The 53204-nt window shown below is 32.9% G+C and overlaps 8 protein-coding genes across 8 annotated transcripts in view; 4 read left to right on the top strand and 4 right to left on the bottom strand.

The window, feature by feature from the left end:
- Positions 1-2548: 2548 nt before the first annotated feature.
- On the top strand, positions 2549-3004 carry HELRODRAFT_165475 (hypothetical protein; the record flags this gene model as incomplete). Its single annotated transcript, XM_009032046.1, has 1 exon — positions 2549-3004. One exon carries the CDS (start codon positions 2549-2551, stop codon positions 3002-3004), a length of 456 nt encoding a protein of 151 aa, XP_009030294.1.
- A 17328-nt stretch (positions 3005-20332) lies between these two features.
- HELRODRAFT_165474 (hypothetical protein) lies at positions 20333-22557 on the top strand (the record flags this gene model as incomplete). Its single annotated transcript, XM_009032045.1, has 3 exons — positions 20333-20557; positions 20917-21560; positions 21618-22557. The coding sequence occupies 3 exons, from the start codon at positions 20333-20335 to the stop codon at positions 22555-22557; spliced, it is 1809 nt and encodes a 602-aa protein (XP_009030293.1).
- Positions 22558-26212: 3655 nt separating this feature from the next.
- On the top strand, positions 26213-30455 carry HELRODRAFT_165473 (hypothetical protein; the record flags this gene model as incomplete). Its single annotated transcript, XM_009032044.1, has 5 exons — positions 26213-26305; positions 26379-26552; positions 26624-27078; positions 27498-27543; positions 30360-30455. 5 exons carry the CDS (start codon positions 26213-26215, stop codon positions 30453-30455), a joined length of 864 nt encoding a protein of 287 aa, XP_009030292.1.
- A 50-nt stretch (positions 30456-30505) lies between these two features.
- On the bottom strand, positions 30506-31967 carry HELRODRAFT_165472 (hypothetical protein; the record flags this gene model as incomplete). Its single annotated transcript, XM_009032043.1, has 3 exons — positions 30506-31327; positions 31434-31715; positions 31905-31967. 3 exons carry the CDS (start codon positions 31965-31967, stop codon positions 30506-30508), a joined length of 1167 nt encoding a protein of 388 aa, XP_009030291.1.
- A 1727-nt stretch (positions 31968-33694) lies between these two features.
- HELRODRAFT_70374 (hypothetical protein) lies at positions 33695-33919 on the top strand (the record flags this gene model as incomplete). Its single annotated transcript, XM_009031877.1, has 1 exon — positions 33695-33919. The coding sequence occupies one exon, from the start codon at positions 33695-33697 to the stop codon at positions 33917-33919; it is 225 nt and encodes a 74-aa protein (XP_009030125.1).
- Positions 33920-40147: 6228 nt separating this feature from the next.
- Positions 40148-41434, bottom strand: HELRODRAFT_189694 (hypothetical protein). Its single transcript, XM_009032042.1, has 4 exons — positions 41267-41434; positions 41054-41191; positions 40887-40944; positions 40148-40708 (listed from the first exon to the last, which is right to left on the bottom strand). Exons 1-4 carry the CDS (start codon positions 41390-41392, stop codon positions 40422-40424), a joined length of 609 nt encoding a protein of 202 aa, XP_009030290.1. The 5' UTR covers positions 41393-41434; the 3' UTR covers positions 40148-40421.
- A 6691-nt stretch (positions 41435-48125) lies between these two features.
- Positions 48126-49592, bottom strand: HELRODRAFT_165470 (hypothetical protein; the record flags this gene model as incomplete). Its single annotated transcript, XM_009032041.1, has 3 exons — positions 48126-48197; positions 48747-48973; positions 49409-49592. 3 exons carry the CDS (start codon positions 49590-49592, stop codon positions 48126-48128), a joined length of 483 nt encoding a protein of 160 aa, XP_009030289.1.
- Positions 49593-52905: 3313 nt separating this feature from the next.
- Positions 52906-53204, bottom strand: part of HELRODRAFT_165469 (hypothetical protein) — a gene marked incomplete at both ends in the record, with an annotated part of 2612 nt that continues 2313 nt past the window's right edge. Inside the window, one exon of the mRNA XM_009032040.1 lies at positions 52906-52936. Within this exon, the coding sequence (XP_009030288.1) occupies positions 52906-52936 (31 nt within the window). The remainder of the gene's footprint in view (positions 52937-53204) is intronic.

Raw genomic sequence — 53204 nt, 5'->3', positions numbered from 1 at the left:
TTCATTAGGATCTGTAGGAATTATATTGTTTTTTATTATATTCTTCATTATCAATTCATCGATTTTATAAGAGGAAGACATGAAATTACGGTAGTACAGTATAATATCCTTCTTTTTGTTGTTATTATTGTCATTATTAGTGTTGTTGTTATGGGTGTCGACATTGTTATTTTCGTTGCTATTATTTTCAGGGTTATTACAGATGCCGTTGATGTTGTTGTATCTATCATTGTTGTTATTGTTGTTGTTATTGAATTTATTGTTAACCTGAATAATGACTTTTTCAATCTGATTTAGGTCGTAGTTATTGTTAACAAGTAATTTAGTGACACGTTTGATTTCCGATTGAGCATGTTCAACTGTTGTCGAGTGTGTAAATGCGCGATTGATGAATGATCTAACTGTGCTGATTTTATAACCTTCAGTGCACTCACTTATTCCATTTAAGCAGATGCCTTTATTGGTATTTTTTATGTAAACAGAAGTTGTAAAATTATGGTTGTCATGTTTAACAAGAACATCAAGGAATGGTAGAGATCTATTGGCTTCGTGTTCTATTGTGAAATTAATTTTTGACTGGTTGAAGATCATTAAGAGTTGTTGAACATAGTCTGGATTGCTATATGAGATAAAAATGTCGTCTACGTAACGTATATAGATATGTGGTTTAAGTTCCGGATGTTTTTTGAAAGTTTCGCTTTCTAAATATCCTACATAAAAATTGGCTTCCAACTTCTGTTTCCAACTCGCAGTTTTCACGCGGGTATTTGCGGGAAAATTTGCGGGAAATTTTTTATGTAGACCTCTAATACATACATACATACATACATGCATAACGACAAATCAAAGTGTTAATCCATTTGTTATTTGATGTTTGACGGTTCAGTGTCACTCATCATGTTTTGGTTTTAACATACATACATACATACACATCCTTACACACGAAACACAAAGAGAAGTTTGAATAAATTTGTTGACGATTTCAATTAACATTAAATCCCAATATATATTATGTGTAGCTACATAATATATATATATATATATATATATATATATATATATATATATTATGTAGCTATATATATTTTTATATATTATGTAGCTATATGATCCGTCATATACAATTAAATAGTATATACACGTGCACAAGTTCTTTTACACAAAGGTTAGCTTATAATAATAATCTAACTTTTTCAATTTCGTTGCTGTTCAAGCTATGAAGTTTCTCCTTAATTTTCAACATTTTTGGAACTTCGCCATCAAAGTCAATTCAACTGCGGTTTTCCCTCTAAAATTTTTCTCGTCCCGCGGTACTTCTCGCACGAAAAATATCCGCCCCGTGGTTTTCCCTCGCTTTTCATTCCCGCCCCGCGAGTTTCCCTCCAACTTCTGTTTCCAACTCGCAGTTTTCCCGCGGGTATTTGCGGGAAAATTTGCGGGAAATTTTTTATGTAGACCTCTAATACATACATACATACATGCATAACGACAAATCAAAGTGTTAATCCATTTGTTATTTGATGTTTGACGGTTCAGTGTCACTCATCATGTTTTGGTTTTAACATACATACATACATACACATCCTTACATACGAAACACAAAGAGAAGTTTGAATAAATTTGTTGACGATTTCAAATTCATCTTAAAAAATTAAGATGTCATTGTTAAGAAAAGTTTCCATGGCTGGCAAAGTAGAGTAATGACAATTTTTCAACAATAGCATCAAATTACATTCAACATTGACGACGATGTTGTCAACGATGACATTAATAGAAACGAGACCACTATAAGAAACTTCAACATAAGCCTATACAATAAACCTATACAATAACACAATAACGTTAACAACCAGCGAAGTTTTGACAATTACGTCATAAACAATTACGTCATGAACATTTACAAAAATATATAACCGCTATGGATAAATTCAAAGTTAACATCAACAACACCTGCTCATATGCACGGAATGAAAATGAACCATTAACAGTGGGAACTAAAAAATGGTGGTAGTGGTTAAAGTAGTAACAGTAATAATACCATTAGCTAGTAGCAGTGGTAGTATTGGCGCTATTAAGAAACCAAAATATTGTCGGAAATTTAAAAAAAATGTAATGATAACTAATGATGATGAGGAAATTTTTTAAATGATGACAACAACTGATGTGAGGTAATCTCCTCCTCTATCTTTCTCAGGGAATTTTTTTATGGTCCGACAATAATTTTTGTGTATATTTTTATCGTGAGTTCGACCAGTCCTGTGTGGCACTGGGCTTTTTCGAATTATATGATTTTACTGAGTAACACGCGAACGCGTAAAAATATTCGATAACAATTTTATTAATCGACGGAAGTAAATGAAAAGGAATTGAACTAACTGAACTTTAGAATAATGTTAAAAATAAAGTCAATGAACAATCTGGAATACAGGAACTAGAACTTCTTCTTGTTGGGTCGGGCAACTTGGGATATGTTTCTTGCCGTTCAATCGTACAACCTCGACGTGTGTGACCGATGGTGGTGTCGATACAACTCCGAGAGATAAATAAAATGAATGCAGAAAAATTACAAAAATTGGAGCCTATGGAAATTCCAAGCTGCGTGCAAAACTATACTAATGAGTATAGGATCCAGCAAAGAACCCTAGGTCCACAAATAGCACAACAAAAACAAAACAACGAGGCGGATTCGTTTTCACAGAATCCAAGGCCTGTTTTCACTGGGTCTGTCAGTCAGTGGGTCGGCTTTCGCACAACCCTGGCCTGTTTTCACTGGGCCGTCAAGTCTGATCGGCTTTCGCACGACCAAGGGCCTGTTTTCACTGGGCCTGTCTGTCAGTCGGTCGGCTTTCGCACAAGCCTGGCTTGTTTTCACTGGGCCGTCGAGTCTGGTCGGCTTTCGCACAACCAACACAAAACAACAAGAGTCAGAACAACACTGGAAACAAATTGTGTGACTTTAGTACGCGTGCGAAACTATGCCAATGAGCATAGAGTCTCGTACTAAATCCACTTTTGAGAACTTATGACGTTTCTGAAACTATGCCAATGAGCATAGAATCACGCATTAAGTCTCTTAGATACCAGAATAGGCACTGATTACTCGAAGCTGCCTAACTTGTGAACCCAAGGCTGATTCTTTTTGAGAACTTAAGACGTTTCTGAAACTATGCCAATGAGCATAGAATCACGCATTAAGTCTCTTAGGGACCAGAATAGGTTATTATTCGAGGCTACCTAACCAGTCAACCCAGTCTTGACTCTCTTTGAGAACTTAAGACGTCTCCGTGCTAATGAGCATAGAGTATCGAATTAAGTCTCTGAGGGACCAGAATAGCAGTGATGACGTAAGTACTCAAAAAATGTACTTAAGCATAAGTACTAAGTACTCAGTAATAAAAGTACTTAAGTATAAGTGCTAAGTACCAAAGCAAATTGTGTACTTGATACTTATAAGTACTAAGTATAAGTACCAAGTACATAAGTACCTAAGTACATACCATGGTTAATTTGAAATATTTATAAATTTATTAAACTCAGAAATCAACTCATTATTTACAGTAATTTATTTACATCAATAAAAGAGTTTGTTCTTTTTGAGTAAAAGTAAAGTTTCAAATGATTCATCACTTAAACGATTTCTTTTAGGAGTGAGAATCATTCAAGCCTGGCTAAATATACGTTCCACAGGTGCTGATGATGGCACAGTGGTATTGTACTTCAAAAACACTTGTGCGACAGCAGGATATCTAAGGAACAATAATATAGTTGTTAACCAAAATAGCAAATTATTAATTTGTTATTAATACTTGAGAATAAAAATGTATTAGAAAATCAAGCATATACATATTATACATATATAATATATTACAGAAAAATATTGATTACCTTTTGAGTTGTTCCATATCATATGAAGGATCACTAAGATATTGCAGTCCTTCAACTTTTTCATTCGATCGTGATTCGGAACTTGGTTCGTGGAATCCATAAAAATCTGCACTAGTACAACCTCTAGTATTTCTGTCTTCATAAACTGTTGAAGAATTGCTCATTCTGACCACTTTTGCTAGAAACAAGTCTTCAACTTGCTCACGAACTGATGATTCTATCCACCTGATTTTAAAAAACGGATGGCTGATCGAAGCCACAACAAATGCTCTCATCTTGCTGTTGCTTGAAATATCTTTAAAGTCAATTATATCGCCAAAGCGTTTATCCATGCCACATTGAAGAGCAGAAACAAGAGCTGAAGTGTACGATGGAGTAAAAGATTGCAGTTTTCGCTGTATAACAAATATAGTTGGTAAGACAGCACCAAAATAAGACTCCATTGAAACCTCACCTTGGAGCTTGTCCAATGCTAGTGAAATTGGTCTCATCAGTTCCAACCACTCATTAAGAAAACTCAAATCTATATTGCTGAATTTCGGCAGCTGCAAACGTTCCATCACAACATTTACTTTATCGCGAAGACTATATATAATGCTATAACAGTCAAATTCAGAATTCCAGCGTGTCCCATTCGGTTTGGGTATTGTTCTGCCTAAGATTTCATGCACAATTTCAGCAGCTTTTGAACTCTGGTGTGATGCGGTGCTGAGAGAGACACATTTACTGGATACTGATCTATATATTCTTTTGTAGTTTGAATCATTATTCAAAGCTTTACTTGCATCAGTTGTAGCAAGCAAGTTTAGAGTGTGTGAAAAGCAAGATACATGAGAAGAAGATAAATTCCGGAGCTGTCATCTATATTACTTACCAAAAACTTATCACCAATCTCAACTGGAGTCATTTCTGTATCATCATCATCATCAACATCTATTTGCGAATCATCAGAAATACCTGCCTCTGCAAATTCCTTGAATGCTTTCACGAAATTGCTACCATTGTCTGTCACGACATTTACTATTTTCGATGAATCCAGATCAAACTCGCTGTGAATGTTCACCAACATGGCTGCAATTTTGTCATACGAATGAATTCCACGGAACCTACGGAAGGCAAGTGTAACGCCATTGCGCTTAAAATCATCTGGATTTATCAAATGGCAAGTTACTCCAATATAACTTCGAGCATGTTGCGTCCAAATGTCAGCAGTCGTGCAAACAAATTGAAAATTTTTTAGAGTCTCTTTAATAGTCTTCTTCATATCAGTAATCTTTGTGGCCAGAATACCTTTTAATGTCTCGGTAAACATAACTCGGGCTTTTGAGTTCAGACCCTGTATCAAAGTTTTAAACCCCTCTCCTTCCACAATTGAAAGTGGTTGCAAGTCGTTGATAACAAAATTAATTATTAAATCCTCAACCTTTTTATTTGATATTGATGATACATTTAATAAGTCAAGTTGCTGTTGTTTTTTATATGGAGTTGAAACTGTGGTAGTTTCTTCATCTGCACCTCGCTTTCTACCCGTCTTTAATTTATTTTCTTCCTCGTGCATCTTTTGTAGATAATTTTCACCATGTGTCTTCTGTATATAAAAATGAAAAATGCAATAAATAGAAATTTAATGGAGAGTTAATTCGAGATTTATTAACAAAATAATATTAATTAATATGTATTCAAAAAAAATAGAAATATAATATACATAAAATTTATATTCTTGTTATTATTTATTTATAAGCTACATTTTATCAATTTTAACATATCATCAAAATCAAATTTACCTTCACGTGCTTGGTAAAATTGGATGGAGCTTTATGTTGTCCACGAATAAGATGTCTTTTTGGCTTGCACAAGTCACAAAGTGCAACTATAACATCTTCATCATCTTCAACTACTTCATTAAAATAGTTCCTAACTACTAAAGGCATCTTTTTATCAGCCATTTTCATCAAAATCACTTCAACACATATATTTATAATGTAAACAAAAACACTTCAACACCTATATCTATAATGTAAACAAAAACACTTCAACACGTATATTTAAAATGTGAACAAAAACACTTTAACACATATATTTATAAGGATTGTTATATATATATATATATATATATATATAATAACTATATATATATATATATATATATATATATATATAATAACTACTATATATAGCGTGCATGTGTATATAGATCATGTAGAGTCTATGATATAGATATATAGATGTCAGAGTGATGTGAGTTAACCACCTTTTAATGACTCAATTAGCCAATGGTTATCTTAACATCCCGCTATCCATGACTAAACAAGAACAAATGTTGATAAGAGAGATAAACAAGAATGTCAATGTGAAAATGTGTGTGTGTGTTTTCATCACAGTTTTCAATTTTTAAATGTTGACATTATCTTATTTTTGCTTAAAATTTTTCTGGTACTTACAGGAAAAATTCATTACTTATAAGTACAAGTACTGAAAAATGTACTTAAGTATAAGTATTTAAGTACAGGTTCCCATGCGTACTTAAGTATAAGTATCTAAGTGCTACATTTGTACTTAAGTACGTACTTAAGTACGTACTTAAGTACAAATGTACTTAAGTACTCGTCATCACTGCAGAATAGGCACCGATTATTCGAAGCTGCCTAACTAGTCAACCTCCCAGTCTCTTCTTCACTTCCACACCCTTCCTTGTCAAAGCAAAATTAGATTTTGTTTCGGGTGTTTTAAAACATAAAAATTTCCAAGGTATGTCCAATTAATAAAAAAAACTACTAATTAAATTTTAAAATAATTTGTAATAATTTATGACGTCATCTCAATTGCAAAACAAAAAAAATCGTCGTCACCTATCGAGTAAATTAACTTGCACCATGCCCCCTATCGAGTGAATAAATTTTGCGTTGAAAATTTTGCAGTATTTTTAGTCAGTATTATTTCATAATTCTGACAATATCGTTCATTATCATCGTTGTTACCAACACCATCATCACGCTTGCCATCATCTTCTATGATTTATAAACTATCCATCATTTTCATCCAATTTTTAATCAAGAGCAGCATTATTGTCATCCACCTCCTTCTCCTCCTCCTCATCATTATCACGATGATCATCTTCACAATCAACATTTATTTCAACTTCCTAACATTCCTCGTCATCATCAAAGACAAAACCATTATCATCGTCAACATCATTAACGCCATTTTTACCAACACCCACACAAACAATAACTTCTTTCTTGTCACCGTCAATAATTTTGACATCGTTATCATCATCATGTTAATTATCATCATCGTTATCGTCATCTTTATTAATATCGACATCATCGTTATCATCGTCGTTACCAACCGTTCAATCATCTTCGTTTTCTTCATCACTGCCGCCATCATCATTCAACTTTTTTTCATCATCACTACCAATTTCAGCATCTCTATCACCGTCATCTGCATCATTTCCACCGTTGTTAGTACCTTTGTTGACCTCAACATTAACAAACGCATCAACATAAAAGTCAGCTGCATTATCTGCAAAGTCAACGTTATCATCGTCCCAATCATCTTCATTAATATCATCATCATAAACAAAGCAACAATGACAACAACATCGTTGTCGCAATCATCATCATCTTCTTTAATATCATCATCTTCGTCACTAATATCATTATTATTGTTTCATCTTCCAGGACAAATGCACCAACATCATATAGATTTGTCATCATTACCCCTTCAAACTTCAAAAAATAATAACAACAATATGAACAATAACAACAATAATAACAACAATAGCAATAATAACAGCAAAACATTAATAGTAACCACGATAAAAACACATGCAACAGTGTGTAATACATTTATTTATGTTTATTTATACACTGTGTTTGTTGTACACACAACACAGTTGTGAAACATTATAACCAGCACATGGGAGGAGCGGATAGAATGGATCAAAACATTGGCTGTTACAGGATCTCAATTTGATGGTGGCCTCTCTTTATTTACATCCCCTTGACTATCATTCTTTCAAACAAGAAATAGTTGAAGTCTATAGCAAGCGTTATGCTTCTCGAATAGAAATACAAAGACCATTTAGAGAAGTGCCATGTTTAGAAAAACATGTTCTGACAAAAATTAGGTTTGATGGGAGAGATCATTTAATAAACTACATAGATAAACAGAGAGTTTGCAAAGTTTGTAAGAAAAAAAGCAAACTTTGCTTGTCTGAAATGTGATGTTGCGTAACATCCGAAAGAACGTTTTGTCAACTTTCTTTGACAATCATCTGATAACTGTTGCACTTCATTATTTGAAACTTATTATTTTAAACTATCATAAATGCGTTTGTTCAATAAAATTTAAATCAAATTTTTATAAAGCTTGTTTGCTGGGATATCGGCAAAAATAGCTAGAATTATGAACTAAAAGTGGTACTGTATGCCCACCACCCTTTATAAAGGATCAACATTAAAATGGCCATAAAATAATTATTTGTTAATTTTTTCAAAAAACTTTTTTAGTTCATGTTTTGTGAAGTGAAATACACAATATATTGTCGGAGATTTTTAAAATAATAAATAATAAATTAATGAGGAGGAGGATTTTTTTAAAAGGGTGACAAGGCCCCACGTTGGGCGCCAATTGTCGGAAATTAAAATGATAAGAGGAAGCAATCTCCTCCTCTATCTTTCTCAGGGAATTTTTGTATGGTCCGACAATAATTTTTGTGTATATTTTTATCGTGAGTTCGACCAGTCCTGTGTGGCACTGGGCTTTTTTGAATTATATGATTTTACTGAGTAACACACGAACGCGTAAAGAAAAATATTCGATAACAATTTTATTAATCGACGGAAGTAAATAAAAGGAATTGAACTAATGAACTCTATAATAATGTAAATGTCAATGAACAAACTGGAATAGAGGAATTAGAACTCTTCTTGTTGGGTCTTCAACTTGGAATATGTTTCTTGGCGTTTTAATCGTACAACTTCGACGTGTGTATCCGATGGTGATGTCGATACAACTCCAAGAAATAAAAAAAAATGAATCACAAAAATCGGAGCCTATGGAAATTGCAAGCTGCGTGTGAAACTATACCAATGAGTATAGAATCCAGCAAAGAACCCTAGGTCCACAAATAGCACAACAAAAACAAAAGAACGAGGCGGATTCGTTTTCACAGAACCCAAGGCCTGTTTTCACTGGGCCTGCCTGTCAGTGGGTCGGCTTTCGCACAACCCTGGCCTGTTTTCACTGGGCCGTCAAGTCTGATCGGCTTTCGCACGACCAAGGGCCTGTTTTCACTGGGCCTGTCTGTCAGTCGGTCGGCTTTCGCACAAGCCTGGCCTGTTTTCACTGGGCCGTCGAGTCTGATCGGCTTTCGCACGACCAACACAAGACAACAAGAGTCAGAACAACACTGGAAACAAATTGTGTGACTCTAGTACGCGTGCGAAACTATGCCAATGAGCATAGAGTCTCGTACCAAATCTACTTTTGAGAACTTAAGGCGTTTCTGAAACTATGCCAATGAGCATAGAATCACGCATTAAGTCTCTTAGATACCAGAATAGGCACTGATTACTCGAAGCTGCCTAACTGGTGAACCCAAGGCTGACTCTTTGAGAACTTAAGACGTTTCTGAAACTATGCCAATGAGCATAGAATCACGCGTTAAGTCTCTTAGGGACCAGAAGAGGCACTGATTATTCGAAGCTGCCTCACTAGTCAACCCAGTCCTCTAACTGGTGAACCCAGTTTCTCTCTCAAGTCTTTTCACACCCTTCCTTATCAAAACAAAATTAGATTTTGTTTCGGGTGTTTTAAAATATAAAAATTTACAAGGCATGTCCAATTAATCAGAAAAAGTATTAATTAAATTTTAAAATAATTTATAATAATTTATGACGTCATCTAAATTGCAAAACAAAAAAAATACGTTGTCACCTATCGAGTAAATTAACTTGCACCATGCCCCCTATCGAGTGAATAAATTTCGCGTTGAAAATTTTGCAGTATTTTTAGTCAGCATTATTTCATAATTCTGACACTATATAAATTTCAAGCAAAACACAAGTCATGGGCATATATGGGTTAATAATGCACCTCAGTTCCTTGCCATTATTATTTGGTTATTTGGTCACAGAGTTGGCTCAGACGGTGGAAGTGCCATGTCTCGCGCTGCTATTATACGATGGCATGGTTCAAATACTGTCTGTCCGATACTTTAACGCTATCATTCATACGTGTATTATGCAGTGCTTGTGTGTGCATAAGTAACGTGTATGTATGTACATCGTGTGGTGTGAATAGTGTACTGCACAGTGCACAGCCTTTGTAGCACGATGGTTTATATATAAGTATAGAATTTAATATAAAATTACAGAATAAAAAAAACATACAAACATCTGTGCGTTTGTCAGAGCTACATTATAAGGAATAAAAAAGGAAAAAAGGAATAAAAGGAATAAAAAAAGTGCGCGCCGCATTAAATTTCGCAAGAACCCACATCTGCAATGGTCACATCCACATCCGCAATTTGCGGTCTTTTTATTGGGTTATTACTCAAGGCTGACGCAAACTACTTAGGTGGAACATTTGGCACAGGTTTCTGCTGCAATAAAATATGCTCAATCTCTAAATTCAAAATAGTTTCTTTTTAAATTTTATCCATAATTTTAATTCTTTTGAACTAACTGACAATGACTCAGATAATAAAGTTTTGTCTAACTTCTATATACCAACAAAGAAATAACGAAACGAAAAAAAAAATCAAACTTTCCAAAGGTACACAAATTTTAAGGGAAGTGAAAAAATCAACAAACAATTTTCTAAAACTTTACGTCAATACAAAGCATAACATGACAACAACATCTTATTCGTTGACTCAAGTGGCGTTTGTTGGAAAATAAAATGAACTGAAAATATATTTTCTAATGTATAAAACTGTCTTTTCTTTCTACTATTTATAACACTGATGCCTTCGATAGATAACAGCATTTCAACCCCATAAAAAATTTAGGAATTATGCAATATACAACCGCAAATGTAGTGCGGTTACTGCGGTTTAAAATCGCATAACGTTATTGGCACGATTTCAAATCATTTCAAGTGTTTGTGTGTTATTGTCATCAAGTCTATTTTAATAAGCAATAAATTCCTGCTGAGAACCGACAATAAAATTCGTTGATCATAATTAAATGTGCATTTTAAAAATTGCAAACATTAGATTCAATAAATTTTTCAAAAAAGTTGTTTGATGTGATTAAGAAAATATAAATGCGGTTGTTGATGTTGATTTTTTATAACAGTTTAAGACGATGGTAAAGAAGCGGTTTTGAAATGATGATGATAACAAATACAATGATGATGATGATGATGACAAATAGGAAGATAAGGATAGGAATATGATTTCAATTAAAAACGACATTTATTTTGTTTAGGAAATTTTAGAGATGATGAAATGGAAAAAACATTTTAAAAATTGTCTCCAATGAAAATATTTTAAACGATGATGACAATAATAAAGTAAAAATATTATAAAGAAGGAAGATAATATTTGTTCTTATTGATGCATTCATTAGCAAGCAAAAATATTTATTCATCCTCATGAACGCATAATCATTGGACAAGTAGCAAATCAATTTTATCTAGAAATAAAGATTTTTTTAAATCGATGCACCTGTCGTTGAATTATATTATTTGGTTTTTTTTAACCATGTTTATTTCACGAAGCCTGATAACGAAACATGAAAATGAATTTCATAAAAGAAAAGAAAACTCTAAATAATATGGAACCCTCAGAAATCAAAAATTACAATATCAAAAATATCACATAAACAAAATAAGGTAAAATAATGTTCAAATGTTTAAAAGCAGAGTTTATTTAAAAAAAACATCAAATAAGTGAAAAATAATAAAATGAAAACACCAAATAAAAATAAAAGTTAAAATGAACACATTAAATAAATGAAAATATAAAAATGAAAACATCAAATAAACGAAAACATTAAAATGAAAACACAAACCAAATGAAAATATAAAACAATTAAATAAATAAAAACATTAAATGAAACATTAAGAACCTGTGAAAATTAACTGTGAATTAATTGTAAATTATTATGCGATACACCGATCAAAACATATATAAATTTTGTTCTACAACTAAATAATTGATCGAAAATTGTGAGAAATTTTCTGAAAGCTACTTCACAATCATTTTCCAGAAGTACAACACACCAGTCATAAAATGCCAGTTCAACGTTTTATCTATCCAAATTCTTTGCACATATGTTGAAAAATGAGATGCCATCCTCGCCCCAACGGTCGATTGACGAGGGAAACGTGACAAACAACGGAAAGTGATCGGAGATATCAGATACCACCGTACCACTGAAAAATAAACCAAATTATTAGCGAAAATAACATCAACCGTAGTTGAAGTTGTTGATGTTATTCTTGTTGGAACATTCACCGTTGGATATAGAGCGAAAGAGGTCATGAGATTTAACAACTGACTACTGGACGGTGAATCAGTTGACAAACCAGTATTAATATCACTAGTCAGATATAGGTATTAATTTGTTTTCATTGTTAATTTTATTTAGCAATTTCTCTAATTATTCCAAGAAGATGTTAACATTAGAAAAGGGGGCCTGCAAATATTTATAAAAAGCAGGTTTGATTGCTTTTTGCTCAACATAATCTTAATAGAAATAGATTCATAAGTTAAACTATCATCGAATATTATATCGTTTAACGTATTTTTGACAAAAAATGCAACACCCCCACTAATTTTCTGTTTTGCTATTTATATTTAAAAAATTGTAATTATTATAATTAATCATGCAATCTTTATCATCGTTTATCCATGTTTCAGTCAAACAAATAATATCAAACTGCAAACCGATTTCATCAATTAACTTCTGCAATTGATCCATTTTGTTATAAATGCTGCGACAATTCAAACTTAAAACTCTGAAGTTATGATTCAGGTGTGCAGTGGTCATAGACGAGATGAATCCGTCTGGATCAAAACGGCTGCATTGATAGAAAGACTGGCCTTCATATCACGAAAAATGCTTAACATGAAATGATTTATATAAAAATCTAAATGTAGTTTGATATTATTAACAGCCATTTTAATTAGTTGTAATGACTTTCATTTATGTCAACCCTTTCAAGCCGATTAGCGATTTCATTCATTAATTTTAGATGAGATGGAACAACATCAGTATTTTGACTTTCAATGATTGTAGAGGATATTTTATTGTTTATTTCCTCTGAGGGTGTTAAGCTCACACGTTGTTGTGCCTGTGCGCTATGTTGATTATTATTGGAGTTGGCTACAATTAACAGTGTGGCAATATTATTGGTGTTTGGCTTGAGCAATTGCGCGGTCTTTGGCGACTTATGAAAAATGTTATTTTGTGCATTGGTTCGTGGAACGGAAGGATTATAACGTTTGTATCTTCTGGACAAAGCATGGGATCAGTGATTTTGTCGTAATCGGGTTCTTTAAAAATGATTTTGAATGATTAGGAAGTATTATTTTTATAAGTTTTAATAATGACTGGATATATCGCGACTCCCGAGATGCTATTTTTTTCAAGGTTTTTAACCACTCGAGGAGCATCAACTTCAGGATTCATTCGTCCCATATAGGGTACCGCATTTTCAACTGGCTTTGTAGCGGCCTTTAGCTCACAGCCTTTATTGGCCCCATATTGTACCTTTATATTTTTTTTTACAAAACACTTAAGTATAAAGGTGTTGTGGGAGTTTACTTTCAGTACTAAATTAATTAATGTTTGAGATATGTTTTTTATTGTGGCAAACAACTCAGATTTATTTGCGTTTGGCGTGTTATTTTCAGATATATTTTTTCAGGTATATGAACTTCCAATTTAGGATCAATCATTTTTTGTTTTAAGTTATCTATTCTCTGATTACTATTTAATATGACACTTAAGCGGTTGTCAATATTATTTGTAAAGGTTTGAACTGTGTCATTATTTTTGTTTAAGAAAAAGTGGATCGCATTGTTCTATGTTGTCTATTTTATTACTATTTTCAGTAAGTATGTTTGTTATAAATTGTTTTATAAATTCCGATTTATCATCATTTTTTTTTAACTCATTTAATTTGCTTTCAAGTGATTTTATCTTGTCGAACAATGCATCAATAATGCCAAATTTTAAAACATTTGTGCATATCTCACAATACCAAAAAAAGCCTTCAACTGTGGAAACTTCCTAAAATATTTTTTCCGCTAAACCAACGCAATTGAAATGACAACTTTTACCGCACATCTTACAGCTTATCAATTCCTTGGCTGGCGCATTTTGTCGCAGTCAATACACCTTTCCTTGGAGGGCATTGATATTAAAAAAACGTAATGCTTGTGGAAATGAGTGTGTAATACAGGTTTTAAAGGTAATACAGCCATACTCGAGGCCTGTAGACGAACGAAATGGACTCTACTGGCGTAAATAAGAAAGAAAGAACAGGCCGGTTTGAATATAAAATAATCGAACAATTCCAATCAAACCGTAATATTTGCGATGCTGACTTTACAGCCTGCATAGGTAAAAAACATACAGATTGTTTTACATGTAAACAACTAACTCTACATAAATATGGGAACCTGCACAATCTACTAAAACTGTCTCAATCAGAATAATATACTTCTATTGTTGACTAGCAACAGATATAGAAAGTATACAAGTTAAGCAATCCTTTATAACTAAATTGAGTTTGGAAACTAAATGGAAATATTCGGAAAAATCAAAATTAATAAAAAATCCACTCAGGAAAAAATAAAATAACCACCGAAAGCCCCTCAGCACCTGCAGCCCAACAATCCGATAGATTAAGGAAAAAAATTCGATTTTTATAAGAAATTTTGGAATAAAACACGGAGCGAGTAAAATGCGTCCAACTTCGACAAAAGTTTATGTACTTATCTCAAACAGTCTGAAATTAATTTTAGTAAAATTATAATAAAATGAAACAATTTAGTGCCCATCACTGTGATTGAATTTTTTAGTAAAATGGGATTCAAATATTTATTTATATTTATCCCATGTATTCCGTTGAGATGTCACAACTTTTCCACTAATGTTTAATCGCGATTCAATCTTTTAAAAACTGTTGAATTAGTGACAAAAATATAGCCCAATACATTGCAAAAACTTAGGCAAATAAAGAGTCCGTGGTCTGGTAACACTCGGACCTGGTAATCATGAAGAACACAACGTAACTCCGCCAACTTTTTATTTTGATATTGATATGCTGATAGATTAAACAGAGAAAAGTAAACAAAAAATGGGTTGTATTTTCTTTATTCAATTAAATTTAAAAGCGAAAAATTAAAATATTACACTTATATTTTTTAACATATATCTTCAATTTTTAAAATTTAATAATATTGATTGAAACATGATTCACGATCTTTCATCATAAATTGTCTGTCGGCGCCAATTTCTCTTGTTTTCGTTGTGCTTCAAAATGTTTCATAAAAAAACTAACGATGGCCGCTATTTATCCCAGCGTCAGTGGTACCTCATCAATGCAGTTAAATGCATAAATGGTAAAAAAAAGAAGGACTGCATTAGTTAGTGTCAGGTAAATGGATTGTTGGGACAATTTCGGGTTTGCAAATGCGGACATAGGATGAAGATGTCGCCCAAAAAAATTTGAAGGACGGGCTGGTTTGGCGATGTTTCAACAACATTTGTAGGACAACATTGTCATTGACATTGATATGGGATAAATAGCGGCCATTGTTAATTTTTTTATGAAATATTGTGAGGAACAACGAGAACAAGAGGAATTGGCGCCGACAGACAATAAACGATAAAAGATCGTGAATCCGACAGGGGATTTTTTTTCAGAGAAGTTAACTTCTGATTGAAAATGTGTCATGGTAAATATATTTTAATATAAATTGATATTGATCACAAAAGATAAAAATTATGGCTAAATTCAATAATGTGAGAAATTTTTTTAGATGACATTCTGCTGGTCGTTTAACGACATACAACAAACAACACTATCAACGCTTTTGAAGATATCACAACACTCCATAGTTGATTGATTCAATTTTTGTGAGAGCTGTGCTCTTCATAGATAGCCGCTCAAACTATGCAAACAGGTGGTCCTAATCACATAGTCCAAATTGACGAGAGTGTGGTCAGCAGTTCAAAAAGAACTCAAAACGATGTTGCAAAACCTGTTCCCCAAAGATGGGTCTTTGGTAGATTGACCAGGACACCAACGACGCATTTTTAGTTGAAGTTGAGAGAAAAGACGCCTTGACGTTGCTCCCTTTAATTCAACGTCATATTTTGTTTGGTAAATTTAAATTAAATTACATGAACCAAATCAGAAATACGTTTTATGTTCTTTATGCTTGTTTAACAGGCACAACAATATAGTCTGATGAATGATGGGCGTAAAATGCCATTAGTGTTATTGGCTACCAAAATGACACCGTCAACCATTCAAGGACGTTTAAGGCTCCTAGCGTTGTATACACGAATAACGTGGAAAATCTTTGGAGGTGCGCCAAAGACAAGTTTAAAATAATTAGAGGAATATGTGATAACCACTTGTCCTACTATTTCAATCAATCAATCAGTCAGTCAATCAATCAATCAATTAGTTTATTAAGCGCTATTTTCGCGATCTTCAACAGCGTTTCTCAATGAATTTTGCAAACAGATGGGTCTTGAGATCCGCTCTGAACTTCGTAAATGATGGAGAAGTAGTCAGAGAAGGAGGTAGAGAGTTCAAGAAAAAAGGGCCAAAAAAGCAAATGCAGATTTAGCAAAAGAGTGTTTAACACGAGTTAAGAAGAAGTGAGAACAAGAAGACAATCTTAAACCGGGGCGTTAAGGCTCATATAATATATCTGATAAGTACTTAGGAAATAATTTAGATTGAGACTTATACAGAAATGTGCAAATTTTAAAAATTATTTTATATTTTATAGGTAGCCAGTGCAAAAGAACAAAATATGGAGATATATGAAAAAAGTAAGGGGCACAAGCTACTAGACGAGCAGCAAAGTTAACAGCTTTACTTAAAGGATGGAGTGTAGAACCAGGAAGACCATAGTAGAGCGAGTTACAATAATCAATTCTACATAACACTAAAGAAGTAACAAGAAGGAGAAAAGTAGGATTGTCAAGAAAAGGCAAAAGTTTTTTTATTCTACGTAGATGAAAGTAAGAACTTCTAGCAACACTATTAATCTGAAAAGAAAGAGACATACTAGAATCAAAAATAAAGCCTAGACTACGAAACCTCTGAGAAACATCAAGAGTTTTAGAATCAGGTAAGATAATAGGAAGAATAGTAATAAAGTGTTTAGATTTATTAAAACAAATTAATTCAATTTTATAAGAATTAAGTTTAAGACACATAGAGTCAGACCAAGCGATAATTGAAAAAAGACATAGAGATAAATTATGAAGAACACTATTGAGATTAGATGGAGAAAAAGAAGTATAAATATAAGAGTCATCAGCATATAGTTGATTAGTGAAAGAAAAATTATTAATAATACGAGGTAGTTCAGAAGTATAGAATATAAATAGAAGAGGGCCAAGGATAGAACCCTGAAGTACCACGAAAAAAACGATTACAGAGATAAGAATAAAACCAAGATAAACAAGAATCAGTAATATTAAAAAAAAATCTAGTAGCCTTAACAGTATCAAAAGCAGAGGAAAAATAAAATAAACAGTAAGATTACTATTGTCACTAAAGAGAAGGATATTGTTCGATTACAGAGATAAGAAGAAAACCAAGGTAAACAAAAATCAGTAATATTAAAAGAAAAATCTAGTAGCTTCAAGAGGGTAGTATGATCAACAGTATCAAAAGCAGAGGAAAAATCAAGAGCAAGAAAAAGAGTAAGATTACTATTGTCACTAGAGAGAAGGATAAAGTTATGTATTTTGAGTAAAGAAGTTTCAGTACTGTGAGCAGGTCTGAAACCAGATTGAGATACAGGTAGCATGGAGTTAGAGTTTAAATAAGATAACTGTTGATTATAAACTACTTTTTCTATTATTTTGGAAATGAAAGTAATATTAGTAACAGGTCTATTAGTAGATAAAGAGGAAAGATCTAAGAATGAGTTTTGAAGAATAGGAATAACAATAGAATTCCTATAAGAAGTAGGAAATTTGGAGGTGGAAAGAGATAAATTAACTAATTTGAGAATGATAGGATAAAATATTGAAGACAATTCATTAAGTAAATTAAAGGGAAGCAGATCTAGAGAACAAGTTGTAGGTGACATAGAATTAATAATTTTAGTAAATTCTAGAAGATTTATAGGAGTAAATACAGAAAAATATTTGGATAAATTTATGTGACATAAGAGCATTGCCAGGAACGAAGATAAGTTCAAAAGGACGATCACTCTTATGAGAACATTTTAGTCAGCTTGAAGAATGTCCCAACAAAAATTTTCAATTGCATCATAAATTGTATCGTAAAATCAGGAAAAGATTAATAAAAAGCTATTTTACAAAAATGTAATTTAATTCATAATATAAATTTTAAAATCTAATTTCACTGTTACATCTTTAAAGCTTTCCATCGTTGTTAATTTAGTTTCTATGCATGTAATAAGAGATAATCAAAAAAAGTGGGTGGAACCTAATGGCGTATTTTTTTAGTCATTATTATTGCAGCTCTGACATATTTGATAAATTATTTATGTGTTGCTGTGAAGAATTTGGAATGTTGTTGACGCGCACAGTCGTCAATAGGGTGTTTAAATTCATGTATTACAAGATTACGCTTCAGAGTAGAATCGTGTTTAGGAGTGCAGTTGTTCTTTAGGGCCAATTGTGAGGTCTTATAATTGTTGTATTATATCCTTGGTTTTCTTTTATTTGATTGGTGTAACGTTTCCTTTTATGATTTGATTGAGGACGACGTCGCCTATTTTATGCGTCGTTGTGTAACTTCTGTAAAATGGGATTATGTCTCTGTCATTGCTGATTTTGAATATATTGTTATTTTGCTGTAGTCTCTGTTGAATGGTGCTTTCAATAGATGATGTTTTGTAACCGTTGCATACTAGTAGATTAGTAATTCCTTTTAATTTCGTATTGTGTTGTATTGAATATGTGATCCTCAGTTGAGGATGTATGTGTGAATGCACGGTTCACAAAGGATTTTATTGTGTTTATTATAAGTTGTTCCGTGCATTTGCTTAACCAATTTATACAAATACCTTTATTTGTTGCTTTGATGTTTACGGCAGTTGTAAATTTTTGTCCGTCATGCGTTACCAAAATATCGATATGAAACTCAATTTTGATCGGTTCAGGGTTGCTAGCAGCTGGTTGACTTGTTCTGGATCATCGTATGCGATGAAGATGACGTCAACATATCTAGTATAAATGTTTGGATTTAATTCCGAATTGCCTCTAAACGTTTTGCTCTCAAGATTTCATAAGAAAAAATTTGCGAACAGGACATTTGAGTCCATGGCTACACCGTCAATTTGCTTGTAGAGCTTGCCCGTCGGATTGTGGAAGGGTGCTTCGTTGGTGCAGATTTGAGATGTGTTTTTGGTATTTTTAGGAGGGCCATGTGTGAAAAACACTATTGATGATGATATCAATTGTGTCATGGATGGGAACATTTTTTTATTAGGACCAGAGTTCATTAATGATCGCTCTAACAGGATTTGAAGAAAAAGTTGGGAAGGAAAACAACAGGGTTATTCTGCTACACTAAATGCTCTAAATTCGAAGATAAGGGGGTGGAGGAGGAAAAAGCAATGAATGTTGTTCTATCAAACAGAGCATCATAAAAAATGAATTGAAACGTTTGATTAAATATAATTCAATATAATCTAAGCAAAATTATTTCATTGCTTTCCATGAAATTAGGTACACATATCGAAAATGTTTGCTTTTTTACCTGTTCACAAATACAACATACAATGCCTTAGTTTAGAAATCATTGCTCTGTTTGGTTATATATGTACGGTGCATAAGTTGTACATATATGTATGTATTTAACTTGGTGTATGCATTTGCACATATATATGTATGTGTTTGTGTGTATGTGTTTGTTTGTATTTGTTTTTGTGTGTACGTGTGTTGGGTTTTTTTGCGTGTGATTGATATATTTATATAAACCATCAGCAACTTAGTACACTTCATTGCGAAAGTAGCCCACGTATTGTTTTGTGAATGTTGAAATAAATTAATTCGAAACATAATTTAATCATAAAAATTTTGTGTGAAAATTTGTTAAAATAGAACCAAGTATAATAATTACCTTTTTATTTAGACAAAAGTATTAAATATTTTACGCATTATAATTTTGTAATTTTTGTTGTTTAATTTAAGCCATGAAATAAAATTAGATTTTTTTGAAAAGATTATTCAAAATTTATTTTTCAGAATAAAATGTCATGGAAGAGACAAAAATAAACCAGGTGATAAAATCCGAAATCTTGAATTACGGAGAAAACACATCTGTAAGAGTGATATCGAAGTTTACCAGATCAAAAGATGCTTTCCTCAAACTGCTGTGGCTCGTTTTGTTGATGGGCTCAACATCCTATATGATCCAGAGACTGTATGTATTATTGAGTGACTATTATGCATACCCTGTTACAACGCAGTACGGAGAAAATGTAGGCAGGGCTCTAAATTAAGAAATTTTAAACTCAACTTTAATTTAAATTCATGATTTTTTTTGTAATTTTTAAATTTATTTGTAATTTTTTGAATATTGTAATTTTATGTAATATGTTTATATTAATTAAATAATATAATATTTTTTATTATTATTTTTATTATTATATTATAATATATTATAATATTATATTATAATAAATATAATATTATAATTTAATATAATAATATAATATTATAATATAATAATATAATATATTATAATATTAAATTATAATATAATTTATAATAATTTAAAAAAATTATCTATGTAATCGGCTGCAGATCAAATAAAATAATACAATAATTCAAACACTAGGTTGGTCAGAATATAATATTTCCAGACATAACAATATGCAATTTGGATCCTTTTGCCTCACTCAAACTAGATGATCAATTTCTTAGTGATTTTTCTAGCAAATTGAAATTCATTAAAAATAGATTTTTTGAAATTATAAAAGATGAATTAAACTTATTAGAAAAATCAGCCTTGGATGTCTTAAATGGAGCATTTGAAGAAATGGCATCCGTGTCAGGTTACTTGATAAATTTGGAAAAAGAATATCAACAATCTGACGACTGTCCAAATTTTATTGTCGATTGTAGTTTTTTTGGTACTAATTGGTTTGAAACGAGAGATTCTTGTTCTATTGCTAACTTTACGCGGCGTTGGAATCCGAACTATTACTCCTGCTACACGATGGAAACAAAAAATTTGAAAACGTCAAACTCAAATATTATTAGAGGAATAAGTTTGCTACTGAATGTTGGCCCACCCAATGTCATTCCATTAATTTACAAATCCTCACTAACAAGCTCTCAAGCGAGAGGAGTGCAGGTGAGTGTGCACAGTCCTGGAACCCCTCCTGACCTCAAGCGTGGGTTCAACGTAGCTCCTGGGACAGGAAATATCGTGGAAATTGTTCAAAAAGAAAGGACACGATTGAAAGCACCTCACAACAAGTGAAAACAATTCTTAAATCAACTTATATTAATATTGATATAAATTTAATTACAAAGATCGAATGAAAATTTTTTAAGATTGGATTGCATCGAAGAGAGTTCTAATTCATCAAAAAAATACACATACGATTTGTGTAGAGAATATTGCCAACAAAACGAACTAAAATTTAAGTCTGGCTGTTTAACACATTTGCTGTTCATAAAAGACAGAGACTTAGGAAGATTTCCACTGTGTGGAAATTTCAGTTACTACTTGAACTTGAGTTCAAGTGATGCTTCACTCAACGAGTCCATTGCTGAATACGTAGTAAATTTTTCGAACTCGTTAATCAAAGCTCAGTGTACTGCGTATCGTTATAACAGTAAGTTGATCATTTGTTATTTTTCAATTAAGAATATTTTATTAGTTTTTTTGATAGATAAAACTGTCTTGATAAAAAATGATGATTGTGAAAAGAAATGTTTAATGCTGTGCAACGAAATCATGTACCAATCTTTCCTAACGTCAGCAACTTGGCCACAACCATCAATACAGCTTGATATCTTCCAAAAGTATTTTATTAGTGGTGGTTGTATGAAATATTCTAAAGTTAAACAAAGATACATAAACTATTTTGATTATTACAACGACATTTTAATTAACAACACGACCGAAATACCATTATCGAGTTTGACTCAAATGCAAAAATCTTTACTCGAAATCAAGTTTGTGATGAAACAAAATTTTCCGTTTTTTCAATCTGAGAAGCCGGCGTACACGAGCGATATGATGATCGGGGCAGTGGGGGGGATGTTGTCCCTTTGGTTGGGAGTCACTGTTGCAAGTGGAGTGGAGGTCATAGAGCTGGTCTACTTAATGATGAAACGTTCTTGGCAAAAGAAATTTTCTGACAATGAAAAAGCAGGTGATAATAATAAGGTTGCAAGAGATGTCAGTTGTGATCCTAATGACGATAATCAGAAATTTTCTGATAATACAATGACAACCAAGTTATGAATATAAATTCGGCGTACTTTATTTTTTTATATACTTATTGTAACCAGTTTGTTGCAGTTATAAATGATTGATGTAAAAAATTATTGCTTCATGATTTTTAAATATTATTAATGCATCATAATTTCATTTGTTTTTGGAACCGAAATTGTGCTTATGATCGTGGTGGTAAAATCATAAATTTTGTGTTGTCACTGATGTGTTAACTACTTAGTTAACTGAGTTAACTACATTATTATTATTATTATCCTCTATTATATATTTTTCAGAGATTTTGATTTAAATGCTTTGTTCAACCAGTGCGTTTTCCTGTCTGAATTTCTTTACTGAAACAATTTGTTTCAAACGCAATTGTAGATCATTCCAAATCTATGGCAAAGCAACTTGTATACATCTATTGCTAAGCTTTGTTGTCATTATAAGGAATGCCATCAATTCATTAGAGATTGATCGCAAAGCATGTCCCATGGCACTTTCTGATTTTTCACGAAAAACTATCTTCAACTATTCCGGTCCACCACCATGAATGCAACAGTAAGCAATAACTGCCACCTTGTAAAAAATCCTTTTGCTCACCGACAATCAAGAAAGATTTTCCAACCACCCAGTTATGTGATCACGTCTACCTAGCCCAATAACCAGTCTTGCAGCAGCGTTCTGATTTCTTTTAACACCACTAACTGCAGCACCAAACATCTACGAGTTACAATAATCTAACCTCAACAATACACTTGATACCACAAGACTTGTGAAGATATCAGCTGGAAAACTATTTTCTATTTTTGTCTGATACAATTTGTACCAGGTTTCACTTTATATGGTAACATAGTCAATGAATTGTCAAACAATGCTTCTAAACTTTTGACTGTCTAAACTGCGTGCAACCGGTTACCAAAACCATATGGTATCTAAATGTTGAACTACCGATTTCAGCCAAAACTTTTCTGAATCCAAACCAAATTAACTCTTCATTGTCAGGATTCAACTTAAAGCAATTCAAATTCAACCAGTCATATCTTCAATACATCTAATCAACCCTTCTGAAATTACCCCAGCATTTTTTACCAATCTAACTGAATAAATCTGAAAATCAGCAGCATTCATATGAACCCCAATACCATGATCTTTTACCAAAAATAGAATCGGACCCAACAATGAACCCTGTGAAATACCAGAAACCATTATTACCTTGAAGAAAATTTTTTGCGTTCTATCCATCAATAACGAGGCAGACCAATCCAGAGCAATGACAGCATTACAAAAAATAACCTCCAATTTCTTTAACAGTACACCACGATCAACAGTATCAAACGCAAAACTGAGTTCGAGTAAAGCCAATAACACCGCTCTATCATTATCAACCTGATTGATAATGTCACTAAACACTTTCAGCAAAGCTGTTTCTGGGGATGACCCTGGTCTGTAAGCTAACTGAAACCTGGGTAATAACCGGTGGGCAGACTGGTGACCAAACAGACGAGCAAGCATTTATCGTTAAAAAATCTTTAAAAAAAATTGAGGTTTGAAACCGGCCTAAACTTCTTTAAATTGTTTTTATTCAAGCTGTTCTTTTTTAGCAAAGGAGAAATAACCACCGACTTCAGTTCCCGAGATTTGTTTTTGTTCACAGAGCAATCTGTTGATTGAATACCAAAGTTGTTTTGGGTTTGATCTGCTTTTTGTAATATTTGTTTGCCAAAACGATCCCATTTTAGTTATTCAGGATTTAACAACTGATGTTTTTAGCATTCCTTATCATCATGATTAATTGTATCATAATAACGATTTGTTTGATTTTAAGACAAGAAGCAACGTGCACATAAGTCCGCCAGTATCTATGTCTAAAACATCAAACGTCAAAAAGAACGGCAGCACACATTAGCAGAAATAACGAAGAATGCCACTTAGAATAAATAACTTTATATATTATACGAATGAAATTTTTTAGAATGCCAGCAAGAATTCAATATTGCCTGTTTATAATGTTTTGTACAGTGTATATAGGAGCAGTACATTGTACAGCATGTTTTTTGAAATAAACATTAGAAAGAACTGCAGGTTGAATATTTGTGTTGGTGCATCACGGGTGTTTCATTAAAAAAGCAGCTGAGATCATTTGTACCGTTTTCAATTTATTTTGTTTTCAGCATAATTAACAGAATACCGTTTAATATATTGATGACGTTATTTTGGAAAATAAATTTTTATATTTTATTGATGTGAACGTATAAAATAAATTAAAATATGCACTTGTTAAACTACCAAAATTTTGATTGGATTGGCGTAAAAAGTCATCTCATAAGTTCTGCCCTACATTTTTTGAGCAATAATTATACATAAAATCTTGTATTCATTGCAAAATCATAAAATTATTTATTAAAACAAATTTTCAATGAAGTATAAAGTTACTTGAAATATTTTAATGTTACTGCAAACAGCATGCTGCTATTATAAAATTTTCCAATTATTACAACAAGCCAAATAATATTCACATACTTGATTACATTATAAAATCATTGTTTTAAAGAAAAAACTTCTGCCTTGACGAAAAATATGACGTGATAAGCAAAAAAAAGTCGTAAGCCAAAAATGTTGGCTACACGCTCAACATTTAAACACATTGAAACATTTTCCCGGTCAACGATTGAAAAATTTTCGAAATTTCGGCCTCTCCCACTAAAGTTGTCTAGACCCGCCAGTGGCGATGCCATATCCGGCTAATAAGAATTTACGGTAACGGTTGAAATTCAAAGTAAGGTGAAAAATTATCCATATTATTTTCATAAAATACCGTTAAAACACTAAACAGTATTTAACAACGAAAACAACTTTAAACTACTTTGAAAGCATTGTTATAAAATCTGTTCAGCTACCATCATAAAGTTTGCAGTTATTAACAACTTCTTAACCATCAACAAATGATCGATATTGTTGTTTAAAGTCAATAACTAAATGACGATTTAATTTGCGAAAAGTAAGATAAACGTTTCAAAGTGGACTAACAAATGAAAATGTTAGAAAAACATCGATTAAGACTGAAAAACTAGTAAATATTTCCTTTCAGAAAAATGTTGAAAAGTGCGATAAAAATTAAAGCGAACTAAAAGTAAAACAACTAAACAAATCTTCTGAGCCACACTTTGAAATATTTTTAATTATTCAAATCATTAAACTAAAGAAATATATTATTTAAATATGTATTCAATTGACAGTGCAAATTGAGAACACTGAAATATGCAATTGGAAACTATTAACTACACATCTCTAATCATGTGTATTCGCCGACAAATTTAAAAACAACAGCATTAATTTGAGATGTGTAATGAGGGGTGTTCATCGAGGAAATTACAGCTTTCACTGAGGTTTCATGTAACTCGTCACAATTTATTCATAAATATGAAGAAAGGAGATGATAAATTTTAACATTAAATTTATATTATGCATTTAATACATTTAAAATTGTGGGTGAGATATTTTCTAAAGAGATTTTTTTAATTAATTTATTATTTATTAAAACATAAATCACTATTTTAAAAATGTTTCGAAAGGATTTTTGCAGACGTTCAAGTATATAAGATGCCATATTTCCTTCAGTCACGAGGCGTGTTTGGAATGGGAATGCCATTGTAACGGTTATAATGATTATCATCAGTCATCAATGTATCGGGCTGAACACCTGCTGTCCTTTGAAACACTCACAGAAAATATCAGAACTGCTAAAAAATCTATCGAAAAACTTACTTATAAAATGGTATGACTCTAACGATAACTTTTTACTTATAAGCTTTTTTTCAATTTCAAATAAAAATTTTTAATATGAAAAGAAAATAGAACGCTTTGGTAACAGCGAGTTTCATACCAAACTTTTGGAGAGTTGTGCTTTGAGCAATAGGAGAAGCAGTGATTGCTTGTTTCGCACTTTGGAAAACAGTTGTTCATTGAGTGAGCTTCCTGTGCAGGCAGATATGATGATTTGGAAACAAGAAAGTTTCACAAGTGTAAGCTTTTTTGTTTGTATCTGCTATTTGCCATTTGGCACTATTTTAAATTTTTAAAACCATTTTTGAAGCTGAGAAACATATTGATGGAAGTGGCCCCTTGGCTGGCTAGTGTTAATTCGTATTTGGAAAAAGCTATAAATGATGAATCAGAAGTACAGGATTGGGATACAAAATTAAAAAGCGAATTTGAAAATGTACAAAAAAAAGCCATTTACCAAATTTACTGCAACCTCATTGTTGTTTTACCAAGCTCTTACGAGTTTTCCGATAATTTTTTGGAAAATATTTTTGAAATTAATGAAAATGAATGCAAAGATTTGTCGGAATTAGCAGCGAGAGACAACAGAAATTACATAGTCCTTGTGGTTTTGCAGAATATTTTGACGAATTTAAAAAATCGCTTGAATCATTTCAGTCCAGCTTTGAAGGGTTTTAATGCATTTGTCCGCGATGATGATCCTAGAGCTAATTTGAGAAGTTTAATAGAACAAGGAACTGGTGGAAAAAGAAGTGTTGCTAACAGGTCTTCACTAAAAGATCATTTTGAAAAGAAAAAATATTTATTTAAACATTTCCTGCCGGTTTTTGTATGGTGATAAAAAATTCTACTAAAATGACGTCATTTCAAAATTTAACAAGATTATAATGAAAAATTGCATTTAAACTGTTAAAGGTTTATAAAATGACTATATTTTAATTTTTTTCCAAACGAAAAGTTATACTGAAGTAATCAAATTGTCAAAAAATTGTTGTCAATATTATCATTCGAAAAACATCGTCAAATAAATTGCTGATATGAGTTTAAATTGCATGTCTTCAAAAATTTGCACTCTAGGATTATAATTATGATCAATTTATAAACGCGCTAATTAAAAATATCTCAGAAGCGCTCTCAAATGAAATTACTCACACAATAATAGGCATGAAATGAACAAAATAAAGACAAATCAGTACAAGTTTAAGCATAAAACATAGCAACATTATTAAAGTCAGTAGTCAAAAAAGAAAAATTTGTATAGTCAATTCACAATGAAAATAAAAATGTTTTCAGTCTTTTTTAAAAATCATTTGATGATAATCCTGGGTCACTGAGAGATGACGGCAGACTGTTCCATACGGCCGGTCCAGATGAATCAATCCGACGTGACCCAATATGAAGGTTAGTGGCTGGAACCACCAAGAGATTCTGGTCACAGGATCTCAAGTTAACCTTGGAGCGACTAAATGTTTTTTAATAAATTTATCTTGTAAATACTTAGGAGCATTATCATTAAGTATGCACTTCAGGCCACCAACCAAAACCTTCGCACAATGGTTCTGTATAGACTGTAACAGAGTAATCGATTTGTGAGGCATTCCATAAAACAAACCATTACATAGTCAATCTTTTAGTGTACAAATGCATGGACTAAAGTTTGTAAATTAGGAGGTATTTAAAGCATTACGAATTTGATTAATTCTTCTGATGTGGAACATGCAGCTTCTAGATAGTGTCTTGATGTGTTGCCTTATTGTCAAATTTCTATCAACCACAAATTGAAAGCACTGCCATAAAATTTAATTATCTGACCATTAACAGTGATTGACTTCAATTCAAGTTTCAACAATTGCTGCCAAGTTCCTATTGGTAAAAGTTTTGTTTTATTCTGATTTAATTTTAAACAAATTTTTGTCATCCAGCAACCCACTGTCGACAAGCATTCTACTAATTTATTTATTACTGCCTGGAAATAAATCCACAGTACCATTGACCACAATCTGTATATCATTCACATATGCATGACATGAAAACCCAAAAGATTCAACAGCTTTCAAAATTTTTGACGTGAACAGCAGAAACAGCAAATGGCCAAAGACCGAAGCCTGGGGAACACCAAAAATAACTGAGATGACATCAGACATTTTACCACCAAACGATACCAGCTGAGTTCTATCAACCAAATAGGATTCTAACCAAATCAGAACCACCCAAGAGATACCAAAACATACACTCAACCGCTTCAGAAGAATTTAATGATCAAAGCAATCAAACGCCAAACTCATATCAAGAAAAGCAATAAGCGATATTTTCTGAGCATCAATAGCTGAGTAAACTTCAGAGAGAACCTGAAGTAGCGCTGTCTTTGTGAAATGAAACTGCCTGAAACCCAATTGATGAGCAGGCAGCAAATTGTTATTCTTCAAGTGGGTAATAATTTCTTTAGCATCTACAAGTTCTATAACTTTGGAGATAAAACAAAGATTAGAAATTGGCTTGTAGTTGCCTGTGTCAGTTGCATCCAGATTGTTCTTCTTTAGTACAGGCAATACAGTACAGGCATTGCACTGAAATGGAAAATTGCCCTACTTTAAAAATAGGTTTACCAAACTTGTCAAAAATGGACAAACAGATTGATATACTTTTTGATGATAAATATCGGAAACATATCCCGCTGACAAGAGTTAGTCGGTGAGTTCTAAATTACCTTTTTAATGTCATCATCAGTAACAGCCTCAAACGTGGAAAATATCCGCTGCACCTTAACCTTTGGTACATTAAAATCCATATAATTCAAAATTCCTGTATCCCGATTCACATTATGTAAATTTCAACAAAGTAGTTCATAAATTGATTAGTAGTCAGTTCTTCACAGTACGACTTTCATTATGACTTTTACATAGAATTGCATTTATAACTTTCCAGAGACCTTAAGAACTGTTTTTGTTTTCATCAACGATTTTAACCCAAAAAAATGACTCTTATCAGCAAACAGTTTTGTCTTTCAATGTAGACTTCCACTCATCACGATGATTAATTAGCAGACTATACGGGGAATAGATGTAATTTTTTAAGTTCGATTATTATGATACGATTTAGATATAAAAACTTGAAATGCATTAAAAAAATATTGATCTACATGGCGAGCGGTACGAGAAATTTTTTATTATAAAATTCGTTCTACCAAGTTTACTTTAAAAAAAGAATTTGAATAATAAGTTATTGAAAATTGTGTGAGATGAAATGTTACCTTTAATTCAATTTTTCAAGATCCAAAATCTTACACGTTGTTCATTGAAAAAATAAATGAAAAAACTTTTCCACGAAAACGCAACCAACCATGCAAAAATAAGACCCATGGACTTGTGATGCGAAAATAACAAAGACCGCTTGAAGTCATCAGGAGTTACGCTTAAAGAAAAATTAGGATATACAATTAGAAACTAAATATTTAATCCGAAACATTACTGAATAAACTTACAAAATAAATTTAAAACCTTTATAGTTTATTGTCTATTGAAATGTATTTATACGAACATATTCCCAGTATTTGTTACTGTTTAAATAGTTCGTTTATATAAGAGAGAGTGAGGCAAGATGGGCCTAATTTAGAAAAACGTGTAATAGCCAGATTGTGTGATATTTTTAGAATTTTGCTTTAAGTTGGTTTTGCACATAGACATAAGTGCTGTATTATTTATAGGTCAATATTAGGTAAAAGCGAATGTTGTTGAGTTAATTGATATTTTTCAAAAATTTAAAAAAGGTGCGTTTTGCCCCGACATTTGGGGCAAAACGAGCATAGTGTATTCATTTTGTCCCGTTATTAGCTTGTTTTGCCCGTTTGAAAAAATATTTAATTTAATTTTTTCATAAAATACCTGCTACTCCTTCATAGTTAAAACACTGAAACTGATGAAACATTGTGATATTTATAAAATCAGTATTACATATTAATCAATAAATGTATCAAAATAAGAGAATTACTCAATTGAATATTACTCAGTAGCAATCAAGTTATAAGCTAGTTCAAACAATAATCGCAGATAAATTGTCCTCCATCTGGTGCAACACAACTCTCGTGGCACCTCTTCGAACATTTAGTGCACTTGATCCAAGTTTCATTTGGAGGTTCAACGTAAAGTTCCTTGAAATAAATACAATAATAATCTTCATTTTCTTGACCTTTAGACTACTTTTTACCTTTGTTTTCTGGTGCGTTAACTGATCTTTTCAGTGTATTAACTGTTTGTTTTGTCTGAGCTTTTGTTGCTTGTTTGTTACCTATTGATTCCTTCCTTTTATCAACGGTCTGTTTTGTTTTAGCTACAGTTGCTTGTTTCTTGTTCTTATCAATATAACAATCAAAACTTTTTTTCATTTTTCTACGTTTGTTAACCTCGATGGCTGCTTTCTTATTCTTTTGCATGAGCGACTTATCTTTGAATGGAGACGCAGTCAAGACTTCGGCCTTTTGACACTTACGTTTCCGTTCACCACTTAGTGCACATTTTGGAAATGGCGACACTTCATTAACCAAAATTCTAACAGTTTTATTACATTTTTTTAGATGTTTATAATTTTTTGTTGCTTCTTCCGATATGGATGGATTTTGATCAATATCCACTACCTCCTCTGAAGTGGATAGATGTTGAACAATTTCCACAACTTCCTCTGATGTGGATGGATGTTGATCAATTTCCATTATCTCCTCTGATGTGGATGGATATTTACCAGTTACCACTACTGCTTGGGATTTGCCAAATAACTGATCTGTAACTGATGATGGTGCAAAATCTGTTTCGCCAAAAACGTCAAGATTGAAAGGATGGATACCGGTTTTTGCAAATCCAGACACAGCTTTATCCATTCCGGAACTTTTTATAAATGCTGTTGAAAATATGGATACTATATCGTATTCAGAAATTCTTGTTGCTGGATGATTTAGCATCCATTTATCGCATTCTGTTCCATAATATTTTTTCAAAGGTCCGAAAAAGGTTAAGTCGAGTGGCTATAACCTGTGTGTTGTCTGTGGCGGAAAACTGATCATTACTATACCGTTTGTACGTGCCTTTATTGGATATTATTTTACCGCAACTAATACCCGTTTCGTCGACATTGTAGATTCGAGAGGCTTGGAATGCATGTTTTTCTTTTTCGGATTTCAAAATATCGAAAAAAGCAGCTATCTGTACTTTATTGAAGCCAGTCGCCCGACTTAAGCTGGTTTGCTCTGACTCCTTTAAGGATAGCTCGGTATGACGCTTCATGAATGACATCATCCAATCCGGACCGGCCATTTTTTCACTTTTAGAAAACGGATGTGGCAATTTGTTCATCTCAGCCAAATTGTAGGCCAGTTTTCGACATTCTTTCAATCCGATACCGTAAAAACGCTTCTGCATTTCCAAACAATGAGCAACTAATTCTTCATCAAATCTTGTATCGAAAACTTTCTGGAATCTTCCCAACGAGCCAGTAATTTTCACAATCCTTTTCAAATGTCTTTGCAATGCACCCCTTGGGATACCTTATACACGAGAAGCTTCTTGAATAGATAACGTTTTGCTTGTCACAGCTTGTATAACCTTACTCAGAGTTTCGATATTCCATTTTTGCTTCTCACTTTTTCGCTTGTAGTTACGTACCATGATTTAAAAGGATCTGAAAACATATAAAACAGACTAAATTGTAAATTGCTGAATTAAGAAAAGATATTTTTGATACAAGGGGCAAGACAGGTCTTTATGGGGCAAGACCGGCCTCGCTGCCCATCTTGCCCCAAAAAACACGGAACCGCCACAAAATTCGTACTGAAGCGGCAATCTTGCACAACAACAGATGAGACCACTGTGCGATTAAACAACAATTAACCAGTTTAAAAGTTATTTCAATTAAAAAAAATTAAATATTGACATTCACGATTTATTATGAATTAATTTAAATGTGTAAAATAAGTTTGAAAATTGTAAAAAAAATGTATAATTACCCTAATTTCGTCAGCTTCGCTTCAATTCAACAACATGTAGCCGAAGACACTGTATAACATGGTCATCTATTAATTTCATATGCTTCGGAAGACAAAAACAATCACACATCTGTGTAAATTAAAAAATCCGTCTTGCCCAGTATGTCCGTCTCGCCCCACCTTCCCCTACATGTCTTTTATTTAGCAGGGTTTTGGAGTAAGCATTTTGTTGAGTTGTTCCGCTCCAGCTCTGCACTGGCATTATAACAATGGCTTCAGCTCCGGTCCATGCTCAGTTCCGTGCTTCGGTAACATACTATTAAAAAAATTATTACCAAGAAGGAAGTTTGATTATTTCATTAGCATATTTTCAAAAACAAATTTATTTGTTTAAATTAACAGCAAAAGCAAGCAAAAGATATATTCCGTTTTTACTGGAATAATCAAAAAAGAGATAAAAACGGCGAAAAAACAGAGAATACACTTTTCTAAATATTTTAAAATGTCTATTAATCTAAATCCGCACCCACTGTCATTTTTTTGAAAACGCAGATTTGTCTAAATAAAATTATAAAATTCTCTACAAATTTACCTTCGTTAGCGATCACAAATTGCATGATGATTCTAGCAGAACAATAATTAAGTAAAAACAAAAGAATAACCTTAAACTTACAAATGGCAAACGATCACACTGTCAACGAGGAAATTTTTCAATTGAATTTTCATTTAGCATTTTAACTTTTTTAGAGTGAATTTCTTTTATTGAATTTTCATTTAAAACTTTAATTTTTAAACATCAAAGCTGTGGAGCAATGAAAATTTTTTGTTCCAGCTCCGCTCATGCTCCGCTAAAAACACGCTGCTTCAACTGCTCCACTCTCCACTCCAAAGCCACACCAAATTTTCGCAAAATGTACATTTCATATTGCCTGAAAAAGTTAATTAACAGAAAGTGTTATATTATATTGAAAAAGTTGTCAATACTGAAAGCATTATTATCTTTGAGCCAAATATTGCGTTAATTTGTTATTTCATTATATTACGTTATGAAGTTTAAGAATTTTCAAAGCATTGAACGATCGCGAACAACAATTTGATAAAAGCTGTTAATTAACGGTGGATCTGGTTGAATTTATTTTCTTGATGTTCCAGGAGGAACCGGGAAAACGTTCCTAATTTCATTGCTTTTTGTGAGGATCAGATCGCGAAAATGATGTTGCTTTAGCGTTGGCCTCATCAGGAATAGCTGCGACTCTGCTAAAAGGCGGATGAACTGTACATGTACATCCTGCTATGAAATTACCATCAAACATGCAAATCACCGAAACACCAACTTGCAACATCGCCAAAAATAGTGCAATGGCCAAGATCCTACAGGTATGCAAATTGATTGTTTGAAATGTATGCACAATGGCCCAAAAGAGGTCACTAGGAGCACTGGACAGAACGTTGAAAAATATTCGTGACAACCAAAATATTTTTGGTGGAGTCATGATTCTGTTGGCAAGTGATTTTAGTCAGATTATTCTAGTTAATCCTCGATCAACTGTTGCTGATGAACTAAATGCATGCCTAAAATCATCGAATTTGTGGCAGTATGTGTTAATTTTTATGTTTTATTTTAAAACATTATGATATACACTATCTTTTTTTGGCTAAATGTTTTTTGCTTTGTATGTAAATTCACTTTTTGTTGTCCCGGTTGATAATAAACGAGTCAAAAACGTTTCTAACGTTTTTAAACGTTTATTTTCTTCTTTTATTGTCTTTCAATATTATATTAGTATCATTTAATTAAACGATCTACGTTACAAAAAATTTAACAGGTTATGGGACCAGATAACTTTTTTTTAACAATTAATTAATATGACGTAGAAAATTTAGAATAAAGAAATATCGGAAGATTTTCTTTGAAGACTGAAGTGAAGAGAAAACAGGTGCTTTCTCATTCTCTTAAAGTCGATATTTAGCTTCTTATTAAAAAGGTCAAATTGAAAGACAAGAAAGAAATGGATCCAACAAAAGTGCAAACATAGAAGGAAAAAGTAATTGGTTGAACTAGAAATCAAGAGTTTGTATAATACTACGCAGTATTCCTGATGCAATGGACGTAGTAAATGGCAAATTAAAAGGTCTAGATGAATTAAACAATGTCTCAAATAAAAATGAGATAGCAAAATATTAAAACTGCTTTTAACAAATTCAATAAAGCAGATTGTAATGCTATGATAATTCTGTCAACCATTATGACCGATGAAACGTATGAAAAAGTTCGTTCATTTAGTAATGCCAGAGATGTTTGGCTAGAACTTCATAGATTGTATGATGAAGTTAATGAAGTCTATTTATGCATGAAGTTCTTCAGTTATAAAATGGATGAAAGTGATGATGTTGTCTCTCATGTTACAAAACTCAAGAATCTTTGGAAAGATTTAAAGGTCGAGTTAGGAAAAGATGAAAACAATGACTTATTGCTGATATGTCAAATAATTGAAACTTTGCTAAACAAAATTTTTCATTTGCTGCAAGTTGGAGATTGTAAAACAAGACTGAAAGAACAGTTGAAATACTTACAGATCAATTGTGTAGCTTGAAAGATCTTTGAAAGGCAAAACGGAAAGTAATAAAGTATTATTTGTCAAAGCAACAAGTGAAAAGTCATCTTAAAACATGAAAGGTCAAATATAAGATAAATTTGTCATTTAATCAAAGCGGCTGATATGTCATTACTGCAATACGTCATGTCATTATTGCAAATTGACAGGTCACATTGTAAGAAATTGTGAAAAATGGCATTCCGATGGTAAACCAGCAAACCAAGAAATAACAATCTACGCGATGACAATAAGGAATACTAGTTGTTATGGAATCAAGTGTTTTTGCAATTGATGAGTCAGCGTACACTGATGAATGGTTTTTTGACAATGGTGCAACGTGTCATCTAAAGTAAAATATATGTTGCAAATGGTGATACTGTAGAAGCTTTTGGAAAAGGAATTGTTCATCTTCAAGTGAAAGTGAATAACAAATGGCAAACGGTTAAACTCACAGATGTTTGGTATGTGCCAAAAGTAAAAAGAAACTTGTTTTCAATACTTGCAACTCAAGATAAGAACAGAAATAACTCTTTTGTTTCAACCTCAAGAAGTTGACATATAATTAATGACAATGTGATGAATGTTGATGGAATAAGAAACAATGATGGAGGTTTGTTCAAATTTGTAGCAAAAACTGTTAGACCGTTGAATTCTAAAGTTGAAGTTAACTTTGTCAATGATCAATACGCATTGAAGTTATACCATGAATGAATGGGACATCAGAATAAGAAACATGTTAAAATGGTCATGAAACGTGAAATAAACATCGATATTTTATGTGAGGGATGTGTCCATGGAAAGATACATCGATTGAAATTTGGAACTCGAGTAAGAGCATCAAGACAAGGAGAATTAATTCACACTGATGTATGACGTCCTTTTTGTTTTCTCATTTCAAAATTTCAGATATTTTGCTTTGTTCAAAGATGATTTCATAGGCTACAAATTTGTTTACCTTGTGAAACAAAAATCAGATGTACCAGAAAGACTCAAAGTCAAGATCAGCTGATCATAAAGTCTCAGAAGTATTAAGTGACAATGGAGGTGAATTTGAACAAAGAAGTCAGATCAATTTTTAAAAAAGAAGGAGTTATACAACGACTAACTACGCCTTATACACCTCAGCAGAATGGTTGCAGTGAGCGTGATAATCGAACGCTAGTTGAAGCAGCAAGAGCCATGAGACTGGCTCATGAAGAACTGCCCCATGCCCTTTGGGCTGAATTAGTTAATATTGCTGCTTACATACTCAACCAAACTGGACCATCTTCTGTAGAAAACAAATCACCATATGAATTGTGGTTTAACAAGAAACCTATGATACCACATCTAAAAATCATTGGTAGCACAGCCTATGTCCATATTTCCATGCAGAAACGATGAAAAATGGATACTAAAGCTGTAAAGGGTATTCTCGTTTGATATGAAAGTGACGATGGCTACAGAATTTTTGTTCAACCAGAAAATAAAATGCTTCGATCAAGAGATGTTATTTTTGATGAGAAAGTTGTCAAACCAACTTTAGTGATTTTGCAAGAAGAAAGTTGTTCAAATGATACAGTTTCGATTGATGATGAAATCAATGATGATAATAAAGAAACTTTGATTAAAAAAAGTATTTCAACTGATGAAGATGTTCACAACTGTAGTTCAGTTTCATCTGATAAAGAAGATCTATCTGATTGTTGTAATCAAAAGACCAAAGGTATGGTTTTACGTGACAGGAATAATATCAAAAAGCCATCTCGTTATGATCTTTTTGTTATGTCTGTATTTAGTTTAGTACTTGAACCAGAGAGCTACAAAGATGCCATTCAAATATATGAAAAAGATGAATGGTTTGAAGCCATGAACAGTAAAATGCAGTCATTAGAGGAAAATCAAACGTGGGATTTGGTAAATCTTCCAAAAGGTCATAAGGCAATACCATAAAAATGGGTCTACAAAGTAAAACACAATGCAGATGGTTCTGTTGAACGTTTTAAAGCCAGGCTAGTGGTAAAAAGTTTTTCGCAAAAAAGAAAAAATGACAATGATGAAATCTATAGTCCTGTGATCAGAAATTCAACTATAAGAACACTATTAAGTGTTGCTGCAAAGTAAAAGATGTCACTCATGCAGTTTGATGTGTCTACATCATTTTTATACAGCAAACTAGATGAAGATATCTACATGGAGCAACCTGAAGGTTTTAAGATAATTTAAGAAAAGTCTGTAAACTCAAGTGAAGTCTCTATGGACTTAAACATGCTCCAAGATGTTGGAACAAACGCTTCGCTGAATTCTTGAAAAAGAAATTTTTCAAAAAAGCGATGCAGTTCATTAGAATGCAAGAAGGAAAGAAACTCATACTTGCACTGTACGTTGATGATGGAATTAATGGCAGAAACCGATAAAGAAGAACTAAAAATTTTTGAAAAAGAATTAAAGTCAGAATTCATGATGACATCTAAACCATATAACTAGAATAAATATAACGGCCTTCGCTCACTTTTAACGGTCGAACAAGGAGCTTACTTCCGGAGGGGAATTGGAGGGTTATTTTTTATCGTTCGAGTCAAAAGTTACGACCGTATATATTTACTAATTTCGGAATATTGCTTTAATTTTAATATTATATTAATTTTTTTTATTTAAATTTTTTTAATTGTTATTCAATTTGGTAATTAATTACTTTTATTTGGTATAAAATTAAAAAAATAAAATCGACATTACCGAAAATAATTAAAAGTTTGAAAAATTGAGGTTCTTTGCATATCCCTGCTTCAACCCATAAGTGTTGTAGACTGGTAATAGGCCTCCCCTTGATTTAAACCTGCAACATATTTCCTTGGATTAAAAATTAATCAAAGTGAGAAGGGAAATATTAAAGTCAATCAGTCATCGTATACAAGAATGATTTTTGAAAAGTTTGGGATGAGCCAGTGTAAACCCTGTACAACTCGATCACAAAATCGGAAGAGCTTGATGATGAAAACAAAAATAAACACGAGGAAGTGAAATTTCCTTACAGATCAGCAGTTGGTGCATTGATGTACTTGATGACGGGAACAAGACCAGATATTGCATATGCAGTTAGAGTAGCATCCAGAAGTTTGGACAATACACTAATAGCCTACAGTGATGCAGATCATGGAGGAGATAAATCTAGTGGAGGATCGACGTCAGGTGTAATCTGTAAGTTTGGAGGAAGCGTGATCAGTTGGTTTAGCCAACGTCAACCCTCAGTTGCGATTTAAACTACAGAAGCAAAAATTGATGCCGCAAGTGAAGCAGCTCGTGAAGTGGCTCAAACAATTGTTGAGCGACATTGTAGATCTAAAAAAAAGCCAGAAATTTTTGTCGACAATGAAGCAGCGATTCGTTTAGCACATAATCCAGAACTTCACACAAGAACAAAGCATATCCACATTAGACATTTTTTGTCAGAGAAAAGGTTGCAGAAGAAGTTTCAGTTGAACGAATTGCGACAGAACTTCAAGTTGCAGATGCTCTGACAAAGCCAATGGTAGGACTAAGACTTAAGAATCTGATGTGTGTGATGGGTCTTCAGAACATTTATGTTAAGTTCATCTAATGTTTTTGAATAAAATGAAGTGTTAAGTTTTATGTTTTATTTTAAAACATTAAGATATACATACATCTATCTTCTTTTGGCTAAAAGTTCTATACTTTGTATGTAAATTCACTTTTTGTTGTTCCGGTTGATAATAAACGAGTCAAAAACGTTTCTAAGTTTATTTTCTTTTAATGTCTTTCAATATTATATTAATATCAATTAATTAAACGATATACGTTACAAGAAATTTAACAGTATGTAAAGACACTCAACTAACTACTAACATGCGAGTATTTTTGCAAAAAGATGAAACTGCGAATGTGTTTGCGAAGCAGTTGTTAGACATTGGAAATAATAAAGTTGCAGTAGACATCTCGACTGGATTCATCACGTTACACAGATTTCTGTCACATCACATACTCAAAAGAGGAGTTTAATCAGCGTGTTTTCCCAGATATAGCGCAAAAGTTCAATAATCATAATTGCCTGGGTGAACGATCAATATTGGCGGCGAAAAATAAAGATGTCGAAAATCTTAATGTGACTATTTAGAGTTTTTTTTTCAGGACAGTTGGTTTTCTTTAAATCAATCGACGCCGTTATGAAACAGGATGACTTAGTCAACTATCCCACAGAGTTTTTAAATTTACTGGCATTGTCTGGATTACCACCTCACAATTTGCACATAAAAACAGGGTCAGTTGTCATCAAGCAGCGTAACATTAATCAACCTCGACTGTACAATGCATTATTCACATTGCATATCATATACATGGATCTCTTTGCATTTCAACCTAGTCACCGCAACGGCAAGACCAGGCGCCTTTAACCATTGAGCCATCACACGTATTTTTGTGATGCGTCGTTAGCACGCATTCATATACGCTGTTGACATGTTGTTAATTTCTCTGAACTTTGGAAGAGTGTAACAGACCTTTAAACTTCAACTGTCATACGGAATTTATTGAAATAGTAATTACCAGAGCCTAAACATATTGAACAAGATATGATTGACAACTGGAGTGACGAAAATAATGCACAATTCCCATCTCTGTAAATTTAACATCCAGTGGCGGATCTAGACAACTTTGACGAGAGGGGGGGGGCAAATTTTTTAAAAGTTTAATTTTTTTTCAAATTTGGACAGGGTTAGGGTTTGTGGTAGAGTTGCCAAAATTAAGCTTTCGACCATTTTTTGATATAAAATGGTGTTTTTTATGCAAAAGCTGAGTTCTTTTAATAAATATACAGCTCACAACTGGGTGATGGTCTCTCCGGCCTTTCCCCAAGATCCGCCACTGAATGTATAATACATATACATTCAGTGGCGGATCTTGTACATTCAGTACTGTATTTTAATAGCGCTCTGAAATTCCCCTGATTGTTATCAGATTTGAGACCTAATGCACCGTCATCCCGGTGTCCACGCAAAGCAAAATTCTCTTTCGCAAAGTTTAATAGTTTCAATAATAGTGTTAAGCAATTTTCAATTTTGCTCTATTTTTGTGGAAAGAGCGGAGTTTGATAACTCTAAAACATTAGTTTTATTTTTAATCAAACTCAGAAACATTTTTGATTTTTCTGTGGCCTCTCTATGAAAAGATGTCGCTTGATGACAGCGACATTGATCTAAAGCTGATTTATAACGATTTAAACGATTCCCTTTTCAGCCTTTGATGCACCTCTGTCAGCCACTGTCAAAAAGTCTTTTTATTTTTTAAAATAAAACACTTTAATAACTTCAAAAATTGTAAAATTGAGTAAGTTTAACAAAATTAAGTATAAAATTAAATAGAAGCAAGTTTAAATAGAAAGGCATTGTGCATCTGGATCGTTAACAAAGTAACAAGTCTACAACAAAAATGATTCGCTAAGCTGAATGTCAATTAAACAGTTGTCTCTACAGATTTGATTAAAAGGTTTACGTTCATAAACATTTGTAAGTAAAAATGAAATTCGTATATCAAAGAGCTGTTCAAATTTATGAAAATTCAAAAGCTTTGTTTCCACTTTTTTTAGTGCTGTCATCATAAGATGGCAAATTATTTTGTTGTGAACCAATGAAAGATTGGTCATAGGGTGGAACCACATCCGTTGATGGAACTGGTCCAACCGCCTCTGGATTATATGCGGCTCCAGAATTATATGCGGCTCCAGGATTATATGTCGATCCAGGATTATATGTCGATCCAGGGTTATAAGGTGCTGCAAGGTTATAGGGTGCTAAGGCAGAACCGTAAGGCGCAATCATCAAATTCTGGTGACGCACTGTTGAAGAAGTTATCATCAAATTATTTGATTGAAACATAAATATCAAATTTTATTTAATATATTCAAACAATGAGTCTTCGAGATTTAAAATCATAATAATAGAAAAATAATTAGACCAATGGTACCAATGGGAATTACTTGAATTGAAACACTATAAAGTAAAAAACAATCAAACCAATTGGAATAAAAGTAACTCTCTGAGTGGCGGGATCGTACACTTGGATGAATGTTTCCTTAGCATTTTTTAAAATATTATTGTTGATAATAAAGAAAGTTTAATCTTAATTGTGAATGTTGGTAAAAACTTTAATAAATAAACTATAAGTTGAAGAGAAACCGTACTTTTTTCCTACAACAGCAAACTGCTCTGCAGCAGAGTGCAGAGCATACAATGGCGACGACAGCTTCAACGCATGATAATATAGCCATGATAGCAGATATGGCAATTATAGAATCATTCCAGTTGTTAGAATGATAAGGCTGAAAATAGAAAAACAATAATAAAAATAATGAAAATCTTGGGATATTCAGAAAAACACAAAAAAATGTCCTCACACGATATTGGTTATATCCTCTGTAATAGTCATATTCGTAATAGTATCTTGGGATTGTTGTGGCATAAATGATCCCAAACGAAAGGCTGCATGGAGTCAAGACAGCAGCAATAATGCACATTACCATGAATGATATTATCTGTTAGAGAACAAAGACTTAATAGTTTAATGGTTAAAAACAGGTAAATATCCACAATTCACCACAGCATGTGTACAAATATAGAAGTGTCTTAATAACACAACGTTACAAAGAATGAAAAGATATATATTTTTTATTTATTTCTAGATGACCCTTCTCATATCTCAAAAGTAAGCATAAGTTCATCTTTGAAAAATATGATAAGTTTTTTTGAGATAAATTTATACATACATACATACATATATATATATATATATATATATATATATATATATATATATATATATATATATATATTTAGGAACGAGGTTTTCATTAATAGATATTTTGTTAAATTTATTTGCCCATTTTGCATTTATCAACTTTTTTATTATGGACTCAACACAGCGTAGTTTTTGACATTCGTAATCTTAGTTATGCATTTAATTTGTGTAGAATATACTTAGCGTTCCATATTTTATACTAGTGATTACACCACATTCATCACACACGGATTGTTTTTTTCCTATTCTTCCAACTTTCCAGTTTTATTTTCATTTATTTTACCTTTTATTAATTAGTAACTTTTATTTAATTTCATGTTTTAGTATTAATTTAACTTTTAGGTTACATCCTTCGCAAGGTACCATTTTAACTTCACTTTCAATTCCAATTTTATTTTTAATATCTTATCTATCATGTCCGCTAAATAATTTACATAATTCGTTTAATTTTCATTTATTTTAATTAAATTTCTTATATTTCATTGGTTTTAGGCTCTGATGATGGCTACTTAGCCGAAACAACGTTGTCAGCTTCTAATATGTCACAATTTCACAATAAATACGAATGTCAAAAACTACGCTGTGTTGAGTCCATAATAAAAAAGTTGATAAATACAAAATGGGCAAATAAATTTAACAATAAATATATATATATATATATTTATATATATATATATTGGATTAAGATTGTTAGGAATGCAATTATAGATGAAAATCACAGCATGTTCAGCGTTAGTTAACTTCCTATTTAACTTTTCGATTTTTGTAACGGTTGATCGTAAATCATTTTCAACAACAATGCAACCTAAAATAGATCTCTAATTTCTCCGATTTTACTGGATTTCTCTTCACGCGGCAATTCTTACCCAAATGATCGGCGAACTCAAACGAAAAGAGAGATAACAAATTTTCAAAGATAATAAAAATTAACATAGAATTTCAAAAGACGAAATATTATCTGAATTTTTTTTTTCTGAATTTGACAAAAATATTTTCTTTTAAATTATTAGCATCGAATCGTTATTTATTTCGTTACGGTTTTCGGTTTCGGCTAAACTAGCAAACAATATTTCGATTCGGTTACGGTTTTTGTTCCGAGCAAAATTTCGGTTTTTAACGGTTTCGGTTCAGCTCCGGTTCGATGCCCTGGTATAAACATACGAGCCCGGGAAGAAAGGCAGAAAAAAAACGATAATTCTGTTGGTGAGATATTACAAAAGCTGGTCAGTTTTCTTTAACGTAAACTAATTAATATATCTCGAGTAGGTTGGTGGTTGTTTTAGTAGAAAATAGTTACGTTAAGTTGGTGTAAACGTCGGTAACCTTTGGTGGATAAAATTTACGTTAGTGGTAGTAATGTGGAGCGGTGATAGCATTAACGTTGGTAGTAACAATTGTAAACGTTGGGCAGAAAAGAACGGTGTCGGTTCCAAGTCTGCAGATGCGCACTCACCAAACAGTACAGTCAACAAACAGGAGACTTAGCAACATTCACGCACACTCAACACACACTCAACCTGTTGGACTTGTTCAAGTCAGCAGTAGACCCAGTAACAATTCAACCAAATTACGACCGTCGTCGCCGCCGAACGTCCGACATCAACGTCTCAGCCGGCGGCAACCCTTGAAGTCACGACTACATAAAGCAAACTTTCACTTACACTCGTAGAAACATTTAAATTTTTGTTTTTGGACCTGTTGTAAACCAATACATACGAATATACTACTTCAACCAAAGAACTTGTGATGAAAAACAACTGCACTAGTAAACCGGAATCAATAATGGATCTTAGCTACCTAATATATTTGTTCAAATGTAATATTGGTAAGTGTGGGCATTATTGGACGAAGTTGAAGATTGCAAAACTTATTAAATGAGCGTTAAGTATTCACTTTGAACAAACAAGGAATCAACAAAGTAGGGTAGCAACTCAGTATATATGTATGTATGTATATATATATGTATGTATGTATGTATATATATATATATATATATATATATATATATATATATATTTTACAATATTCTATAAATTCTACCGAATGTATAGAGTAGTTCGTTTATAGTTCGTTTTTTCGATTTTTCTCACTAAAGTTTTTTTAAAGTTTATATATATATATATATATATATATATATATATATATATATATATATATATATGTTGGTAATAGACCATAATTTTTACAATATTCTATAAATTCTACCGAATGTTTGGCGTTAATATGTTTGTAGTTCGTTTTTTTGATTTTTCTCACTGAAGTTTTTTAGTGAACGTTTAGTTTATTAAAATTCAAAATAAACTTATTTTCCGAATTCATGCTGCAAATAAGGGCATATTTCGATTTCGAATGAATCATCATCAGTGCGGTTGATGTTTATATAGAGAAATATTGACTTTGTCAAAATGAACTTAGATGGAAATTAGGTGTCAGGTTTCTTTATTGGCTGGTCACCTACTTTGGTCTCCATTTCTTCATCGATAGCATCATATTCTTCTTTGTCACTATTTACAATGCTAGTTTTTATTATTTCTTTGTTTTCATTGTTGGTTAAGCGTCAGGTTGGGAGTGAGGTTGTCATTTTTTGTTGTATATTTATTTTTGGTTTATTGATGCCAATTAGGACTGCTTCTGCAATTTTAAGATGCGTGTAGTGCTGTTCTGGTATATTACTTTGGTGTTGCTGTCGAGGATTTCACGGCTAATAATGATTGAGTGTGTTGAGTCCAAATGAGATTTGATAGCACCACTCTGTTTATGCATCGTAAGCCTTCTAGTCAGTGAGGTAGTAGTAATCCCGATATATGAGTCATGGTGACGTGCATAGCCGTCAAAGGGGCAATTAAATTCATATATTACGTGATTACGCTTTAACACAGAGTTATCTCTAGGACTACAGTTGTTTTTCAGTATTAGGTGAGACGTCTTTTTATTGTTGTAATAAATTCGGAGTTTAACTTCACTATTTGGGTTGGTTGGTGTGACATTTTTATTGATGATATTTTTAAGAATAGCTTCATCTACTTTGTAAATACTTAATAAACTAAACGTTCACCAAAAAACTTTAGTGAGAAAAATCGAAAAAACGAACTACAAACATGTTAGCGCCAAACATTCGGTAGAATTTATAAAAAATTGTAAAATATATATTTCATTCATTTCATTTTCAAAGTTTTATTCATAATCAACAACATATCAAATAAGTGAATAAATGTTATGAAGTTGAATATGCGGAGACCGAATAAGACTTTTTGTCTTGTGGTGGCCTCCGCAGGTAGATACATGAATAGTTAATGGAATAAAATAAGGAAAATAACTGAAGCAGAAAGATAATTGAAGATAAATAAGTAAATGTTCGTGTCATTCATATATAGACATATAACTATGTTCGCTCAGTACATATATAAACACATAAATGTTTAACCATTCATAAAGACCATTCATCCGCATCATTTGTTCTAACGTATTCTTAATATAGTATTAGATGGTGGAGTCGAGATCCAGTGTCAATAAAAAAGCACGGAATTTTGACTTGAAATGTTGTAGGTTTATGATGGCTCTTAGATGAGGAGGTACAAGTTCTGTCCAAATTTTAGGACCTGTTATTTTTATGCTTGTCTGGATTAATTTGAGGCGAGATTTGTAGATATAGAAGAGAGGGGTGTGTCTAGTGGTTGTAGATTGGACGGAGTTACTTAATGTGTAAAAGTTGATAAAGTGAGGTGAGAGAATATTGTTGATAAATTTAAAAACGAATAAGGCAGAGTAGTAAAGACAGATGAAGTTAAGTGGTAAAAATTTTGCTAGGATGAAGAAGGGTTTAGTATGGGAATCAGGTTTGAGGTTAAAAATTAAACGTATTGATCTTTTTTGAGAGAGTATTAGGTTATTCAGATGGCTTTTTGGACTATTTCCCCATAGTGTGATGCAGTAGGTTAGATAAGGGTAGATGAATGTGTAATAAAGCGTGCGAAGAGCAGAAAGAGAGAGTTTATATTTGATTTTGTAGAAGATGCCTGTGAGTTTGTTGATTTTGTTGATATATATATATATATATATATATATATATATATATATATATATATATATATATATATATATATATATATACATACAATGATTTCACTTATGCCTGAGGGTTTTAAAGATTTTTATACCTGCTATGCTTACCGATGCATGTTATTGTTTAAATTAGTCGCTGAGATCATTTTAACGTTTCATTTTCAAATTTTTGAAAATTTCATTTCATTGAATTGGTCCTGGGTACGACATAAAACTGCATTCACGCTGCCTTGCGTGCTTTCGAGCGAAAGGCTAGGCCCATCGCTTATAACTGGTGGTTGTCGTCAGGATGGGTGTCCGGATGTAAAAACTTTCCCCCAAATTATTCCTATGCCATCACAAAGAAAAACAACGGCCCCTAGTCCCCAACAGGCCTTAGGTGGTCAAGGGGTGCCAAGATTCCCTGGGAAGTATGCAATAGCGGAGGGATGTTGCAGAAAATTTCAGAATGGCCCCTCTATGGTACTTAGACTTGAAACGCTCAATGTTTGATCACAGACTGGCCGCAGCATGGAAATCGCAGAAATGCTCGAGCGTAGAAGGATTGACATCAGCTGCCTTCAGGAAACCCGATGGAAACCGAATGGTGTCTGTCATGTCAACTCAGACAAAGAAAAATATAAACTATTCTGGAATGGTCAAAAGACGGCCAAAAATGGTGTTGGAATTTTTGTCAGAGGACCGCTAGCCCAAGAAGTACTGGATATTAAAAGGATTAATTCCCGTCTCATGTGGATCAAGCTTCGCATAGAAAAGCAAACAATGATTATTTTTTTCTGCATACGCACCACAGACAGGCGAATCAGAAGAGATGAAAAATGACTTCTGGACTGCATTCTCTGACACCATCTCAACAATACCAAAATCTGAAATAATCCTGATTGGAGGCGATCTCAATGGCCACGTTGGAGAGAAAACAGATGGTTTTGACAACGTACATGGCGGTTTTGGCTATGGAAAACGGAATGAAGATGGCAACCGCATCCTTGAGTTTGCTGAAAGTCACGGGTTTTGTTTACTGAATACATATTTTAGAAAGAGGTTGGAACATCTCATAACATACAAAAGTGGACCATCAGCCACGCAAATTGATTTCTTCGTTGTCAAGCAACAACACCGAAGGCTATTCAAAAACGTCAAAGTTATACCTGGCGAATCATGTGTCGCCCAACATAGACTCCTTGTGGCAGACCTGGTTGTCGAACTGTCAAAACATAAGTCTAAACAAATGCCTCGGAGAATCAAAACGTGGAAGCTGAAAAGCAATGTTCATCGAGAAAAATTTCAACAGATTGTCGCCACACAGTTAGACCACCAATCGCAAGCCAGTACAGATTGGAGTACATACAAAACTGTTTTGATGAACGCTGCAACTACAGTTTGTGGGAAAACTGGTACAAAACGTCAGCATGAACGGGACACTTGGTGGTGGAATGACAGTAAACAAAATGCAATAGCTGAAAAGAAAGTTGCATACAAGCAATGGCAAAAATTGGTCTGTTGATGACCAAAAAATTTTCTGTGAGAAGAACAACTATGCAAGACGTCAAGTTGCACTGGCTCGGACAGATCAATGCAAAGAGTGGCTCACTAAAAGCAAAGGTGAACAAATGAAATCTCTGTATCGTATAGCAAAACAAGCAAAGCGTACGAAAAAAGACATAGTTGGTGCCTCATGTATTAAAAATGACAAAAATGAGATGGTTCTTGAATAAGATGAGATCAAGCTACAGTGGAGAGAATACTTCAACCGTCTGTTAAACGAAACAAATCCCATCAATGTTAACTTTGACGCTCCACTCATCGAAGGTCCGATTCCAGACATCACTGTAGAGGAGCTTACAGAAGCTCTGAAAGCTATGAAGGATGGAAAGGCAGCAGGGCCCTCTGGACTCACAAATGACATTATCAAAGCATCTGGTACTGCAGGTATCCAAACGTTACTACAACTTTGCCATAACTTCTCTTGCAGATGTTAAGTACCTGGCACACGTCCCAAAGGCCGTCCAAAGAAGTCCTGGTCGCAAACAATCGAGCAAAACATGAAAGCTCTAAATTTAAATGAAATAGATACAAAAAGTTGATGGCAAAGAAAACAACGTCCTACCTCGGGAAACCGGGTCTCTGGACGCAAAACGAAGATTGATTGATTGATCGATATATATATATATATATATATATATATATATATATATATATATATATATATATATATATTTTACAATATTCTATAAATTCTACCGAATGTTTGGCGTTAATATGTTTGTAGTTCGTTTTTTCGATTTTTCTCACTAAAGTTTTTTGGTGAACGTTTAGTTTATTAAAATTCAAAATAAACTTATTTTTCGAATTCATGCTGCAAATAAGGCCATATTTCGATTCCGAATGAATCATCGTCAGTGCTCCTTGTTGTATATATAGGGAAATATTGACTTTGTCAAGATTAACTTTGACGTTGTAAAAATTAACTTTGGTGTTGTAAAATTGAACTTTGATGCAAATTAGGTGTCAGGTTTCTTAATTGGCTGGTCATCTTCTTTGGTCTCCTTTTCTTCATCGATAGCATCATATTCTTCTTTGTCACTATTTACGATGATAGTTTTTATTACTTCTTTGTTTCCGTTGTTGGTTAAGCGCCGGGTTGGAAGTGAGGTTGTCATTTTTTTGTTGTATATTTATTTTTGGTTTATTGATGTCGATAATGGTTTACCAGTAATATATATATATATATATATATTTATACATATATATATATATATACACACATAGATTTGTGTCAGTGTCGTGTACATACAATAATATTCGAAAATAACAACCAGTCCTTTTTTGGGGTTTCTACTTGACAGAAATCCTAACAAACCAGGAATGAAATACTGAAATTTTTAAATAATAAATCAAACTTTTTGATAATTATTAAAATTGTTTCATTAAATGAAGAGCAATTAAATAAATAAACATTAAATTTTGTTAATAAAATTGAAAAAAGAATGTTAAAAACAGTAAAACGTTAAACCAACCATTACTCCACACCATATTCCATATCCTAAAGACGTCAAATTTCCTCTGGTCAGATAAACAAGTTCAATAATTCCACAAATAATAAAAATTACTCCAACTCCAATTTGAACCAACCCAAGGGTGGCAATAGCTTTTTTTGGATATTTGAGAGATGCGTTAGTGGTGATGATGGGATGAGAAGAAGGGTTAGAGGCAATAATAGTGGGATGATTCAAAGGCAGAATTGCTGGATGTGATGAATTAGATTGAGAAAACATAATGCGAAATTTTCTTAACTTGCAGGATGTTTATATATTTTCAAAAAATGCGGCAGCTTTTAACAGCCAATTTTATACACTTGAACACACAGCAGAATGACATCTAATCTGAAAACAAACATGGGAATAAATAAAAAAATGTAAATGTTTATCATTGTACACACACACACACAAACACACACACATATATATATATATATATATATATATATATATATATATATATATATATATATATATATATATAATTGAGTTGTGTTATCTTAAACCTTATTCGTCTGGCCTAACGCGGGTAATGGTTTACCAATCATATATATATACTAATAAATAGTCAACGGAGACGTTTGACGCTTTTTTAGATCAATCCTTTCGGCTTTGCGCAAACTGGCTAATACCGCTCTAACTTCGTCCCAGAGTGTGTCTAGGCCAACTCGTTCTTCTGCGGCAGCATTCTTCTAATGGTTCCTTAGTCGTTTTTTCTACCATTTTACCAGATCTACTCGTTTTGTCTTCTTGATTTTTGTACTGCTGGCTTTCCAACCTTTCCGTTGTAACCGAAGGTTGCCACACATTTTTCATACAGGACATCCGTAAAATATTATGTTATAACCAATGATAAAATTGCACTATATTATTTATTATTTGATCATTGTTATCTATGCTATATTTGTAATCTTTGGATGAAGGATTGTAAAGAACTATTGAATCTATGCTAAAAATCAAGACTGTGTATATGTCCTGCCTAGTCAGGTTTAGTCGGGTTTCCAGCAGAGAAAGCAAAGTCGTAAATTTGATTTATATAGTTACTTGGATTAGTTTATTGTTTCAATAATGTTGGCATTCAAATAACGTTCAACAAAATTTGCGTTTGAAGTAGTTGTGTTTAAATATCGGAAATCTTGAATCTACGGGATAACGATAATTTGACGATCGTTTGAAGCTCAACACTGTTGATGGAAATATAAAGATCATTTAAGTTATAAAATTGGTGTTGGAAGTTACGAGCGTCAAACGTAACAATATGTAAATATGGCTTGTATGTGAATAAATTCAATTGATTTTACGTAGCAGTTTTTGATCGGTGCCCTTCGAAATGTGAGGAGCAATAAGAAGCATTTTCGTTATAATTTACATTTTGCTATAGAAGAGGTAAAAATGCTGTTCAAGCTAGAAAGAAATTAACCGATGTATATGGAAAAGATGTGTGGACAATACTGAATAATGCACTTCAACAGAAAAAAACAGAATTAATCAACAGACAAGGTGTAGTGTTCTACCAAGATAATGCGAGACCTCATAAAAGTTTGGTCACTCGCCAAAAGCTTTTACAGCCTGGATGGGATGTACTGCCACACCTACCATATTCTCCAGACCTGGCCCCTTCGGATTATTATTTGTTCCAGTCACTGCAAAATTTTTTGGAGGTAAAACCTTTACCTCAAATGAACACGTCAAAAATCACATGGATTAGTTCTTTGCCAGGAAAAACCAAAAATTTAATGAGCGTGGAATCATGCTACTACTAGAAAGGCAAAAGGTGTTGGATCAGAATGACCAACAAATAATTGAATTAAATATTTATTCATTATACGAAGATCGTCTTTCATTTTCACCACAAAAAAAAACAACAGATTGTTAGCACCCATGGCTGTAAAACGGAATAAATACTGAAAGCTATCAGCGGCACCTCCTATGGTCAAGACAAGGAGACAATTCTGCAAGTCTACAAATCCATAGGAAGGCCAATGAAAAAATATGCTTGCCCCACCTCACTTACATCAGACTCCAACCTCGACCGTTTACAGCACACTGAGAATACCGCCTTGCGCATCACAACTGGCTGTCATAAAGCCACCTCGGAGAAACATCTACTCTCCGAATGCCAAATGCTCTCGATAATACAACAGATATTATAGATCTCCTCTCCTCACAATTTATCGCACAATGCTACGACCCTCAACATCCATGCCATGTTCTCGTGACCCAACTCGCGAGAAATGAAAACCATGCTGACGTCAAAATTGACCTCAACAGTAAAATCCGTCATACCATGTTCGAAAGCCATGCTACACTAAAAGCAGTTATAAAGTCACTACATAGAACGGCTGCTAAGTCCGCCACCGAATCATACAACGCTCCCGTACTACTTAATGAATGGATGGCCTTAACCAATGCCCTCAACAGATAGCTCAGAGGAAACCCTACCCCGAACAACAAGAATAACTCTGGCTCAACTTCGATCTGGCCATTGTATCTTCTTCGGCAGCTAAGAGAATATATATATATATATATATATATATATATATATATATATATATATATATATATATTATTGATGGGAATCACAGCTGTTCGGCGTTAGTTAACTTTTCGATTTATCTAACGTTCAATGAAGAAGAAAGTGAAATAACGAGGGAAGAAATTACAAGAGCAATGAATAAAACGAAGAACAACAAAAGAACAGGGAAGAATGGCATTCCGATAGAATTGATAAGAGCAGGAGGACAAGTCGGGTGTAAAGAAATTTACACAATCTGTCAAGAAATTTGGGAAAGTGGTAAGTTCTGGTTATGCTGCCGAAAAAGGGAGACTAAAAAGACTGTAATAATTACAGATCAATTGCACTAATTCCTCACGTATGTAAGATCATGCTGACCATCATAAAAGAACGACTGAAAAAGGCGTGAAGAACAAGTAGGCTTCAGAAAGAACAGAAGCACGATCCAACAAATTCCGATGTTGAGACTGCTGATGGAAGATGCAAAAAGTAGCGGTCAGACAATCTACCATTGCTTTGTTGATTTTAAGAAAACGTTTGATTCTGTCTGGCATGAACAAAATTGGGATCTTTTGGACACATTTGTAGAATGAGAGAAGACCGATTGATTAAGATGGTACTAATGAGGAAAAGAGATTGGAAGAAAAAAGTTGGTAGACCTGCAAAGAAATGGATAGATGACATTACTGAATGGACTGGTGTTGGTATTCTGAATTCAATAAAACTGGCCAAAGATAGAAAAGGTTTTTAAAAATGAAAAAAAGAAAAAAGCATGGTACACCATCGGCCTCGACGGTCCCCTGATGAACAAAGGAAGATCATCGATTGATTGATTGAACATTTGATCGTAAATATCATTTACAAGTTTCTTGAGTTCAAAACCAAAATTTTTGTTTATTTTATGCATGATTGAGCAAAAAAGCTTTTTCGGTATTCCTGTACCATCTTGTACCGAATTGATACGCTGTGTATGTGACCAGATGCTCAAATATACATATACTGTATCTCTACTTTACTTTGTTGATTCCTTGTTTGCTCAAAGTAAATACTTAACGCTCATTTAATTAGTTTTACAATCTTCAATTTCGTTTAATATGACACTTCTACGATGATTCCTCTGCTTCTAAATTACTTAGTAGGAAGGATTTCATTTGCACGTTGTTGAATACTTATTATCGGATGTCTTTGTTCTATGAGTATTGATTCGGCTAGTCGAAAATTATAATGTTTTTATTGTAATGTAAGATTTTAACATTGTGGTCCAAGATTTGTCTAGTAATTTTAGTTTTGTGTTTCTATTTCATGTGATTCTTAATATATATATATATATATATATATCAAATCAAATCACTTTTATTCAATCAAACAAAACAAAAGCATGAATGATTCGGAGACCAAAAAAAGAAAATTAATTCTTGTGGGCTCGGCCACCGTGCAGCTCAAAATTGCTTCTCAATGATAAAATAAAATTGTCAATAGGAGAAAATGTATCAATGTTAATGAAATATGTACACACTTATATACATATATATACATATACATTATTATCCTTGAAAAACAGAACTTTTCGTAATTAAAAAATTTTTCAGTTTATTTTTAAAAAGATGCAAAGTGTTACAATCTTTAATTTCTTGTGGAATCGTCTCCCATATTCCTGGGCCGGTATGTTTCAAACTCATGCAAAGTACTTTAATTCTGGCTGGTGGAGCATAGAAAAGTGGCGTGTGGCGTGTAATTCTTGCTTGAATGGAAGTTCCAAAAGTGAAAAAGTTTCTAAAAAATGCCGGCAATTGCTGACGTAGAAATCTAAAAATGAATGTTGCAACGTGGTAGATGAACAAGTTTTTGATGTTGAGTATTTTCATCTCGAGATAATATTCACTTGTGTGACAATGAGGATGAAGATTTTTAAATATTCTGAT

The sequence above is a fragment of the Helobdella robusta genome, assembly GCF_000326865.2.
Source record: "Helobdella robusta unplaced genomic scaffold HELROscaffold_8, whole genome shotgun sequence".
Taxonomy (NCBI): Eukaryota; Metazoa; Annelida; class Clitellata; order Rhynchobdellida; family Glossiphoniidae; genus Helobdella; species Helobdella robusta.
Note: the sequence above shows the minus strand (reverse complement) of the source record. Positions and strands in the feature narration are given on the sequence as shown.

Excerpts from the sequence above, each read along its gene's own strand:
- HELRODRAFT_189694 (XM_009032042.1), bottom strand. The coding sequence starts at position 41,392 with ATGGTAATGTGCATTATTGCTGCTGTCTTGACTCCATGCAGCCTTTCG. Across the intron at positions 41,192-41,266 it reads GAGGATATAACCAATATCGT|CCTTATCATTCTAACAACTG; the intron begins GTGAGGACATTT and ends TTCTATTTTCAG. Across the intron at positions 40,945-41,053 it reads TTTGCTGTTGTAGGAAAAAA|GAAACATTCATCCAAGTGTA; the intron begins GTACGGTTTCTC and ends AAAAATGCTAAG.